At 41.8% G+C, this 51906-nt stretch overlaps 2 protein-coding genes across 8 annotated transcripts in view; one reads left to right on the forward strand and one right to left on the reverse strand.

Annotated features, from left to right (window-relative positions):
- Positions 1 to 13629: 13629 nt before the first annotated feature.
- On the reverse strand, positions 13630 to 21003 carry tmx1 (thioredoxin-related transmembrane protein 1). Its single transcript, XM_080750133.1, has 8 exons — positions 20810 to 21003; positions 20266 to 20381; positions 19961 to 20006; positions 18632 to 18760; positions 18051 to 18096; positions 16744 to 16845; positions 16571 to 16637; positions 13630 to 15995 (listed from the first exon to the last, which is right to left on the reverse strand). Exons 1-8 carry the CDS (start codon positions 20971 to 20973, stop codon positions 15748 to 15750), a joined length of 918 nt encoding a protein of 305 aa, XP_080606259.1. The 5' UTR covers positions 20974 to 21003; the 3' UTR covers positions 13630 to 15747.
- Positions 21004 to 50339: 29336 nt separating this feature from the next.
- Positions 50340 to 51906, forward strand: part of trim9 (tripartite motif containing 9) — a gene marked incomplete at both ends in the record, with an annotated part of 50860 nt that continues 49293 nt past the window's right edge. For all 7 annotated transcript variants that reach the window (XM_080749992.1, XM_080749993.1, XM_080749994.1 and 4 more), the window contains one exon: positions 50340 to 51179. In XM_080749992.1, the coding sequence (XP_080606118.1) occupies positions 50340 to 51179 (840 nt within the window). The remainder of the gene's footprint in view (positions 51180 to 51906) is intronic.

Raw genomic sequence — 51906 nt, forward strand, 5'->3', positions numbered from 1 at the left:
AGAGCAACAATAACTGTCAGTTAATAGCATCATAATTAAGTCCACCACCTTCATTCCAAATGTGTTTGAATACACACTAATCTATTAATGCGGCGGCTCTTAAATGCACATGAAACTCCAGGCTGAGTTTGTTTTTTATTTTCTATTTTCAGGTTAAAAATAGATTAACACTAGAAAAGTGTGCTCTTGGGAGCGCATATCTCCGCCAGACAGGGGAAATCTCGCTTTTGCGAACGCCCATCATTTCGACCGGAGGGTTAGCGACTCACTCCACGGAGGTTAAGGTTAGGGTGAGGGTTAGAGTCGGGTGGCGAAAAGATGAACGTAGTAACAGCGACACGCTCCCCGCCAGACATGGGTTGCCTACCAAGGGCTGGTGCAGCCACCAGGACATGAGGGAGCTAATCTCGGTGCTCGACACACATACGCACGCACGCACGCACGCACGCACGCACGCACGCACGCACGCACGCACGCACGCACACACACACACACACACACACACACACACACACACACACACACACACACACACACACAGACAGACAGAGAAAACATAATCCCTCCCCCCAGCTGTTCCGACTTGACGGAGATGAACATGATGGCAGGCTATAAGCAACACAGCTTCTACTAATAAAATGTATAGGTGTGTTAAATTTGTGTCCAGAGCCACATAGTCAACAGGCTTTTTTATTAATTTCCGTCTTAAGTCTTAAGCAGTCTACCATGTTTTTATCCTGCTGTAGTTAACTGCAAAACAAACTACAACTACTATTTAACCCTTTGAGCCCAATTGTCATACGGCGTACGAGTAACGAGAATAGGACTGTCTATTTTTGCTGTGTCTTTAGGTTTTGAACATTTATGGAAAGTGAAAGTGGTTAACACATTTCAGTGCTTGACCCTTAGTTTCTGAATACAGTCCTGAGACTGTTCCGAGTCCATGACTATGCTTAGAATCAAAGGACACTAAAGAGTCTCTGTCTGACAGTCAGGAGAGAGAAGAGTTGTGGTCATACTTTATCCTCTAAGGTATGGCTCTCCGTGACCCCCCATGACTCTGGCTGGCTGGCTGGGACTTGACCTCTCACCCTGCTAGCTTCCCCGGCCCACTGTTGTTGGGCTGATTGTGACCTCTCAGTAGGGTGAGAGGAGAGCAGTCCCTTCAGTCAAGGGAAATGAATCTTCCACATGCTGCAGAAGAATTCCACAAGTCCAGACTCTCTGGAGTTCTCCTCCTGGGAGTTCTGGAATTCCTGCACCTGTGATATTCTCTTTATTCTCTTGACCAAGTGGTATTACATACACACACTCGACTAGCTCACAGGTTTTCAACCGGTTTCACCACTGTGTCATTTGTAGTAACAGTACATACAGTAATCACACATAACCCAGTATTCCTCTGTTAAAGTTGGAACTTCGCTTTTGAAGTGTTGACTTTCCAAATGGCAAAATGAGCTACTGCATGTGTGCTACCATCTGTTTGTGGTTTACTCTTTCTGTCAGCTGGCAATGGAGGTGAATTACAAACAGGATTGAAGGCATCTGAATTCTTTGTACGAGAAGTCGATGTAAAACATTTATGAGAACGACCCATCTGTGTGGGATTATGTCGGCCTTCGTGTACGGAGCATAGGAACTGAGAAATCAATGACCTAAGACATCTACAGTCATTTTTTTGTTTTGATCACCATACATCTGTGACATTTCACAAAAGGAGAACCTTTTGAATGCATTGAGCAATTCTCTTTGATGTTTGGCAGTGAAATAACTTGTGTATTGTTTGATAATGTTTAAATTATTGTGAGTGGAGTGGTTTCAATGAAGAAAAACATGACAGTGAGAAAACGAAACTAATAGAATAAATATGTTATATGAGTGCAACACAGACTTTACGTTTCAAGCGGATTCTGTTGCTTTATAAGAAGTCTCTTGAAACACAGTAAATCTTCACTGATGTCACTTTTACCACCTGGGAGCAATAACAGTTATTTCACTCTCTGAGCACTTTTTCTTTACAATTTCTGCCAAAGACTTAAAAGCTCTATAGGGGGGTCAAGCATCTAGGAACTTCAGAGAATATGGGAAAACTATACCATTATAAGGAATTGTCAAATCAAGTCAACATTCATAAAAGTCGCTGTTGGTTCTAATCCAACAGCGACAGTATTTTGTGTGACAGTATTTTGTGAATGACAACAGAGAATAACCCCTTGAATGTATGTATATCGATTGCGACCATGACCTTTAACCAAATGGTTGATACAGAGAAGATTCAGGACATCATATTACGGAAATATTGTGTGCCATTAAACTGATGCTCTTCTAGGTTCATAATAATTTTGTAATCATAACAATATGATTACAAAATCATGTTTCAGTTATTGATATAGAGTAGGTCTACGGAGAGTTCAGTATACTGTAAGCGAATATCAATGTAAGCTGTAAGCACTTGATTTTTCAATAAACATCTAACTTTTCACTCAAATCTTTGGCTTGAGCCCAATAAATGAATGTCGCACTGACACACCAGACCAATACATACTAAAGTACTCTGACAATATAGTTTTAATTTCCCTCTTAGATAGTTTCAGTGATCCTGGACTGCACCAACAAAGAGTAAATAAGGAGGTTGAATGGAGTGATAACAACACTCTCATCATTAACACAAAAAATACATAAGAGATTGTTTTTGGTGCACCACTAGATACACACATATCTCCCATTTATATGCATGGTGAACAGATCAACCAGGTATGTTCGTATACATAACTAGGAGTAGTAATAGACAATATGTCATGGAAAGATCAGATTGAATCAGTGTGTAAGAAAACAAAGCAAAGAATCTACTTCCTTCGCCGTTTAAGATCATTTGGTGCTAGTAGACAGATTCTTCTCTTGTTTTTCACTTCTGTTATTATGAGTGCTGCCATACCACCTGGTATGGATGCTTGTCTGCAGCCAGCAACAAGTCACAACTGCTGCAACAATTGAACGTTTGTTTAAAGATAGTTGGACAACCACTTCAGAGGCTATATACATCTATGTATGATAACAGCAAGGCAGGGAATATTACCTCTAACAATAGACATGTGTTGTATAGAGACTTTAGGTTGCTGCCTTCAGGAAGGAGATACAGTGTTCCAGCATACAATAAGGTCAGACTAAAAAGGTCCTTTGGCTTAATCTGGAGTTTTGCCTGGGGTAGGCTAGGCGGTGGACATTGCTCTTATCTGTATGTCCTTATGTATGTAATCCTGTGTTGATTCGTTGTGTTATGTCAAATGTGTGTATACAGTATACTGTACTGTATGTTGTTTAGCATACTTGCTGTGTCGCAAGACAAGTTTCAGTGTGAACTGACAATAAAGTACTATATCATATCATATCATATCATATCATATCATATCAATAAAGGGATTTGTAAGAATAAATCAAGTCTTATAGCCTAATTCTTGTACAGATCTTGGTGATATTTTTGTAATACAAAATATATGTCCATAATAGCTTACTTGAGGGGCGTAGGAACCTTTCATATAATATATGTTGAATTATTTGGCATAGGCTAACTTAGAGTGATATGCCCTTATGATCTGCATTATTGTCTTCAGAGAACAGTTATGTGCCACAAGGCAGCCTGGGCCATGGTGTGTACTAGTACAGTTGTGACTCATCTACTCAAGTTGTAGAAGTAGTAAAAGTGCTGAATCGTCTAGTGCCTTTTCGGGATTATGGAAAGATTTAAGACAACAATTGAATATAGCCTCTTATTCGAGCAAGTTTTGAATCCATTTTTGATGGTGGAAAATAATGAGTGTGTCAAGTGAAGAACGAGTGCAGCTGATTGTTTTAATATTCATAGCCATGACTGCAAGCAGCTGTAGCAGGATGATAAGTAATGCAACTCAGACGACATGAAACATGAGCTGGTGTTCCCTCTTGTGTTTTCTAATCAGTAGGGTCATAAAACGCTGTCCTCCTCTAGTGATGAGTGATTCCTCTTGTCCCAGTCGTCAATGTGGCCCAGCCAAGTCAAACGGAGGCTCAGGTTTATCTAACCACAGGCAATTCATGCTATCATTATACATTAAATTTCAATCGTCTTACTCAGGGACACCTCGACCCCAGAGCCAGGAATTGAACCTAAGACCTTCTGCTTCCCAGCCGAGCCCATCCAGCTATGGCTTGGTAGATAGACCTTTATTGATCGTGTGGAGGAAATTCAGTCGCCAGAAGCGGCACAGCAGTTAAAGTACAGATACAGGGTAGCGACACAAGACTAAAGACTCAAGAGAAGAACTTCACAGTGTCAGATACACACCATCAACAATGAACAGTATACAACAGCATACTCCTTAGTCCCTATACAGTGACCTGCACTATGCAGAAACAAAATACACTAGTCCCATTGTCATTACAGTAGGACCTATCCTGCAGCAAGTACACACAATTACAGTGTCTAAGCATAGCAAAGGATAGGATCTCTACTCCCATTCCCATTGTACTCCAGTACATTTCAGAGGCAATTATTGTACTTTTTACTCCACTACATTTATTTATTATGGTATTTATTAATACATTTGGTTAATTATTAATAATCTAAATCTGTAAAGTAACTCTTTACAGATGTAAATTATTAATAATGAACCAAATGTATTAATACTGTAATCAACATTTTTTGGTTTCAATGTGTCACAAGCTTGTAGACTGGCCCACTGGCCTACCGGTCCAGGCGCACTTAGGCTCAGTGTAGCCTGATAGCGTGTCGCTGGTTCGTTTGATTCCCGATCCTGACCAACCATTGCTGTGTGTCTCTCCCCATTTCTTGTCAGTCTACTGTCCTATCAATGAAGGCATAAAAGCCCCCCCCCTCGTAGACTTGCTATTTTTGAATAGTCAAAGTATATAATAGGGCATAAGTGCTTATGAATCAATAATTATATATATATATATATATATATATATATATATATATATATATATATATTTACCTTGGTAGGTAGGAGGGCAGCATGAGTGCTCTTTTTCAGCAACACCCTGCACATTCACACACATATTAAAATCTGGGAACTGCCAAGTACAACCCCAGTCTTATACTGTTGGCCAGTGGTTGGTTCAGTTTTTTTGCTCAAATGCACTTCAGTAGTTGTTGTTTTTTTCACTTCCCCACCCAGATTGTGTACTAAATGCAGTACTTTTACTTTGGTATTGTGGTAATTGGTATTTCTACTTTTACTTTAGCTTCCCTCCTTGCTCCCATGCTTTAGAATTTACTGTACTTGGTAGATAAGATCGTTCTAACTTTATATCTGATCCTGGTGCAGTCATGGATGCTGTTGCTCTGAATTTGAACACTGTATGAAACGTCAGACATGCAGAATGAACTTCCATTCATGTGCGTGACAATTTGGGTCATAAATCAAAACACATTAAAAAAATACAATAGAGGACAGTCACTGCATCTAAATGCATAAGGGTCAACAAACTGAAATTTCAGACATCCTATAGACTTGCTTGAAGCCTTATATTACTTTTAAGCCTTCTCTAAAAATACATGTTGACAAACAGCAGAGCCCTGCAATTAAAAAGGACTGTGCCTCTGAGACATGAAGACGGCTGAAGTTCTGTAATTGTTCCCCCTGTCATATAAACCTTGTAATTACCTCTTGGTAATCATGGCATCTTCTTTCTGTGAGCCTGTCAGGGCTATACAGAAATAGGCCATCTATTCTACTCAATCCCTCCTTCTCCTCCACTGGCTGTGTAGCCTATACCTCCCCGACAGCTGCAATACACCCCAGAGAGAGATGCCGGAGTCATAGCCCTGCCCTGAGACACTGCACCAGACACACAACCCCCCGTTCCCCTGACACTGTGATTTAAAAGATAAACAGGAAGTATGAGATGTGTGGCAGGAATTGTGCCAGGAAGTATGTTCCTAAGAGTCAGGAAGTGTCGAGACTACCTCAGGTTTAGGATTCCCTGTGCGTGTATAAGAGGCTTTGGCGTGCACGTATCCTGGATAATTTCATAGCATTAATCTCAAGTGGATAATAGTGATTGTTCTACTGTGCTTTTGAACATATAATTACATCCTGAAGAGACAAGGGTTGTAGGATTAATAAACAAAAATGGAGGGTGGGGTGGGGGGTATTGTAAACTATGCTACTGGCTGACTTCTTCCTGAATTCCTGTTTTGTTTGCCCTTGAGCAAGGCACTGAACCCCCAACAGAGCAATATTCTGGTTGCACTGTTACATTCTCTGGTGTGAAGGAATGTTAATCCCCCACCCCTCCCTCCCTCACAACTGGTCACCAGGTTGTTGCTGTAAATGGGAATTTCCTGATTGCATTAGAATGCTTTTTTTTTCACCCAAATCCAACCTTCCTTTTGTGTCTCAATTATATTGTCTCCCACTCAGTCTTTCCTACTACAGTATTTGTCTTAGTAAATAAATTGATTGATTGATTGATTGATTGATTGATTGATTGATTGATTGATTGATTGATTGATTGATTGATTGATTGATTGATTGATTGATTGATTGATTGATTGATTGATTGATCGATCCATTTCTGGGCCTTTATTAAATGGTACAGTAGAGATCTGGGTGGCCATAGCTAGCTGAATGGATAGAGAGCCCGCTGGGGAAGCAGAAGGTCCCAGGTTTGATTCCCAGCCCTGGCAATGTGTCCAGGTGTCCTTGAGCAAGACACTTGCCCTCGAATGCTCCCTGAGCTCGTAGCTCATTGCCCCTGACACTTTGGATAGGTTAAATGCAGATACCTCATTTCGTGGTATATATAGTAAATATACAGTGACAAATAACGCAAAGTAGTGCGGACCAAGTTATTATTATAGATACAGGGGAGAGCAGGGGAGTGGTATGCTGCAAATGGTTCAGCTGGGAATCGAACTGAGGTGGGTCGAGAGCATATATGGTGGGCCACATGCGCTGTCAGGTCACCTGGTAAATGCAATATTATTCCATGGCCTGTCATATTCTTCAAAGTTGTGCTTTCACAGCAAATGCCATTCATATACCAGCTCTTAGAAGAGTTAACCCAGTGTTTCTGCGCAGGACAGGCCAAAGGCCAAAACAGCCTGTCAGTACTGGTTAGAGGAAGTGCTTTGATGCGTCATCTGACTGTGCGAACCATAATAACACCCATGATAATCACACAAAGCGCTATTGGGCATCGCTACCGTCATCGCTTGGTTATGTAACCACAACGTAAACTGAATAAATGGAGAGCTGCTGAAAGGTTCGCCTGGGCAGGCCATATAGACTTGATGTCCCTAGTGGTACCAAGAGATTGTTTCTCTTAAGGTAACACAGTTTGACCATATTGACAGAGAATTGTCTCATTGGCACTCATCAGGCTCACACATACTGGGATAAGATGGACTCCCACATATTCTTCATCTCATTTGTGCATCGTTGAAATGATGTGCGTTTATTTGGATTGCCATGTGCTTGCCTTATACTGGCTTTGTGCGGCTCTAAGCCTATAAACACAGTATGGAAAGCGAAAACAAATTATCCTTGACCTACAGCAGAGAATAAACCTTAGAAATATGCCAGGCCTGAGGCCCAGGGGCCCTGACCTGCCCTACCGTTATCTTGCTGTTTTTAGTGCACTGCAGTTTTTCAAGTGCATAAGCCATGGCTTAAGACGGTCTGGACATGTGCAGATTCTGTCAAAGCTCTCAAATCTATACCAACATAATCTCAGTCATTAAATAGCTCTTAAAACACTCAAGGGCATGGTAGGTCGTCACAGGGTGGTGAATGACGCATATTATATGACAAAGCATTTGAATTTTGATAAAGATTAACCATTAACACAAAAGGACTCTTCGTTCAATATAAAAAGTAGAAATTGAAAACATCCCAAAAAGGCAGCACATCCAACCTCTTCCACTTTATAATTTGGCACACACCAATAAATTATGCATTTCTGCTATGAGCCTTCATCAGAATGCTCTGATTGATTTGACATTTTGGATGTACTGACTTTTTGAGATTTTTGCCATTCCTACTTTTTATATGTACCGGTATACTGGATTTTGGGTCTAGCACTGCACTGAGAAAAGCCATTGTTGATGTGCAACCTCTTTTTCTTATTTACTCTTCATTCAATGTTGATACTTGCAGAGGTTGTGTCTTCACTTCTTCACTTTGCAGAAACGAGAAGAGAGGTTTTACTTCACAGGGTGGTAGATAACATGGATCCAGTGAGAAAGTATAGCCTTGACCATAACAATTACGAATGTCCCTTTACCGTTTGCATATTGATAAATGGCACACGAAGACAGATTTCTGCACCTGCAGATTTCAACTGACAATCACCTTTTGCTAGTAACTAAATTTCTGACATTTAAACTGGGTTTCTGTTCCATGTGCTCACATGCTTGCTGAAAACCAAGAGAACCAGATGTGTGTTTCGCATCAGGTGCCACGCTCCACAACAAACCCTTGTATCCATGGCAACTACAGTCCTTGCTAAGTTTGCTTCAGAGCTAATGTCGTCTAAATAAACACTGGGGCTACTTTAAACCACAGAACATCTATCTTTAACACTGACCCAGCCCACAAGACTCACTTAAAACCACTTCACCAGCAGCACTAAGATAAACATAAACAAGTAAAAAATAACTTTTTAACTTCGCTTGGACTGAAATACTTTGGTATCGTTCCTTGATACTTGATAGTTTTAAGACTATATATGAAAATGGATACATTTGCTTGGACCAATAGCAGTATTCAGGCAGTATATATTATTAATTTGTGTGACTTTTCATTGTTATTTTTGAGAGCACTATTATTGCAATATAGTTTCAGTAAGGTCCAGTATTTTAGTTTGGGGCTATTTCTGTTCTGTTTAGGTCTGGTAGGTCTTTATTGTCTGCTAATTCAGCCTTTGCTGTGTTTGTATTTACAACTAATCATTTGTTACGTTCCTTTTTTAGTTTTACAGTGCTGTGTAACTTTGTTGTAGTTACCAAATACTGTTGAGGTGCTTTACAAACCGTTATTATTAGTGTTCCATTTAAAGCCAAAGTTATGTTGTTAGCAGGTTTTATAGGAACAGAGGAAAATTCTTTCAGGAGCAGTAAATGGAAGGAGTTTCCTTTTCACATGAATCAAAAAGCTATGAGTCACACAAACTTGTTAAGAAAAGAAATGTTGACATTTTTCTACTTTGCTCTCCTGGGATCTTGCTCTTGCATTAGTCCTTGTTCTGGACAGACTGGCACATTGCAAGCTCGGCCAGCCCAGTCCAGTCCATTTTCTAGTGTTTATCCTCATGGGAGCACATGTTTCTATTTTAGTAGCACTACGTACAGTGAGAGAAAAGACCCTTGGATCCTGGCAAAGACAAGGGCAGGCCTGTCTCCCTGGCATACCACTTTTAGGTCTCTGGAACAAAAAGTACCTCAGTGAGAGACAGACAACAACCACAATAACAGGCTTTTGTTTTTCATTTTTGATCTAGATATGAGCCAACATGTCATTATCTTGCCCGAAAGGAAATGACATACTCCTTATAGTTGCGGATAAGAGTGGGCAGGGTGGGAATGCTAGGCAGAGGACACGGTTGCTTGTGAAATAGATAAATTACTTGTTTTTCCCTTTCTTTGGTGTGGGTAATTTTGACGCACTTAGGAAACAGTTTCTCAATAGGATGTCATGTTTTTTGAGTGAACTTAAACAGTTGAGTGGACACCAACCTGGACAGATTTCAGAGTTGAGAAAAAAAAGAGGGCATTCTGTCCTGTAACTTTTCAGGTTGATGATGAAATAAATCATCATTACAAGCCTAAACAAGAGGCATCTCAATCTCTTCATCTTCCTTATGGGGTTTAATGGTCTAACCACATGGAGGACATTGAGAGGACATAGGCAGCTTAGAAGAACAAGTGCTGCCTTGTCCGTTCACCACTAGCACCTCGATGGTGTCCAGTAGCCCCAGCGAAAAAGGGAGGGATCGTATAACACTGCCTTGTTTTTCTCCTGAATTTTTGTGGTTTGAGGAAAACCTGCCCCTGGCCACAAGCCCTGGAACTTGAATTTAGAAGAAGAAAAAAATAAAGACTAAAAAATCTGTCTTCCCCTTTTTTGAATTCTTGTGCTGTTGCTCTAAATTAAAGCTTTCGACGGCGAAGCATGAAAGTCCTAGAGTTGGCTCCAACACCATCCATCTACAAAGCCCTCCTTCCCTCTTTTGTATATTACACATTCCATGTCAAACTAATTATATGGAAATACTTGGACTGTAACAAAAAGACCAGTTACTATAGTGGATTGATTTATTATGTGGATGTGATGAATTCTGAAATGGAAAACAGTGCAGAAAAGAGTGGGAAACCAGACCCTGGATGTTTATGTTTGCTCTTGTGGTCTGCTACTTACCACTGAGGTGGAAAAAGTGAGTCAGGTTCACAGGGCAATGAGGGCATCCAACACCTGATTTCAGGAACATCCTGATGTAGATAAAGGCACATCTTCCAAGACAAGGGGGTCAGTCTCTGTGGCAAGTCTGATGAGAAATACATGACTGTTCTTGTTGTGCAGCCCATGTCTAGACGAGACTAAAGAGAGATCATGTTAATTATCGTGGTGTTTATTTATATCTTATGAGCTTTCATTATTTAATACAATTCATAATAACTGTACTCCAGTTTAAACTATATTATGAAATGAGAATGAATACTAATGACCTTGGGATAGTGTTGGTGCACGCACACACACACACACACACACACACACACACACACACACACACACACACACACACACACACACACACAAACCAGTGAACCACCCACCTTCACACACACTGACTAGGACATCCTCATCCAAACTTAATCCACCACGGAAGCGTTTAATGACCAGAGACATTTGAGAAAACGGTACCAATATAGCAGCCCTGCTCTATAAAGCAGCCATGTCACAACAATTACTGTACATTTACTCACTCCTTGACAGTGTGGTGGCTATAAAATAAATAACCAATGTGGAAATTGTGCATTTTGAATAGCACGCTCTGCCAAGACCAGTGCAATCAATCACACATCCTTTGATCAGACCAAACTAGTTTATTTACAATGCCACTTGCTATTACAGCTCAATGACACAGAAAAGCCATACAGCAAGATATATTGGATGCACATTTTCCATACAACCCCTTCTTCTCCCACATAACACAATAACCCATGATTCATTTGTACCATTATGGAGGAATAGCCTATGTATAGATGAACTTATACTGTAGTTCCCGGCAGGAAACATAAGGTATATTATAATGGCTTAGAACATTAGGGTTATTAAATTAATTACATATGATACAACGATGACAATTATCTGCATTTCTCAGAGCAGTGCTACAAATTCCTTTTATGATATACTAAATAAAAGAAAAAATACAATAAACACTAAAATGCTCTACCAAAAAAATAAAATAATACTAAATAAGATTTACACAGCATGAATAAAACAGCCAAATGCAATGAGGATCAAATTGATTAAAGCAAACTGTATAAAAGTGTAGCCATAAAGTGGGTTATCTCAGTTTTAATTAGAAAGTCGGCACTTAACAGGTTATATTTCAAACGCTCTATAAATTAAATTAAGACTGTTACCATGGAAACACATGCAACCTTGATAAGGCCTGGTAAATTGAAAACAAGGGCAATAGAAAAGTAGATGCTGCAGAGTATAGGAACAAGAAACAGAAAACAACAGTAAACCAACAGCAGTGCAGCTGTATTCATTTGCCATTGAATGTCACAGAGCAGGGGTGTCGCACCAAATTCTGGGCCCTGGGTACAAGGATTCACTGCGGGCCCCCCATGAATGTTCTTCATAGGGGGAGGGGGTTTAACCCATTTAGACTGGGAACGCATTATTACGCATTATTTTATGCCTTAACTATTGAAAAATAGCAGATATACAAGCTCACAGTGCGGCACCGAGTGCTGCGATGCGAGCTTGTAGGCCTACAGTAGATATGCTATTTTTTTAAAGTCGTGAAGATTTGTGCAAGTCTTTGAATATTTCATGTGAAGGACCCCCAAAATGACATGTATTTGTCCACGGACCCCCATCTCAAAATATTTAGTTCCAGGGACCCCCCAGGAGCAGAATTTTAGTTACAAATGTTCGCTTAAAAAATACATATATTCAAAGATTTCCACACATTTTCACGACTTTTCAAAAATAGCAGATCTACAAGCTCACAGTGCGTCACTTTTTTCAACAGCTAAATAATTAAGGCCCTTCCACTTTGGGCCCTAGTAACTCAGTCCCACATCCCCCCCTTGTGATGCCTCTGTCACAGAGAAAGTGAAACATCATAGCTTACATGATTTTACAGTATAGGCTGGCACTCCATTGTGAGGATTACAGGTTAACTTTTACACCCTCAGAGTCCAATTAACACTCATGATTTTACAGTATAGGCTGCCACTCCATTGTGAGGATTACAGGTTAACCTTTACACCCTCAGAATTAAATGAACACTCAGGATTTTACAGTGTAGGTTGGCAGTGGCAGTCAATGTTATAGAGGATTCCCTTGGAACCCCTTTCTGCCCTCTCTCCACCCTCGGAGGGCTAAACCGCTAAACAGTGTGCACATGCAATGACAACACTGATTATATACAGTATATCCACTCTTCTTTCCTCTTAATCCTGAGGTGCAAAGACAAAGGTTATCCCCCTGGGAGGATGGAAGTGACTGAGACAGACATCTGAAAAGGAAATTACAAGCCTCAAGAGAGAATAAAGAGATGGGACTGTATGTTGTATCTTTACATTAGCTTATTTTAAATGTCCCTGTCTCTAATTCCTAAGTGTAATGTAAATGCTATGGTTACAATCCTGAGGTAGATTAAGTATGGCATTGGAGTAGGCTTTGAAATGCAGTTATCCACCCATACATTTCTTTATTGCAAATTCTGAAATAGAAAACTGGATGCTATGCAGGTAGATATAATCCGGTGTGGAATGCATGTGCAACACTGCCACCTACTGGGAAAACTACTGGGTGACAAGCTTGAGAAAACATCTTTACAAAAACATTACATGCAAAATATTAGTTAAAATACTATCACACCCACAACCAAACATCTCTATCAACTCTTGGTAACAGACAGCCTTATTTGTGGAATGTACTACCATTTTGGCCTATTAAAACATCTAATACTGGTACTAGTAGTAATAAAGGGGTACCTTTTATAACCAAGTTAACATCCAGATTTGATATGATTGGAGAAAAAAAATTACACTATTTGAGCTAATTCTTGGATAACGTTAAGAGTAAGCTTGTTTAAAATTCTGATGAGGGTTTACAAAGATGGCATTGAGACAAATGGACCAATGTTTGGTTTCAAGAGTTTGAGTCTTTATTGAAAGAAATGTTGTTCACACAGTAAGGAGCACTGCTGGCTCAGGCTTACTTCATATTTTGTTGCATGACCACATCACTCAATGCAAATTACGCATCTGTTGCCATGCAACAACGTATAAAGAAATAAGCCTTTAATGCACCCAAACAAGTTGTGAAAGCTACAAGCCATGGCTAGTTTATAGTTAATAATGTATTTCAACCATCACCAAACTGATTCTATTCTTATGTCTTTAATATACTGTAATAGAAATCATGAACAACATTTTTGCAAGTCTCATCCTAAGCATGATTATAAGTAAAATAAATGTCAAATGAACATTGGTCAAACATTGTACCTTTCTGGCATAAAAAACAAAAACAAAACAAAAAACAGGCTTTTGTCATTCAAGTGAAATGGACGTTCTCAACGGTAGGTGTAAAAGAAAATGAACTACTGATGAGTAATTGAGAAACCAGTGGGTGGGTAAAATGGTGCTCGTTACAAAAAGTTAGAGCCAACATAAGAGGTTGCTGTGGCTTTCTTGCCATTTCTCCACATTTAGTTGATGCCAATTACCTACAGTACAGTGTTTCTTCCAACCTCCACTCCACTGCTGGCCTGGGGGGCTGGGGAACACAACCATGAGCCTCCAACAAGTATACTACAAACACCAGCCTCTTCTTTTCACCCAACAATTTCACAGGGAGAAAATAATGTATCTTCTCCAGTTCCCCTCCCCACTGAACAGGTGCCCAGACCAACCAGTAGGAGTCACTAATGGAGCAATGAGGACATAACCGTTTTCCCACCCACAAACACTTCCAATAGGGTGTTTGTTGGAGTGCCCGGCCTGGCTGGAGGCACCACTGTTGGGAATATAACTCAGTGTTTTACCTCTATGCCAGCCAGATGCCATGGTTACCGTGCTTTCCAACAGTGCATTTATTTAAAGCTAAGCACAGACCCAACTGGAAGCATTGGTTTACAAAATATTTACAGTATGCAAAATGATTCCACCTGTCCTAGGGATAACATTGTTCTGGTCCACTTGCCATTTCGTTTACCAAGCAAGCACAGCAACTTGAGGGCAGTGTTGCCCAATCTCACTACACACTTTATATATTATTTATTTTTTTACGTAGAGCCAGGGTCCCTGAATATGGTTCATTAACTGATGCAATGTAGGCCTTTCTCATGGCACATCTCCAATTTAAAAACCTTTGTTTATTCTGAGAATACAAATGAAACTCCCACTGTGTGATTATCAATTTATCAGGGTGATAAATCCATACAGCTATGGATAGATCACACAGTGGGTACATATTTACAGAGCGCAATATAACATTCACCACGCCTTTTCATTTGGAGTGAAAATTCATTCATCTAATTGACTAATATATTTTTGTAATGACCACATCTATGTAGTAGGGTGTGGTGTGTAACCTTAACACTGTTTAAGAGCAGTCAGTGTTTCTCAATCCAAGTCACCAACTTGGTGTGATTGCTGAGCAATGTGAGCATAGAAGGGTCCCTGCCCCAAAGTGCATGAATCACACACCTCTCATGACACCATGCACACTTCACACAAGATTATAAAAACATAGGGGCTAGATTCTTTGCCACGTATTCCCGTATTAAAATGATGCAGCCATCTCACTGCATATACTGTACATTGAAAGTGCAATCCTGAGCACAACGGTGCCTCACAATAGCAGGATACACTGTAAAGGTGGACTTTGTTTACAAGAAATGACTTCTTTATGTGCAATGTAAAAAACTAAAAACACAAGCATACATTAGACGGCAAATAAAACGCAACAAAATGTTACCCAAATGCAAGCTAAGAATATTTCAACAGAGAGAAACAAAATGACACACACACACACACACACACACACACACACACACACACACAAAAGATGCATAGGATGAACATTAAGTTGCTAAATCCAACTCTACCAAACTTCATACCCCAAATCCCACACTGGCAATTTGTTTTCTAAAAGAAAAAGAAAAAAATATATAAAGGGGAAATCCAAGTGTTGGGAGTGTTTGCTTCTCCAGGGCAGAGCCTGCAGCTCAGCTGGTGAGTGAGAGCGGTCATCCTGAGTCTAATGTGCCCTCGGCGAAAGCAGAGGCAAAGGAGAAGGGAGGAAGGAAGGATGGAAAGAGAGGTAAAGAAGCAAGGCATTGCCAGGGGCCCGAGGGAGGAAGGGTTGGCCTGGGATGGAGGCCTTTGCCAGTTCCCTGCTGTAAACACTGCTGCTGCTGAGGATCAAAGCCTCCTGACTCCATTCTCCGCTTCTCTTCTCAAAGGGGAGTTAAGGGGCCATGATTCCCCCTCACAGGCCTTTAGGTGTCCTCCTCTTCCTCACGGTTGCCCACCACCCTCTTCCTCAGGGCTTCGTCAGGGAAGGCTTGCCCCTTAGGTTCCGGGTGGCCCTCGGGGGAGCCTCTCCTCCTCCTCCGCCAGACCTCATCCGGGTCCCCGTCCTCTTCCTCCTCTTCATCGTCGTCGTCTTCCTCTGCATCTGCATCCGCCTCATGCTCCTCCTCCTGCTGCTGCTGGATTAGCCTAGCTTGATCCGTGGTTTGTTTCTCTGCAGTGATGTGAAAAATACATAACAAATAGTGATGCCAGATTGTTAACAAAATCATTTCATATTAACTAGTCCCCCCAGGAATCCGCGATCGCAGAAATTGCAGATTTCTCAGCTGTGAGAACAGTCGGGAGTGAGTGGCAGCGGCAGAGCGGCCGGTTGCCGGTGGGACGGCGGCGGAGAAAACATATATATATATATATATTTCTAACCAATCTCTAGTTACAATTAATTATAGCCATTTCATGAAGGGGTTTACTTGATTATTAGAACAAAATCAATTTGGTTGATAACTGGTAATTTTAAGTTGTTTTTTAACAGAGGAATATTAACTATCAAGCCACGGAATCAAGAATTGTTCTCTGCGGAATCAGGACTTTTTCTCTGCAGATTCCTGGGGGGACTAATTAATAAGCATTTTTTGCCATGGTTGTATCAACTAATATTTACCTTCACCACATTAACCTAACTTTGCAACAACAGACAGACCACAAGATGGAGGCATTTTCCTCCAGAATGTATATAGAATATAATCAAATCAAATCAAAGCATAGACATTATCATCTGACACTCACTCTGGTAGTAGTCAGGAGAGGAAAATCGCCGTGAGGGGAAGACGTAATCTGCAATGAATACCAGTATCTGAAAAGACAAGAATTACAATTTTCACAATATGTCTTGTCTGTGGATGGAAATCAATACTTTGACTTTAACACAATTATGGCTGAAGTATTATAGAATAACTCACCAATCCCAAGGCTAGGCCAGAGAAGAGTGTGGCTAAACCAAAGATAATGTATGAGCCCCAAACGGGAATCCCCAACTGCTCCGTCATGTAGTTATGACAACGCTGGATGGGAGGAAAACAGATTAAACTAACAGGCAGCAAATACTGGGTCTGTCAAGAAATGGTTAGTAGTAAGGCTAGGGGCACTTGCCCGTCTTGCAAAAAGAAAGTGTACTGGCATGGCTGGGGGACATACACATTACACAAGTGCATGTGTGCATGCATACACATTTGCGTGTGCTTGCTTGTTTACTTTAGAGTAAAAGCGAAGCTCTCATGTCTTTTTGTTTATGCTGAAATTGTAGAACCCAGGGCAGTATACAATGTAGCTACCTGGGCATGATGAAGCATACACATTGTCCACCATCAAAATCACATTTTAGCACATACAACACAGTAATAAACAAATGCAAACTAAATTGATTCTTATAACATGCATACCCTAATACAGTAATTCATTTAGAGGAAATTCAATTGTTGCTTGACAGAAGTATTCCAGCACAACAAAAAATTATGTCTCCATTTACCAGTACAACACATTTGCCAGTCTATTGACAAAGTGTGTGGAAAAACAACATACCAGAACTTGTTTTATTAAATAGTCTGACTCTGAATCACACTAAACTGTTGCATCGCCTGTCAAGTAGAGACTAGCCTGAAACAATAACATGAACTAGGAGTGAACAAGCTCTTCAGAATATCTCTCCACTGAATCAAACTACAAGGCACACAGAAAGACACACACGGCCTGGTCAGGACACAGCCACTAACAGACACATAGAAACCAAAGTTTAAGGGGTGAAATACATCACTGCTCGGTTCGCCATTGCTCACGACAGGTCAGGGTAGTCTATTTGTCCTATAGTCCTTTTAATAACTTCTCTCGCTCACTGATGTTTCTCAGATGGTGCATGCTCGTGTGTGTCAGAGGAGAGAAATTAAGCAAGAGATATACAGAGTGCTCTGAACAGAGCCAAATGGATGTTCAAAAGTATTTATGAACACATATATTTTAGATTGTGTAACTAGTGAACAAAAGAAGGACAGCTTCCCAGTGCCTGAAAACACTCCAAAATGGGAAAGAACATTGTCTGCTAGTTTTAAGTCAATCGGTCGGACAGTAGCAAAGTTATGCTCAGGACAGCCAGCCAGCCAGCCAGCCACACAGGTTTCTGCAATTTATAGATAGATAACAATCTAGACAAATCAATGTTGCCTGTCAATGCTTTGGCTTTTATTGCAGGCAAACCTAACACGTCCTCACTTACCCGAATAAACATGGAGAGCTTGAACAAAGCAGACATTGAATTCATTCTGGAAAGAAAGAGGAAATCGTAGGATGCCATGTAAAACTTTTTTTTTGCAGAGTAATATAGAGCTGTATTTTCATCCATGCCTTATCCCTCATCCCTAAACTCTTTTGCCATTTTTTACTATTTTGAAAAACATTTTGAAATACTTCAAATAGCCAATCTACATCGACATATTGTGAGCTTGTAGATCAGCTATTTGAAATATTTAAAAATGTTTTATAGTAATAGAAGAGTTTAGGGATAATGGGTAAGGCGTGGACAAAAATAGAGCCCATAGTCTCTGTAGTACAAAATAGGCAGCTGAGACAGTGGCAATACCATATAAGTTGTGAGAATTTCTTCAGATCTCAAAACCAAATACAACACAGTAAGAAACTATTGTTTGTAGTTTGGGCAATCATATTTTTTCTCAGTTGCGGGGATGTTACTGACTTTCACCAATCAACAAAAAAATTCATCCAATGTCAAATTAAATAATAAATTAGTTTCTACAGTCACACACATTGCATCCAATTGCTGTCAAGTTGGGAACTCACAAAAAGGAAGATGGCCCGAACCAAGAGGAAATGGGCTCAACTGCCTGCCATTTCTGCTCGTCAATGAAGCTAAGAAAGTCATCTTTAGTGCGTGCCCCTTGGTACTTCCGGAACACTCCATCTTTACAACTAAAATACACAGAGAAACACAGTGAGAGAAAGAAATAGAATGATAGAAGAGAACACCTACAAAAAAATAGAATAGAACAAATGACACATCATTTTGAATTATATCCATGTGAATTTACTTCAACAAAATGTTAGTCTGACAGCAATCTACAACTAAGCTTGATGGGGATATGTACTTATGTCAGTCAGATGAGAAGGAAACTGGGGCTGAATGATATTGAAAAAAGTTGTGATTTGTTGTCATTATGTTGTTATATGTTAACTTGTGACTAACCACTTGAACCGATAGCATGTCTATTCTGGGGAACATTCTCTGGAAATTGTCGATATACAAGCTCAAAATTTGGTGTAGACAGAAAATATTAGTCGGGAAACAGCAGTCCGTCGACTCTGGCGTTTTGAGCTTGTAGTGGCAAAGACATTTGGTGTAAACGGAAAATAGCGATCTGAGTAGCGTTATAACTCAAGTGCGTTTCTCTAAGACTACTAGAGGGTTTAAGTGGTTAAAAAACAACAACCAACAAAAACGGTAACATAATTGTGGGCTCGCCTTAAAGGCGAGCACACTTTAGATATTGTCATTATTTATCTATCACATTGACTTGTTATAGCGCCACCAGCAGGTCAACTTTTGCATAACACATTTTTGGAACAAAATGCCTCAAATCATGCATGCAGCGTCCAATTGCGTCAGTAACATCAAAGAGAGCACTGGCTGCGATCTTGACATTTTGTACTTTTATAGCCATTGTTTTTTGGCTTGAAGCGAGCCCACAATTGTTTCGAAGGAAAAATATTTTCTAGTTTCCCTTGATACTATAAATGCAGCTTTAAACTTTGTAAATTGTAAATAATGTATCCCTGTAACATTAAGGTGATTAATAGAGGAAAATAAAACATTTTCACATCACAGGTTTACATGATGTGTAAAGAAAAAGTGTGTGAAATTCTCTGTTGTACTAGTTTAGCCTACACAACATAGCACGGATGAATTCAGTTAAGACTGTAAACCAGCAAACCAGACTAAATTATGTTGGACTAGACTTTTTCTCATTTCAATATTCTTAGCCGAACATAAGTGATGTGCCCAATTTGTTTTTCTGTGCAATGTCGCACTACGTTGCAATGTCAGTGACGAAAATATATCGTTCAAACCCAGGGGGAAGTGAAATAATAACCACAATATACCAGAGAACTTACTGGTAAATGGTAGGAAGTGAAGTGATGATGAATCGACCGCTCAAACCTTACAGGGGGAGGAGAGGTGCAATGTTACAGTGCAGGAAGCAACATTTGACTCTTACAAAACCGAGGAATTTCATATTAACAGGCAGGCTATGTTGTTCTGATTATAGTAGCTACAAAAGCATTGGCTGATGTTAGTGTTTCAATGTAGTGTACTGAGGGTTAGGTCCTAGATCGTGAATCCACTTCTAGCCCTTGGTTGGGGAATGCAAGAATCAAATTACAGCCAAGAAAAGAGAAGTAAATAACTCAGGTCATACCAGGTTGTTCTGTGACATCCACTTTGGCTATGTTGACCCCCATGTCGTCCCCCCAGTCCGCAAAGTCATTCCACACAGGCTGGAGTTGCTGGCATGCAGGGCACCAGGGGGCAAAGCTGGGGAATGATTTATGAGGAACCAAATATAACATTAACTGTCACAGTTTAACAATCCAGATAAAACTGAATGATCTTAACCAAATGCCTGCAGCAATATGGGTTGACAACGAAGCAAGTGGGCAACACTTTGCTGTCAACTGTCAACATTACTGGGCATTGCTATCACAGTCACTGCTATCTAGTTAGCTTCTAGTCAACTAGTTGACATGGAGCTTAGATTTACTCTACAAGATAACTGGTCAAGACAATCAAAGATAAGACTCAAATAACGTCTCTCAGACTGGAAGCCTACAGAGACAAATAGGGGAAATCACATCAGAGTAACATCAGAGTAACGGCTAGCTTTTTAGCCAATCCTGCTACACAGCTAGCAAGGTAACCACCTTAGCTTATCGTGTAGCACCAATCGTTAGCATGGAACTCACAATTCAATCATCCACTCTCCTGACAAGATCTCCTCCCAGTTCCCGTCGGTGATGTCTCTCAGACTGTCCCGTTTAGCCGAGACTTTCTGCGACGTCAGACATATTGCTATGATAAAATAGCACAGCAGTGTGTGGCGTTTAGTCTTCCACGTTAAGGAATACATTGGTTCGTGAGGGCTAGCCAACAAGCACGCCATGTTTGTAACAGAAAGTAACAGTCAGCCGTCTTCCGGTTAGTGTCCTGAGTCTCCCCGGAGTCCCCGCCCCTCACACTCACACATTACGTGAGTACGTTTAAAGTTCAAGGGTTTTTAATTTATTGTTGCTTTTTTGAGTACATGTAAAAACATGCGTTTTGTCTTCTGACCAGAGGGATTGAAACAAGCACCGATATTGTATTCAGCCTCTCCTAGTAAGTACATTTTAATACCTCTGCTTGTGCAGTCTGCTTCTTGTGCTGAGTTAACCTAGCAGTAGGTGCCACTGTTGCTTCAGAAATAGCTTCCATAATTTGAACAACGACAGAGACCCTAGTCACCCTACGTCGTTGGGTCTCTCTCTCTCTCTCTCTCTCTCTCTCTCTCTCTCTCTCTCTCTCTCTCTCTTATTGAAGCTTTATTGGCATGATAAAATATTTCTTACATTGCCAAAGCATACATATAACATAAAACAAATCATAACATTGGACACAAGTGAACTATAAACATCCTAACAACAATACATAATAATGAAAACAAGTAAATAACAAACAGAGATAAAAAGATAACAGTAATATAATTTTTTATCCAGATGTACTTGGTTCTTCTGTCCACTGGCTGTCCACAGTCTCTCTCTCTCTCTCTCTCTCTCTCTCTCTCTCTCTCTCTCTCTCTCTCTCTCTCTCTCTCTCTCTCTCTCTCTCTCTGTCTGTCTATATTTTGACACTTGCTTTGGCAATGTAATTAAAAGTATGTTTTCTCATGCCAAAATGCTCCTTTGAATTGGAAATTGTGTGTGTGTGTGTGTGTGTGTGTGTGTGTGTGTGTGTGTGTGTGTGTGTGTGTGTGTGTGTGTGTGTGTGTGTGTGTGTGAGTGTGAGACAGAGACAGAGACAGAGACAGAGAGAGATACGGTAGTCCACCTTTCTCCTCTATGTAGTTAGAGTTATTGTTATATTGTTTGGAACCAGAATGGCATCCCTTTATCAGCACCCCATATTCTAAAAATACCCTCGAAATGGCATTCCTTTGTGTCCCTGACTCCCTGTGATTGTCTTAGCCACCATCTCTGCTCCACACCATGACTTTAACACCCATCTGTGGTTCTCCCTATAATTTTCTGCTTTTTTGAGCATGTATCAGAGTCGTCCTAGCAGCTGTAGACAATAAGTATTATCTGTCCCTTCCTTGGCCAAAGTGGTATTCCCCTATGGATGAGTGGTAGATGTTTGGTTTTCCATGTGAGAAACCTGGTTTAGAATCCATATGGTTACGTACCTCTGCATGAAGACCATGCAGCCTAGCCTTTGGCTGATGTGTCTACATTTAATTTCCCATGTGGGAGACCCAGTGGAGAGAGAGAGACAGGAAAGAAAGGGGATGACATCCAACACTGGTCCTGAGATGGCCCTGGACATTGTAATTATCTGGACAGAACACCAGTAGATTTAACTATCAGGGAGTACCTGTAGAGGATGTTTCAATTGAAAATGAAAATTGGTAGGGGACAAAAAATGTTTGTATGCTTATTCAATTTCCACTATTTACATTATGAAGCTGGGATGCAGTGAAATGTTTCCTCCACCCTTTCAAATGAATATTATTTTCAAAATATCAACCCTGTTGAGTAGCCTTGGGAACCATCGGTGGCCCATGCAGATAGGTCAGTAGCCTATCTGCATCATCAAGCTATATATGTCAGCTTGATGTACATGTACATCAATGCCTCTCTCTGTGCCTAGTCCAACCCTTGATGATGAGTGCCTAGTGGGAAGGCATCGGATACCATTTTTATAGTCTCGGCTATGAGTCGGTCAGGGATTGAACCCCGACCTGCCAGACACACTAACCAGTAACCACAAGGCCTCTGAGCTGGTAATTGCTAATATTTGTCTGATTTATGTCAATTACAGCCTGGCGTTTATTTACCATTGCTCTGTGCATCACTGGCTGGAAGTACAGAATGGGTTTGTTAAATGATCTTGTTTCTTTGTGAGGCAGCTGTAGAGTAATGCAACATGCAAATAAGTCCAGTAATTTCAAGGTTCCAAGGACGATGAGTCAAGAGTGACACAGCGTGGGAGTGTGGAGGCAAGCGAGGCTGTGCATGCAGCACATGTGCCAAGCCTCTCATACACAGTAAAATGCTTAGTGTTGATTTAACTCAGATTGTAAAATGGACCCATATTGCATCTTTTCACTCTGAATTAAATCACCCCTGAGAATTGTACAATGACTGCAGAATAAATTACCTCAAGAGGTTTCATCTATTTCTCTCTTTCTCACACACTCTCAAATGCCCACATAGACACACTTTAGGTACACATAATGCACATCATGTGCACGTTCCTCTTCTGTCCTTCCCAACCCAACTCTGTAGTGTGACATCATTAAAACTCACCCGTGTCTCAATAACAGGGAAGGAGGGTGAGGCTTGATTGAGAGGACAAGGTTCTAAGTTCATTCACACCTGAGAGATGATGATACTGGCCTATAATACAAGATGAGCAGCAGCAGCTGATGTAGGAATCAACATCTGTGGACACCAGAGCAGCCCTAATTACCAATCTAATTTCAAGTTTTGCCCTGTAGCCTGACATGAATTAGTCTGACTCTGGTAATAATAAGGAAACAATTCACCAAAGACGCCCACTGCCAAATGTTTATTCGTATATAACTGCGACATGGCGATTACATGAAGTTAGCTATTAGGTTACGATTGGTAACTTAAGCCTCATTTATACCGTACAAGCTCTGGCTCATAGCTCTGGAGATTTATACTCAACTAGAGGTACACCTACATTGTGCCACCATTCTGACTGATATGTCCATATATGGAGATCTCTGTATCTGTCAGTCCTTGTCCTTCTTATGCCCGTACATGGAGATCACTGGGAATTCCTTATATGATTATGGCTGAGTCATAGTGCCTGCCAGCCGGCCCTCGATTAAGCCAATTTTAATATAGGATAGGCCTACATTGATACTCCATATCGAATAGTGATGCAGTGTGAGCTGCTAGAAATGTCATTTTTGTTTCCAGTATTTTATTTAAAATAAGAACCGTTTCAAAGAATCTGCCATTTTGATCATTCCAATAAATCATCATGTTTTTGTTACTGTAATAACTACCGTTGTAGGGCCTGCTATTAGAGAATTAGTGCCAAGGCCATGAGAATGAAATCTCTTATCTGTGTATTATTTCTTTGCATTGGGGATAATAATGTCTGACAAACCTTACCATTATATCAATCACTAGATCCCAAACGCATCCTACAGCTTAACATCCTCTCTTGTGGAGTGAAAAACAAGTAAGCAAAGCATGTCAGGCTTTTAAAACCTCTGTTCAGTGATTAATGAGTTCCATACCTCCTGCAAATAAGAGCCATCCAAACATACAGCCGGATAGTCATTTGTTTTCTTTCCACGTTACCTGAGAGTATAATGAACATTCAATTGATTCCACATTCCAACTCCAGCATTCTGACATTTGAATGTATAAGATGTTTTATGTAGCATACTCAACACATTTGATGGGTACTAACAATTAATTACCTGTACTTGTTTTTTATTTTAGCTTTCAATGCAGCAAATGTAGAATTTTAATGTCAACATGGTGAATTCCTTTAAAGTGTTTTTTTTTTGTATCCATTTTGTATCAAAGATTTTGAATGTGTCATTGCCAGCAGCACAGGTTCTTCAAAATAGTACAAAGCCGCAAACATCAAACAATCAGTGACAATATTGCACTTGGAATAGCTACTTTTTGTTTCCTTTTTTTACAGCCATGCCCTTTAAGGGAACTCACTAACTCCTCCCATTTCTTGAGTTGTGTTTATAGGAAAAAAATATATACAGTGTCAGTGCTTGTGACCGAATGCTGGACCGAATTACCTCAGTAAATGCACAGCAAGCATCAGGACAGTAGGTCTAGAAAACTGGGTCCTAAATATGAGGTACGACCAGAGATGCAAGAGGTAAAGAACCATACAATTGGTGAGCTGTCAGTTTCACTGTGTAATATCAAGCTGCCACCAGCCACCCAGGAAAGGTCCTTCACCCACAGGAACAAATAAATACATTTGTATGCTTAACTTTATGGCTGAATAAGCCAAGCTAGTCTAGAGGGCAGTGTTATAGCTGAGCACAGGTCAATGTCAAATTATTATTCCCTTAATAGGTTTAGTATAATCTCTCTGGGAGGGTTCTATAGTTGTATTAGACACACCTGTCTTATCACATACAGTACATTTTAACCTGTACAGGATGCAAAGATTGGCTTGTAATGAGTGGCATGCATGTATGTAAATCTAAAGTTAAGTGAACTACAGACGCACCTATAATGACATGCACAAAATAGGATCACCAGGTTTAAAGTGGTTAATCTTGTGGACCCCAGGAAGACTAGCTATACTTCAGCTAATGGGGATCCTAATCAAATATTGCGTTGAAATACATCTGTGCATACATACTGTAGGGGATCTTTAGCATAGGGGTACTTTTTAGGGGCATGTTATGTATTGTATGGTAGTCTAGCTAGCACACTGTTTCCCAAACAGTGGATCGGGAGTCGGGATCCATCTTTTTTTATGGGTTGCAAGACGCAAGTAAATATCCCCTTTTTTCCGTTTCCCACATTTAAAAGAACATATTATATATTTTAAAAAAGTGTAAACTAAATAAATTACAACTTTCAATCAGTTAAAAACAATTCCAAGTATTTCATGAAAGAAATCAAATCATTCCCATAAATAAATACAAAAACAGTTTCACTATTTGGTCCCGGGAAAACATCAGATTTCTCTTTTAGGTCTCGAGCTGAAAATTCTCCTGGCTTGTCATTGCAGTATTTGTAGTGAGGTTCAGAGCCAGACAAAATGGAGTGTCGCAGTGTGGAAGTGTGGAAGAAGGGAAAGGCGAGGGGTAACAGTGTCGAGTCATGATGCAGAGGAAGGTGCAATTTAAAACTGGATCAGTCGGCCAGTGGGTCATTAGTCCGGGACCGGAAGCTACCACAGATTCTGCTGAGCTCATCCTAAGACACTTTATAAGACATTGAAAGCAGACGCACAGTAACTGCCTGGAGGAATCTAGTCATTGGTACAGGGTGTCGTAACACTTTATTTGAAACTTAAGCCTTCTCTGCTGCTGTGCAGAATGTTAATTACAGGTTTATGTCTAGTTAATATATCTCCTCCACATATTAGTGCTTAATGATTTATGTTAACATCTGTGGTAATTTGATATGCAGCAGCAATGGGATGCTACTGTTGAACGTATTGTGTTTTATTTAAGTCAAGTCCATTTTATGTATAATAATAATTATAACAATATTGTGTTTTGTTCCATTGCAACACAGAGACCCTGTAATGCTGGATAGCCATCTTTTGCAGAGATGTCTAAATGTGGGAATAAATTAGTTCAGTAAACTTCTCTCTTTATATCTGGTACTGTTTGTTCTATTGTACAGTTTGTGTTATTTAGATATAGCCGTGTACTGTTTGCTTGTTTGTAAAGTATGTTGTTTAGATGGATTCTAGCTTTGAGGTTTACCTGGTATCCTTTGTTGTTTGTTGACTAAGGTTCATGCCACTTAATTGAGCTTAAACACTAATTAGAGAATCAGCTAAATTGTATTTTTAATTGTAGGATTATTATTATCATAGAAATGATGTTGCAGTCACTGAAAATCCTATATTTCGTTTCTTTGCAAAACATCAGGCAAAGAGCCTGATGTTTTTCTGTGTTGTAGATTAGCTCTCTCTCTCTTCTGTGGAAGAGTGCCAAAACTCTGTCTCTGTCTCACACTAAAATGCTCTCTAAATACTGTGTATGTCAGACCACAGCAGGAGAAAGTAAACTCCTCTGGTTCCTATAATTGGATTTGCTTGTGTGAAAGAAGGGTCGGATTTACTCAGAACATGCCTTTATGCTCCTCATGCTGCATGGTCCTTGCTATTGTTCACTGAACCCACATTCCATTGAAGCCATACAGTACATATATGCCTGGTCTGGTCATCATGACAGATTAGTTCTTTTGGTCCTTTTCTTTTGGGAAAGAAATAAGTCTAGAAACTTTCACTTGTGAAGACCACGAACTGAGCACATCAGGTGAGCTATAGCAAGGTATAAAAACAACCCTTGATTGGTTAGAGAGGAGGAGTTGTTGTCTTATCAGAAATGTCAAAATGTAATGATAATTTCATCATATCACAAAAAGATAGATATCAGATAGATTGTCTTCTACACGGTACAGGATATACACACTGAAGAAGATAGGCATGCCCTGTCACTATGAGATTCTAGACAATACATCAGGGGTCTTCAACATTTTCAGCCCACAGACCCCTTAGTCGAGAGAGAGATGAAGCACAACCCATAGATACCATATAGTTTAGTTTCATCGTTTGACAGCACAATCATCAGTGTATTTTGGATTCATCTAAGTGTGTTTTCAGATATTTAACCACTTGAACCGTCAATACTTAATAAACTTGACCTTTCACTCTGTACTTAGTCTGCTCTTTTTCGCCTCTACACGAAACCTCTTTGCCGAAAATAGCTCACACCGCCTCGCAGCACGAGGCGTTGTGAGCTTGTAGATCTGCTATTTTTGGATAAAGTTCTCAGAATATGGACGCTAGGGTTCAAGTGGTTAATATAGAAAAGGAGAAAAAAAGCTTCTATCGCACAAAGATTTGGAGGACCTCCTGCAGTAACTCTGAGGACCCCCTAGGGGTCCCGGACCCCCTGTTGAAGACCCTTGCAATACATTATGGAGTTGTACTATGAATTCAGTAGGCTACAACAATACAACAGAGTTGGCATGGGATTCTTAATTTACTGTAGCTACCTGCCTCCCTCCTCTTCAGTGGCGTCAGTTCAGCAAAAGCTAGGGTATGGCAAAGATGGGAGTCCTCATGGAAAAGAGGCATTACATTTTGTATAACACACGGTTCTATTGTGAAAATAGCAGATCTACATGCTCACAACGCCTCGCAGTAGATCGGCTATTTTCACAATGAAAAAAAAAACACAGGTTTACACAGGTTTCTATGGTTTCTTGGGCTGGATATGGCAGTCTGGAACGGTTGTTCAAGTGCAGCTAAACTTGTGCACCTGTGCAGCTGACCTGCAGAACCTGGGAATATACCATCTTGTCAACATGGGGAGAATATAATCATAATACCTTTTGCATTTGTAGTTATTTACTGTAATTTAACAACATAATAACCAGCGCAGATAGACATTCATGGATTTATATTTAAAAGTAACTTTTATTTTCCCCCCTGGACCCAGGGTATGGCAGCTGCATACCCCTGCCATACCAAATTGACGCCCCTGCTCCTCTTCCCCACAAAGACTGCACCTCAGGCAGCAACACTAAAAGCTCTGTGGATGTCATTAACATTCACACATCCTCACATTAATGTTGTTGATACTTCCCAGTGTGGATGGCAGAATAATTGGCAGTTTTGAAGGTGAAAGCCTGAGTTGTCAAGCATGTGTGACAAAAACGAAGGGGAAAAAACGAAAGAAAATAGAAAAAGAAATAATCATTAAAGAACCCGTGAAACATGTTATATTTATTCTTTTTCGTTGGCATCTGATGCATTTTTAATGGGTTATTTAATTATGTATATGCAATATACAGAGGCCTCTTGATTTGCTGATCTATCGGGGATGTCCCTTCAAATATGGAACAGAAATACATTTTCAAATAGATTTTATGACCAACTGTTGTCCATTCTGCAACATGCAAACAGTTTTGAGGTATTAAAAGACATCATTCATTTTTAATAGTTTAATAATGTCTTTCTGTCAGGCTGTACCAATTATATCCTATTCCTATACAATGTACTGTTACATTAGCCTGGCATTGCTCATACTAATTCCTCACTGCGTATCGGATAATAGTCTCGCGAGCGGAATTTTCATTTCCAAGGGGTGGGTTAAAAAATTGCTCTGGACACGATTGGTTAGACTAGACCAATGCTGGGCAATGATTGGTCCCCCAAATGTTGGGGGAGAGGAAATGGATTCACTTCAAGTTTTTTTGCCCAGGATTGGTCTGGTTCCAGGCTACTGTTAAATGACCTCCAAAGTGTTTCGCAGCAACAGCAAAACAAATACTAATAAAAAAAAATACAGTAAAATAGAAGCTCTCTATTTTCACTATTTTAAACAGGGCTTAAAGGAGTAGTTCGCCCCCAGTTCACTATTTTTTTGTATTTGTCGCATTCCTAAAACAATAATCTGATTACAATAAATGTACCCCCATTGATTCCGGAATCAATGGGGTAAATTTACTATTTAAAATGTGTTGTCTTAGGAATGTGACAAATACAAAAAGATATTATTGAACTCAAACTCCATGGCATGAGTAATCAATAGAAAAAAAGCCATTTTGGGGGTGAACTACTCCTTTAAATGGCTAATAGTGCCCAATATACATTTATGTATAATTATGTGATGACTCAGTGATAGATAACCTTACCACAATGCTTTCAGGGCATCTTCTGAAATATCGGAAACCTCTGGTGGGAGAAGAGGAACTGAGTGTGGTAACACCTTGAATAGAGGGAGGTAGGTCCACACACACACACACACACACACACACACACACACACACACACACACACACACACACGCACTCACACACACACGCACACACACACATGCGTGCGCACTTGCGTGGGTGTAGTAAATCCTCTCTCATTTATGTAACCACTTACCACAGACCTAAATTGTTTTCTCAATGACGCACAGTATGAGCTGGCATTCATGATAAAATTGTCATTGATTTATATGAATACATACAGTACATAGATTTTTTTCTTATAGACGTTTTGCTACGATATTCACAGATTCTGTCAGAAATTCTAACTCAGTGGTTCGCAACCTTTTCTGACTCCGCCGAGTCATACGGATATGCGGTTGTCCAGAACCGCCGATTCGATCGATATGTCTATGGGCATATATGGATATCACGTCGTCCAGAACCTGCGATCCAACCAATATGCCCATCTATGGTCATTTACTAATGATATCAAGGATCTCCATATGAGCATAAAATGTACACAGGTAGACAGACAGATACAGAGATCTCCATATATGGGCACAAAAGGGACACAGACAGGTGGGCATGATGGGTACTCTGCGCCCACGTCACTATCACTCAGACATATTGGTCGGATCGGCGGTGTGAGGCAACATAGCTGCCCAAACCTCTAGTATCCTTAAAATCATTGTGATTTGCAATTATTTTGTTGAGAATCACTGTTATAATAACTGATGTCCACTTGCTGTGTCAGAAGGTAAAGTGCATGGTGAACCACGTAAACAGATCCCCACTTTGCTTGCGTTAAAACCCAGGGCACGTGCTAGTGAAATATGAATGAGAGTTATCCACAAACGTGCACAGGAATGGCTATTAAATGTATACATGCATAAAATGTTGCCTTCTGCCTCAGAAGCCTTGGCCCAGTTAAAACTTCTATTCTAGGGTACGTGTCTCTCACAACGGCTGGGAGAGAATATAGTTGCTATTGGGCAAAAACCTTCTATCTCCATGTTTCATCTTTTTATGTTTCATAAATTAATGATATTGGTCATCCTTTAGCCCTATGTCATTTTACAGTTGTGCAAAAGTAGTGAAAATAGACGATCTAAAAGCTCACAACATGGAGTTCCATTGTACATGCTAAGACTTGCACACTGCTAATACAGTATTGGTGCTATGGCACAGACATGACGCAAAGGTTGGACAATGTGTGAAGCCTATATGTCAGGTTTTGTGAATTTATAGATAGAGATAGCAGTTACATGACCTACTGACATACTGTACTGTACAGTATCAGAGCTCTTTAGTTTACTGTAGTAAAGGTAGGTACTGTACCGCCTCTTCTCCTCTGCACATGCAGGTCTTTCTATCTTTAGTCTCTCTCTCTCTACCTTTGCAGTAAAAGCATCTTATCTCATCTCACACACGCATGCACGCACAAATACAGATCTTAGTCCTTTTCCCTTCCCCTTTTCTTTCAGTTCCCCCCCTCTCCTTTATTATTTCTTTATAAATGCAGAAACACAATATACACAGTGAGAAGAGCAAAGCAATAATGTGACCTAGAGATGATAGCTGTTATGTTTCATCATGCACAACCTTATTTGCATGCATAATGTTATTATTCAAAACTGTACATTCAACCTATTTTTAAATGTATTTATTTATTTTGGTTTCAAGCATTCAAGCAGCGTGTGTGTAAGCATTGTTTTCCTTACATTTTATCTGTGACAGGTTTCACTTTTACTGTTTGATTTCTTTTTATCCTTGCTCCCCCAGGCTGTCCCCCCACTCTTCTCTTTTCTTTTGTCTTCATGAAAACAACACAAACAATGGAGCTTGCACAAACATGAATTTAACCCACTTCTTTACACACTAGACCTTACCTGTTCGAAGATATGTGCTCCAAAATATGTGCAGAGTGTGGGTTGTGGGGAAAGTTACTGTGGTGCGTGCGTGAGAATATGTGGGAGTATCATAATGTAAGGAGCAGCTCATGGAGGAGTGTATATTTATGATGCAAATAATTTAACAGCACATTTAGGTGAATAGAAGTATGAATGCGCTTGCTCCACATAGTTTTTTCATACCCGTTGGAAGATGAGACACACATCAAACGCACCTGGTAAGAGAGAGAGAGAGAGAGAGAGAGAGAGAGAGAGAGAGAGAGAGAGAGAGAGAGAGAGAGAGAGAGAGAGAGAGAGAGAGCACATTCCTAACTGTGAGAGAGGGGTGTGTGTGTGTGGGGCTACAGATCCCATGGCCTGGAGGAACGGACCGTAACCATGACAACAGGCTAAGAAAACGCTAATAAACAGCTTTACTTTGGGAGAAATGAAATTCGGGCTCCGTCACCGTTGGTATAATGCTAATGGCCAATGCCATGTGAACTTTGGGATCAGTTGCTGAAGCGAGTGAATAGATAAACGTAGATAAGCGTGAGCGTTAGAGCGTTAGAGCGTTAGAGCGTGAGTGTGTGAGTGAGTGAGTTGTTTGGTGGTTTATCTGATAGATGTAAACCTGTATTGTGACAAAAGGTTTATTTAGATTTTTAACAGTTATTTACACCTGACTGAGTTTCATGTCCCATCATGGGTCCATACAGTACATCTTGAGAAAGAATGACAGAACATTATACAAATGTAAACCTACAACAAATAATGTAAAAACGTTCTTATTTGCTTGAAGAAAAAAAAACACAATACAATTGCTGAAGGCAAAACTGCCTGCAGCAGTGATATAATCCTTTCAAATGAACATGAATGTGAATTCAAACATGGCCTTCCATCATTTAGCTCCCAAGGCCACCACTGAGCCCTGAATGTAACCTTTCTAATCTCCATTGTCGTTGGAGCTGAGCTTATATTTACCAGGACTGCTAGCAGGGGCTCCCGGAGGGGTTTCTCTGGAGCAGGGGGCTGCCGCTGTACGTATCAAATCGAGGTGACCCATCAGTAAGCCGACTGGTGGATCAATGGTCTGCAGACCAGCCTCTATCCTTATACAGTGTGTGTGGAAGGTCAAACTACATCAACCTGCCCCTCTCAATGAAGTAGAGCAGAGATGGGTGATCTGGGCCAGCAGGCCACGAAATTGAGATATAGATGTGAAGGGAGTTGTGGAAAGAACGGGAGAAATGAACAAAAGAAAAGGAACAAATGAATGAAGGGTGGGTGAATAAATGGAGGAACAAACTATGTATGCACAAGTCAAGGAGTAAGAAACATAGGACTGCAACAATAAAAACCCAAAGTAACAACAATGTTTTTCCAGTGTACAAAATCAAAATCATCGGTCACAACAGAAATACAGAACACATGGTTGGTTTTGGACCTTCTGCTACATCATATGGACAGTTACATTCACTGAACAATAAAATGGGAGGAAAACCACCTCCATCGCTGGGGGATTTGATAGAAAATGGATAGTTTTATGAGCTGTAATCCCCAGGCATTACAGGATGGAGACGAAGAAAGAGAGCGACAGAGAGGGGGTTACATATCGTCTGCCGTTGCACGGGCGGGGGTCTTCATATTTGATAACAGGGTTTAATGGTTTTAAATCCCTGAGCCGGCGGCTGTGGCATCTCTTCACAACCCCTGATGCTGATGGACTCATTCTTTATTATGTCCACTGATGGATTCTGCCATTTTCATTTCATCCAAATGTATCTCCTAATTATTTTTTCTTTAGAAAGGTACAGTGAATTCAGCTTTTCTTTTTTTAGGATTTGTTTTTGGGCTTTTATGCCTTTATTGGTAGGACAGTAGACTGACAGGAAATGGGGAGAGAGATGGGGAGTGACACGCAGCAAAGGTCGTCGGGATCGGGATTCAAACCCGCAACACACTGTCAGAGCCTATGCGGTATGCGCCTGGACCTCTAGGCCAGCAGGTGCACCCAGCATTTTTTATATACTGTATTTGTGAGCGGTGCTAACCATCTGGATTTGTCTGTTTGTACGTACTGTATGTACTGTATGTCCCGCCCCATCCCACGTTGGCCAAGCTTCGTGGGACGCTTAATGAAATTGACTCATAAATAGCACCGCTCACTTCACCCATTTTCTTTTGAAATATTAGACGTATATACTATTAAGTATACTACTATTAGTGTTAATATTAGTGTTAATTATATATACTAATATTAATTTTATTATTATTGTATTTGTATACTGTATACAATAGTACTGTATTGTGTACTGCATACTGTATACACAGTATGTATGTATACTGTATGTATGTATACTGTATACACTCTGTGTGTGTGTGTGTGTGTGTGTGTGTGTGTGTGTGTGTGTGTGTGTGTGTGGTGTGTGTGTGTGCGTGCGTGCGTGCGTGCGTGTGTCCACCTCTCTCCACCTGTTCTATCTTGGTTGAATCTGGTGTGAACAAAGGGCTCCAGGGGGCAACAATAGTCCTGCCAGTAATAAGAAACCCCGCTGGATGGTGGTGGAGGGGGTTGGGAAGTTGATTGGATGCAAGGACTGAGGTTTCTGCAGCACGTGTAGCAATGGTGCTGAAATATATGTTTATGCTGGGAAAAGCTGATGTACCGTAGTATGTGAGCAATAGAGTAGAATAGACTCGGCAGAACAGGGACAGAGGAAATGAGAAAATATTGCAGCATTACAATAATATATCTCCATATTATAAAAAAGCATACCAAAAAATGTCACTGTGATTGTTTATATTATTTCGCCAGAGCATCATGTTTATTAAGATGCATACATATTGGGGAATCGTCTGGGAAGTGGGAATGCACACAATGCTGCAGTCAAAACCATAACTCTCAATTTCTTGGACATTTCTTTGTTTGCTGGAGTATTTAGTGGGAGAATCAATCCTTGGGGAAGAGGGCTGGTCGATAAAATGAGCCCTCGACTCAGGAGCCTTGTCAAATTATGTTCCCCAACTCGATCATCAATCTTTGACACAGATTGATTTGTGTGTAACCCAACTAATTGTGAAGCAGATGTGAAACACTTTGTATAAATTAGACCACAGCATCTCAACACATTTACATGTTTAAGATTGATTGTATGTTCTAAAAAGCAAAGTCAAACCATTCCTGGTATTTACGTGTTCCCAGGGTTCCTTGGGTCTCCATTCAACAGGAGAGCTAGGTTTAGAAGCGCCTCCCGACCCACTTAGAATTTTAAAAAGAATCATTAGGCTATTAATTGCAACTCAATTTCCCTGCAGAGCCAGGGTGGTTTGCATGAGAGAGGTGAAAAGTGGTGATGCACGTGCACACTGCTCACATGTCTGTTCAACCAGCCCACACATACAGTTACAATTATGTACACTTGCTCCAATGTCAGCCTCCGTTAGCAGTGCAGCACTGTACTTTACCGAGTCCTGCATGGAAATGCACAACGACATTTGCCCTGGACCTGAACAATAGTAGTAGTGGTAGGAGTAGTCATGACAACTACTTTTTATAGGAACACCCACAACCAAAGTGCCAAACCAACTCAACTGCAAATGCTCTACACAGGGGTTTGTGGCTTGTACTGTAGTTCCTTACAAAAACATAACACATGCAATACATGATAAACTGAACATAACCAATGATATTATTACACCAAAGACATAACAAAGAATAGATTCCCCCTACACATTCTCATAGCTTGTAATAATACATTAAAAGAACAATATGTACACAGACGCAACCCGAGGCATGCTGAGAGTCCTTTCAGAGAGTTGCAGCGGTTTGTATTTTGGGCTCACGTTGAATATATTTATTTTGTGCTTCTTCCGTTTTGTTTTGTGCATTGACAGGCAAGGAGCCAATCCAACTCAGTGGCTAAGAAATTGAGCGCAGGAAGTCATGACGTAGCTAGTTCAGGAGGGGCGAGTTAAGGGTTGACAGCGCGCCGGGGGGGCGGGGGCCAGCGGCCTCAGCCCCCCCCTTTTACCCAGAGTACATTAGACCTAGCTGCACAGCTATAGTCAGTTGCTAAGCTCAACGCTGCAGGACACACACAGGTGCCACACCTGTTGCTGCTGGAAGCTGTGCTGCTGCCCATGCACCGCTCCGAGAGGGTGCCTAACTTGGCTGAGTATTTCTGTCTGTTTCGGCTATCTACTATTGCTTATGTCATGTTCTTAGCTGCCAAACTAACTTAGTTAAGAAGCTGTGTTCTGGCCAGGTTGTTGGGAAGGTTGAGGTTGTTATTCTGGTAATCACTGGATGCTAGAAGCTGTGTTCTTGGCCAAGTCGCATGGGTAGTTATGAGATTGTTATTCTGGTAATCGCTGAATTCTAAACTACTGTTGCAAGGCTCATATTTCTTGCTAGCATTGCTGGTGCCTAGCTGAATTCGGTAATTTCAGTTGTTTGTTGCTAAAGCTATTTTAAAGTTGCTACAGGCTTTGCTAATGTTGCTACAGGCTTTGCTAATGTTGCTACAGGCTTTGCTAATGTTGCTAAAGGTAAACTCAGTATCATAGAAGTTGGCTGTGGCTACGTACGGGCCAAATGCTATCTTATTTGTGCCCTGGTGGGCCTTTATTGGGCTACCATGAGTTAAAATACACATGAGTTAAAGTAATCTCAGTCGTTGGGTTGTCGATATGAGTGCCAGTACTTTGCGACGGCGCGGGCCGTATCGGCTAGCGTGGAGCATCAGGTTAGCACATCAATGGCTAGCACATCAATGTGCTAGCCATGTCAAAGCATAGAGCGGCGGCCAGCGTGAAAACGTGGCCCCGTAGCAAGTAATGAATCACGCCAGGAGGATTCAGTTTGTAGGTTGCAGGTGTCTGTAAACGGCAGCGTTCACCTAGCATCTGAGCTAGCCGAGTCACGTCAAGCGGTGATTTACGGCTGACGTTCGGCAGCAAATACTAAGCGCTGCATGTGGGTAATGTAGTTCTCTATCATGCCAAGCCTCGGCGTTGGCTAATAGCAAGAGTCGTATGAATTACTAGTCACGTCAGGCCAGGAGGAAGCAGTCGATTCAAGCTTCGCTCGCAGCGTGCTTAATCTAGTTAGTATGGGGCCTATATTGCTTCTGCCTCGCCTCGGGTTATGTGTAAGTTGTCGGGCCGCCTTAACAGCTGCTGCTTACGAGGTGCTAGTTGCTATACCATAGCAGCTAATAAATGGTTTATGTCACTTCTTGGACCACAGTAGTGCTGCTGCCAGTTACCGTGGCGCAGAAGCCCTCGCGGGATGAATTATTAAAAACAGTGATCGCCTCTCTTTGAGAAGCCTATAGGGGATGTATGTCTGCGTGGGCTCCTGGGAGGAGGAAAACCCGCAAGCTAGGTGCCATAGCTTACGTGCAAGTAATGTTTGCGTCCGCTAACTGTCCTGACGTCACCAGTTGGAATCGCTGGTGCATGCAGGGAATCGTAGTCTTATCTAAATGCTTGGTAGCTCCAGCTGGATATTCTCTTCAGTTTCAGCATCCATCAGATGCAGCTCATCAGCTTTCCTCGCACCGCAAGCTTTTAGTTAGGGCTTGATAAGTTCTAAGTTGTCAGTTGTTCTGCTATATTAAATGCTAAGTAAATAGGCAATGGTTGCCGCTGCCGCAGTTGGATGCTGTCATGTCTCCGTGGTTTCGTCTGTAGCTAGCTCTACCCAAGCTAATGCTGCGGTAATCGCTGCAATAATTACAACTGATGCTACCGTTTGTAGGTTGCGGACATCATGCTTATCTGGGCAGTGCGGGCTCAGCTCCCACGTGTCTGATACTAAATTATTTTGTATCATTACAGCTCCCGGCCAAAGCGCTGCTGGTCCGCTGCTACACCATCAAGTTATCGGTACTGCTGCATGTTAAAGCTGCTACCAGTGTATCAGAAGTTAAAGGGATTTCATTTAAATATTTGGTTCAAACTAAGGTTATAGTATTGGGTCACAGAGCACACTGTATGTTCTAGTAGTGGTTCCGTAGCCGCTGCACTTGGCTTCAGTGCTGGTTTTCAGCTCACGCTTAAGCTGCTACATGACTGCTGTAACTTCATGTTCATATCCAGGATTCTCCTTATCCGTTGTGCTGCTATCTTGGAGGCTAAAATGGTCACATTATGGTGCTAGTGGCTCTTGTTGCCGCTGCTACAGTCAGATACTATAATGTCTCCTATAGTTCAGCTATTGGTAGCTCCACTCAACCTGCGGCTGCGCGCTAGCATAACTGCTAATAATTACAGCTAAGGCTGAGGCTTGTAAAATGCTGCATCATGTTTTCTTTCAGCTCATGCTAAAGCTAATACTTGTTGGTTGCTAACATTCTGTTTATTATTGCAGCTCCAGGCCGGAGTGGCTGCAGGCCCACGGCTACGTCACCAGGTTATCATGGCAGCTTTATGCTAAAGCGGCTACAGGTTCCATTAATCGTGTTTACTTTATAGCTCCTTGCTGCAGCTGCTACATGTCTAACTGCTAACATCATTTCTATCCTTTCAGCTCGTGCTGGAGCTGCTGCATAGCTGCTACTACAGCAGGTCGCCATAGCAGCATGGCGCTGCAGCTGCTGAGGTTTTCCGCTAACATATTTATCATTACAGCTCCAGGCCGGAGCTGCGGCATGCCACCTGCCACGGCATCAGGTCAGCAGTGCAGCTTTATGCTAAAGCTGCTACATGTTTCACTAAATCGCGTTTTTCTTTATAGATTCGGGCCACGGCTGCTACATGTTGCTGCTAACATAATGTTTGTCCTTTCAGCTTCTTGCTGGGGCCGCTGCATAGCTGCTGCTACAGCTGCTCATCATTGCAGCGTCGCGCCGCAGCGGCTGAGTGTTTTCTGCTAATTTGTTTGTCTTTATAGTTTCGTCCACTACTGCACAATTCCAGGAGACCAGTCAGGAGTCGGTTAGCACTGGAGAGGGCATTGCTGCTACAGCTTCCGCTGCTTCTGCCGCTGCCATGGGCTGCCAGCCTGCCCTCCCGCCTGCCTGCCTGCCTGCCTGCCTGCCTGCCTGCCTGCCTGCCCGCCCGCCTGCCTGCACGCGTCATATTCAGCAGACGGAAGTGGCCTACCGCCAGCCCGCCTGCCTGCCTTCCCACCTGCCTGTCGGCCCTCCCGTCCGTCCGGCTGCCCGCCCACCCGCTACAGCATCAGTTAATGCTGTTACTGCTGCTACCATGAGCATGAACCAGCGCTGCGTCGTGCTGGAAGCCTGTGGTGCCGGCCCATCTTCCGGGGGCGCTGTCAGGCTGTGACCGTCGTCACCACCGCCAGGTCGCAAGGGAACGTGGGAAGCTGCAGTTTCAGCACCAGCGGTGGGAACTCCATTCCTCTCGCCAGCTGCAGCTTTCCCAGATGCACTGAGGAGCCACACTCTAGCAGGTAAATAGCAACGCATTTGCTTGTTCGATTCTGTGAGCGTTCAGCCGCGCTCTAAGCTTGCTATAATAGGCAACCATAGTTACTTAGCAACGACTTACTTGTTCTGAATGTTGGGCTTTAGCCGCTCTCTAGGCTTGCATAGCTTGCCTTTAAAGGTCAAGATGGGTATCTCGTGGAGATTCTTATATGTGCAGCAGCAGACTCTGCAGCAGAGCGCTGCGGGCTGCGAAAATTTCTCCGTGATCCTAAAAGTCAGCGACCCTAGGCGCGGCTTCATTGTTATGGTCAGCGAAAGCTAAGATTGTATTTTCTGCGGCAAGCACATGCGGTCACCAAGGCCAGGCTTAAGATGTGACTAGCACATGTTCTCTGAAGATTGCAGCTCGCAGTTAAAGCAGGGAAGGTACACCAGTGTCAGTCGCAGAACTAACTCTCCCTTCTCTCCTTTCATGTCCATGCTGAACACCGGGCTGTCTGCCCGACGTCCTCGTCACACGACCCCCGGAGAGAGCTGCCAGATTTGCGGCCCGCCCCTCTTCACTCTGCATTCTCTCCGGATCGGAGCAGCCACTCCACCAGCACTTCTGGTGCCCTCAGCTAACTCGGGATCCTGCACGCCAAGCTATCAAGCACACACAGCACAGGACTGACCGAGGCGCGAGGGTTCCAAGCCGAAGTCGGACGCGCTTCAGTTAACGCTTCTGCTGCTGATGCTAACGGTGCTGCAGGCACTGTTGGCAGGGTTGTTCCATAGGGTTTCATTTTGCTGCTTCTGCTGCGTTACTCGGGGCACGCGCCCCTGATAGGTTGCGTGTTTTATTTGCTGCTTCTGTTGCGTTACTCGGGGCACGCGCCCCCGATAGGTTGCGCGTTTAATTCAGGCGGAGCCCATGTATACTGGGGGAGGTTTTCCTCTCTTGCAAAGCAAGGTGGTCGGGGGTGGTAGAATATTAAAAAAGGGCTGCATAAATCATGTAAAAATTAAAAATGAAAAAAATAATAAAATGTATATTAATTAACAAAGTATTCTGGGTGCTGGGCGCAATGTTTTGTATGCTTAGATAGGTTAGTTTAGTTATATGCGCTTCTGGTCACAGCAGTGTCCAAGCTGTTAGGCCCGCGGAAACAAATCATCCTCACCGATGATTAGGAGCCTTATGGATTCTAAAGCATTGCGTGTTTTGGGGGGGGACCCGCGTGGGTCCTTTCTTTGGGGGTATCGGATCATGTGTCCACGGAGAGCTTAATTCACGATATAACGTTATATATATCGTGACCCGCGGTACACTGATCCGATGGTAGAATCCATATGCCACTCCTAGGTTCCGCTTGAAGTTTAGATAGTGCTGCATTTATTCATGCTTGCTGCTTATTCCATTATGCTATCTGCTGCTCATGTCATTAGTTGCTGCTGTATTTGCTGCTTATCTCTATGTGCTATATTGCTGCTTGTATGCTTTCATTCTTGTCAATAAAGCCCCTTCAACCTAACGGTCGTCCCTCCTGAAATTGAGCGCAGGAAGTCATGACGTAGCTAGTTCAGGAGGGGCGAGTTAAGGGTTGACAGCGCGCCGGGGGGGCGGGGGCCAGCGGCCTCAGCCCCCCCCTTTTACCCAGAGTACATTAGACCTAGCTGCACAGCTATAGTCAGTTGCTAAGCTCAACGCTGCCCCACCGCCATCCCCAGCGTCCACCTCAATGGATTATGCTTATCCCCGCTGGGGGTATCGGATCATGTGTCCACGGAGAGCTTAATTCACGATATAACGTTATATATATCGTGACCCGCGGTACACTGATCCGATGGTAGAATCCATATGCCACTCCTAGGTTCCGCTTGAAGTTTAGATAGTGCTGCATTTATTCATGCTTGCTGCTTATTCCATTATGCTATCTGCTGCTCATGTCATTAGTTGCTGCTGTATTTGCTGCTTATCTCTATGTGCTATATTGCTGCTTGTATGCTTTCATTCTTGTCAATAAAGCCCCTTCAACCTAACGGTCGTCCCTCCTGAAACACATCATTATAGCATTCCTCTAGATCTGATTTCCTGTGAGAGAAAAGAACAATATGATTTTCAACCATGCAGCCTTCTAAAAGAAACAAAATCAACCACTAGGCAACAACAGAATTTCCAGGTCCAATCATTTCACTGAATCAATAAACTGGTGCTCTGCAGTGGAATCAATAGTGTTGTACATTTTGATTATGACGTTTAATATTCTGGGTGAATCAAGCCTAGCCTAGTTCAAGCCTTGCTCAGTCAAACTACAGATGCTGTAAAGTGGCAGTCAGACAGGGAAACCATCTGACTGTCCATAAATGGTGCTGGACTCTTCTTTTCTCATCGTTTCCCAGTTCAATCTATTGAACAAGGCAACATCTTCACTTCAGGAACATCTTCACTTCAAGTGGAAATGCCCAGTGACCGCAGTACAATTGGTGATGTGGCATAAAATGTATAAAACAAACCTACGCTCACTGCTTTGAAAGCCAATCCTGATACCTGAAAGACATAGTACGATGAATGGTGTTGCATGCCAAAAATAGCAGATATTGTGAGCTCATAGATCTGCTATTTTTGGCACACGATACTGTCATACTGTATGTATAACTATTTACACTTGTAAGGGCACATATCAGTGCAGGGCACATATCATTGATGTGTCGTGTCAAATGTCATCAAAGTCAGAATTATGTATTCAGTATTTGGGCCTACTGTTTTTATTGGTGTCATTTCAGTGCAATTATTGTAAACACACCATAAAAACAATAGATGCTGTCACTATCATTAAAGATAAATTAAGTAATATGTACATATGCACTTTGTAAAGTAAAGTAAAGTAATAAGTAATAAAGTAATAATTATATATATATTTTTTTTTTGTGCCAGCAGTTAACCATACAGGAGCTGTCCAAGGTACCACAGTAACACATAAAGGAAACACAGCCACAACTAATACCTTCAGCTGTGCAGTCACAATAGACCTTTCAGTCCATATTGACATTAAATACTATGGTAAACACAGGTGTACTGTGTTGCCAATTATTGCGACTGTCAGGTCGCAGTTACTATCAAACCTCCACCGGCTGTCAGTCAGTCTGTCAGTCTGTCTCACGTCACGTCACACTTTTGCCCTACTCTTATCTCTGCCACCGTTGGCCCTATCGATGCCAAACTTTTCACACACCCTCCTTGGATGGCAAATCACAACCTCCGCCCCTGATTTCTCACATGGCCCTCCTCTAGCGCCACCATCAGGCCGATCTTTGCAAAACACATTTTTGGACACTGCTCCTACAGATTTTGGCCGAAAATCACGCAAAGCGGTATACAGTATCTCTAGTCATGTCATCAACATGGATCTGTCCCATATTCTCTCCTGATTCGCTACAATTTCCTTCTAAAGTTTGTGTATGCGATGTGACGGTCGCTTATCTCCCGATTAGAGAGTCTTACTGGTACTAATTCATTGTTTGGTACATTTAGTGTAGCGGAGCCTTGCAGTGCCTGAATGGAATCAAGAAGTCTATTGCTGCTATGAAAATGGACCATTGACCATCATGTCAAGGTATTACCACTGAAGTGAAGGTATACCATCTTATTTTCTGCCTCATTCAAAGACAATCGTCCTGAAACCATTTCCCTTTTATAAATTGATTGAATACTTTATTCGAAGTTTGCATAGGAAAAGGTACAGGACAGTACAGGTCACTGATACAAGGTCAACTAAAAAGATTTAAACCACAAGAAAGCTCCCTGACCTGTTTAAATTGGGGTCCTTTTGTGCTCAATTCATATAAACATTCAATGACAGACAAATAAAACACAGTACTATGCAAAAATATAAAAATAAAACAGACAGAAAACAGAATCATTCTTTTTTGGTATTCAAAGTAAAAAGGTCAGGGGGAGGTAAGAATATAGGCTTTGTCTTTTTCGCATTGTTTTACCATGTAATTCAACCTGTTCCCACTCCTCACTTGAGCAGTTGGTAATGGACAGTAAGCTACACAGGCTCTCAATCCTGTATGAAACCAATTTAGGAGAAGATTGACAGTTAAGAAATTAAATATGTATAATAAATACAAGACTTACAGTAGTTCCCCAAGATTTCCCATAAGGCCTAAATGTCAAATACTGTAGGGCTGCCATGATAATGCATTTCTCAGGTCATTCCTAAGGGCACAGATGGCACAGAATTTATAAACATAAATTAATTTAATCTGGGTTCATTGAGAGACTGCGGTGTCCTGAGAAGGAAGAGATGTCAAGAAGTCAGTGTCATTGAGTTTGGGGCTTGCATCAGCCAAGGTGCCCGTTCTGCCATCCTAAATCCTATAGCAGATGGTGATTATTTTAGAGCCATTGCATAAAGGTTTTACCTAAAGCTACCACACAACAAGTAAGCTCCAGGCTGTCATCTAAACAGTTAGATTTCATAGTTCCTGAAAGTCACCTCAGCCATCAAATGTGTATCAGCACAATCTTACAGCAGCAGCCTGCATTCATGCTGGCTGCAGGCTGCAACAAAATGTATGTCTTGCATTCTTGCTTTGCTTTCTAATGTGCCTATACTCAGGGTGGGACCATGCAAGTAGGAAGCACTGTAAGTTGTGAACAATGCAGTGCATGTTTTATCTTTTTGAGTGAAAGATGAACTCATGGAAAGTTCAGAATGAAGGCTGAATTCGATTTGTGTTCAGTCTGAGCAAGGGCACAGGAAAGTAGTGTTGACAGGTATTAGTTATAGATGATGCCAAAGTCATAACAGCTCTGGCTGATAGCTTTCATGACCATTAGTATTGCTACAGCATGCTAACAAGCTTTGCCATAGAGTCAGTTGGTCCAGCCAAACATTAGGGTCTGCTTGACTCTACCACCGCAGCAACGTGAGGCTGATAAAACTTGTGGTTCTTATCAGGCCTGTTTTGAGGGTTCCACAATGCTGGAATAGTCTGTGTACCTCTTTACACAGAGTTCTTGATGCTTAGGGATTGGACTGGTACTCTAAGTGTGAAATTGTGTTAAGAATGGTTATAGAGTGGGGCACGGTGGCGCAGTGGTTAGCACTTCGCCTCACAGCTAGAAGGTCCTGGGTTCGATTCCCGCCGGGGGATGCTGTGGGCGCTGGGGGCGTGTTCCTCCACCCGCGTCATCAGCGCCCACACCCTAGGTGGGGTTGGTGATATTTCTGTGATATTTCTGTGATATTTCTGTGTGGAGTTTGCATGTTCTCCCCGTATCTCCTTGGGCATATGCCCTCACAAAAACATGCAGTAGTACTGGTTTCTATACTACCTCCCCCTAGCCAGCCAGGTGCTCCCCAACCTCCCTGGCGCGGCAGGGGGAGAGCGAGGGAACCAGGACTACAGGTTAGGTAGTTGGCACCGGGTGAGAAAAATGGGTTGCAAAAACCGTGGGATAGAAAATATATATATATTAAAAAAAAGAATGGTTATAGAGGCAGCCAGGCACAAAGATGCTAGTTTACCCTTGATGCAGACACTCAATCCCCTAAATGATGCAAGCTCCAAACAGGCCAACAGAACCGTTATACTGTTCAATGCTGCTTCTGCTAAAACTCAAGTGTTGCTCACTTGGGCACAGGCTTGCTAATGGTGCAGTTGTGATGAATTGCTGTAATGGTTGTTTCAGCACCAGAGGATATTATATGCACATTTTAAAAGTGTAGAGATGATCTAATGTTACCTTACACAACAAGTCAATTAGTATGTACTAGCCCTTACCCGTTCAAAGATATGAGCTCCAAAATGATGTGCAGTGTGTGGGTTATGGGATGTGCACTGTGCATACAGTATATGAGGGATGGAAAGTAACTTTAACTGGTGCTTGCATGATAATATTCAATGTAAGAAATACCCGTTTTGTTTAATGGCTACCCCCCCCAGCCCACCCACCCACCCGCCTGCGCACACACCCGCCTGCCTGCACACACACACACACACACACACACACACACACACACACACACACACACACACACAAACACACACACACACACACACACACACACACACACACACACACACACACACACATACACACACACACACACACACACACAGAGAGAGCTGGTTAAACATGTTGCCTCATGCTAGATGCAGAATAGATGTGCCTCATGCTAGATGCAGAATAGATAGTAGATACACCATAAAAATGCTAATATACAGTATATGATTTGTGAAAGTGACAAACGGGCTTCACAGTTATGTTAGGTGTGTTCATATGCTAATGGTGATGCGATTTCAGATCAATTGCTCCAGCCACTGATAGACAAGGCAGAATTTCTGAAAATGTGCTTGTATAAAGTCCCGAAGGCATTTTGCGAATATTTATTATATACAACTGTTCTAGGGGTATTAAGGGATGCTGAATCCAAATTTGCTGTATATAATGCTCAAAAATGTTCCTAAATGGCTCAAAATTGAGAAATCCAACATGGCCGCCACTGCAAGGCTGAAATCTATTTAAGTGAAAATCTTTTTGACTAAACAAGGTAGAAACTTGAACTAAATGTGTTTTTCTAGGTTAGCCTACATGGGGAATTTGAAATTCTATCCTGATTTTAGATCAGACGTGAATAATTGGCTTGAAACTCATACATGTATAGCAGAAAAGGTTCGTTATTGATGCATAATTCGTCAAACAGAAACAAAAGCAGGATGAACCATGGTTTTATTCATCAAAACTCTTTTGATTTAGATTTTTCTATCAACAAGTCATATATGCAAATTATATATAGTCCTTAATATGAAGGTAGGCTACATTCATTTAGCCTATTTGCAGTCATCAATATTTCGAGCAGATCTCATAGGTGTATCTTGCAGCTGCTGCATGCATCCAATTCCACTGTTCCTGAATAGAATAGAATGGATTATAATATAATATAATAGTATTTTACCATATCAATAAAAGTAAATGTACATGGGAATACTTCTTACTGTAATCCTTACTGTGGCAGCTTATTCACAGTCTTCCTCAGTGTTCCGGCAAGTGTTGAGTTTTTTGCAGTTGCATGCTTCCATACATGCCATATGACTCTTTCTGGATAGAATAGAAGAGAGTTTATAGCCAGCACAAGTACATCAGGGTAGGGTTCATCAATCTGTCAACATCTAAGAGTCTAGAGTATGCAGTCTAGTAGGCTGATATTCTCTAAAATTACCAAATCCCATTAGTACAATCTATTATACATACATACCTGCAGCTGCAGCGTTGGCTGAGGCACTCCTTTGTACACCCACATGAAGTGAACTCCCTGCAGGCTTTGGGCATAGGTGGCAGACTGAGTAGCCGTGGCACTAACTGGCCTTCCTTGATCATCCAATACCATTTCCTCCACTGGAGGAAGATCGGGGTGTGGCAGGTGAGCTTGATTCCATATACAGGTAGTTGCTTGATAGTGTGCACGCATGATATGGAACCTCACAGCATCTGTGGTTGGTGGCAGAGTCTCTTGGGGAAGACCTTTGCAGAATAACTTTACTCATGCTTTGTTGCATGAATCAACGTCAGGCACAACATAGATCTTACAAATGAATCTTTCTGATGATGTCACGATATCTTCTGTGAAAGGGCCCTTCCCAAGGCCAGCAAGATCAGTGTGATGTTGTTCGAACACCGTCTTCTTTCCGTGGCCGCTGAACTGAGACACACTGTCACATCCAGTAAGGGCATGGAAGGCAAGGAGTGTCCACGAGGAAGCTGATACACGACTGATCCTTCACTGTATCCACACACTGATGGAAACAGTAGTCGTGTCAGCACGTGACACAGACATGCTTCTACTACTGCTTGCTTACTTTGACAAAATCAGATGTACCTATGACTACAGGGTGGGATATCAAAGGACCCAAAGCTTTTCCCAGTGCATGAAATTCACAGGATACTGTCTGAGGATCAACTGGACACACTCCTTGCCTTCCATGCCCTTACTGGATGTGACAGTGTGTCTCAGTTCAGCGGCCACGGAAAGCCTGGCAGGTGTTCGAACAACATCACACTGATCTTGCTGGCCTTGGGAAGGGCCCTTTCACAGAAGATATCGTGACATCATCAGAAAGATTCATTTGTAAGATCTATGGTGTGCCTGACGTTGATTCATGCAACAAAGTCCCCAAGAGACTCTGCCACCAACCACAGATGCTGTGAGGTTCCATATCATGCGTGCACACTATTAAGCAACTATATGGAATCAAGCTCGCCTGCCACACCCTGATCTTCCTCCAGTGGAGGAAATGGGATGGATGATCAAGGAAGGCCAGTTAGTGCCACGGCTACTCTGTCTGCCACCTATGCCCAAAGCCTGCAGGGAGTTCACTTCATGTGGGTGTACAAAGGAGTGCCTCAGCCAACGCTGCAGCTGCAGGTATGCATGTATAATATATTGTACTAATGGGATTTGGTAATTTTAGAGAATATCAGCCTACTAGACTGCATACTCTAGACTCTTAGATGTTGACAGATTGATGAACCCTACCCTGATGTACTTGTGCTGGCTATAAATGTTGTATCCCCTTCTCTTCTATTCTATCCATAAAGAGTCATATGGCATGTATTGAAGTATACAACTGCAAAAAACTTAACATTTGCCGGAACACTGAGGAAGACTGTGAATAAGCTGCCACAGTAAGGATTACAGTGTATTCCCATGTACATTTACTTTTATTGATATGGTAAAATACTATTATATTATATTATAATCCATTCTATTCTATTCAGGAAAAGTGGAATTGGTTGCATGCAGCTGCAAGATACCTATGACATCTGCTCAAAATATTGATGACTGCAAATAGGCTAAATTAATGTAGCCTACCTTCATTTTAACCATGATAGATTCATTAAAAACACCCATTATTTTTTCTGGTGACTCATATTACCCTCCTAATATGTGAGCAGGTCGTGTTTTTTCAATAACATTTTTCATTTATTTTTAATAATTATTTTTTGAATTAAAATGTTTCCATTTTCCAAAATAATTAATAAAAACAAATGAAAAAGGTTATGGAAAAAAACACGGCCTGCTCACGTATTACGAGGGTAGAATGAGTCACCACAAAAAATAATGGGTGTTTTTAATGAATGGTTAAAATGGAGTTTGAAGTTACAATGGGTGTGTGTGGGGAGAGAAGCCCTTCCCCTGTTTCCCTGTTGAAAGTGGAATATCCCTTTAAGGACTATATATAATTTGCATATATGACTTGTTGATAGAAAAATCTAAATCAAAAGAGTTTTGATGAATAAAACCATGGTTCATCCTGCTTTTGTTTGTTTGACGAATTATGCATCAATAACGAACCTTTTCTGCTATACATGTATGAGTTTCAAGCCAATTATTCACGCCTGATCTAAAATTAGGATAGAATTTCAAATTCCCCATTTAGGCTAACCTAGAAAAACACATTTAGTTCAAGTTTCTACCTTATTTAGTCAAAACGATTTGCACTTAAATAGTTTCAGCCTTCCAGTGGCGGCCATGTTGGATTTCTCAATTTTGAGCCATTTAGGAACATTTTTGAGCATTATATACAGCAAATTTGGATTCAGCACCCCTTAATACCCCTAGAACAGTTGTATATAATAAATATTCGCAAAATGCCTTCGGGGTTCTGATTTTCTGAAAATTGATCCTGTCTATGAGGAGAAACGCTGTTTCAGACAGACAGACAGACAGACAGACAGACAGACAGACAGACACTCACTCACTCACTCACTAATTATAGTATAGATGTGCATTGTTAAATATTTGTGTACCCTCCGTTGTCATTACCTCCTCAATAGTGTGCTTTTGTGTTTGCCTGTTATAGCATTGGAGAATTATGTTTGTGTGATCGCTGAAAAAAGAGGAGAAATATGCAAAGACTATTTTATTCTCTGAGCTGTCAAATGTTTACAGTGTAAACATGTGTTGTGGTTATAGGTAATTTGTTTCAATCAACACCAATTCTTGCAAGGCCCCAATAGGCGTCAAAACCCTGACCTTGGCAGAGTTAGTACTATGTTCTACCCACGGAACTATAAATGGTCCACAATCAAAAGTCTGAATTTGTGAAGACAAGATGCATAATCTGATAAATGAAATCAACACATTATTTTAAATAATTACTGAATGCGCTGTCACAATACGTATTTCCACGGGCTGTGGCGGCACCTGTCAGCAGGGAGTGTTGTGCAGGAGGAGTAGGATGAAGGCTCTACGTCCTCCTGTTGGGGACTCCTTATGGTACTGTAAGTGCATCAGTAAGATACAACAGCAGTGACAACACAGAATGTGTGGGGAGGAATTAATTGACTAAATTGGGGAGAAAGATAATGACTGTGTCTGTATTATTCCAACACATAACACATTCAGAAAATATAGTTGCTTGGGTGCCCGCTGGCCTACCGGTCCAGGCACATACCCATACTAGGCTCTGATGCCTGACAGCATGTCGTGGGTTCGAATCCAGTTCCCAGCGACCTTTGCTGCATGTCTCCCCATTTCCTGTCAGTCTACTGTCCTATCAACCAGTAAGAGTGTGTGTTTAGCTTTGTGCAATATTAAGTTCTCATGGAAAGAAACAATGCTCATTGCATCCAAATTGAACCCAATGATAGGCTATTGTACCATTATTTGACAGGATGAAAGACTTTTGCTTTTGCATTTTTTCAGTAAGTTAATAATTGCTATACAACGTATGCAAATGAAATCAGACCGAGTGCACATGAAGTGCCCTCTTGTGCTCAGAGAGACAAATGAGATTACTTGGTGGTTTAATTTGTCTCTCAAGAGGCTCCCTGCTCCCTGCTCCCCTGGGAACGCAAGTTGCCATGGAGTCTTTGGAAATGACTGTGGTATTTGAGCACATAGACTGTGTGGGTGCCCCCCCCCCCCCCCCCCCCACACACACACACACACACACACACACACACACACACACACACACACACAATAAGTGCATTGGAGCGTCAAAACTTGATTTTATCTGTTGTGAGGGGCAATTGTTATTTATAAGGTATGGTATCATATTACTCTATGGGTATCCCCTGATAAAACTTTATGCAATTAAGCAAAGCTGTGTAAATGTGATCTTGAATGGGTGTCAAACGTTGTATATTACAGGTTGTCACATGACAGTGACAACCTGCAATAGAAAAAGTTTGATAGACTTTCTGTTCAGATAAGCTCATTTAGCTACACAGACCTGAGGTGACTGACAGCTTCACTATCCAATGGTTGTTGTCAGGAGCTCCCGTCGTTTGCACTCACTGCGTGCTTATTGGTGGACAGTGCTTTCTATTGGTTGGGATTCCCTCCCTCTGCATTGATGTCTTTCCCCTCGTCAAGGTTGCACTTGCATTCGCGACTGGACTGGACGCGACTGGAGCAGCGCAGCCTAATCTCATTAAAAGAGTTCCGTGCGTGACTATTTCTCACTTTCGAGATACACCCAGCCATCATGGACGAAATGGAGGAAGAATTGAAATGCCCCGTCTGCGGGTCTTTTTACCGGGAGCCAATTATCCTACCGTGCTCCCACAATATTTGCCTGGCTTGCGCTCGGAACATCCTTGTGCAAACCCCCGATGCGGAATCCCCACAGAGCAGTAGAGCCTCTGGCTCCGGAGTTTCCGATTATGATTATCTTGACTTGGATAAAATGAGTTTATACAGCGAGGCAGACAGTGGATATGGCTCATATGGAGGCTTCGTTAGTGCCCCGACCACCCCTTGCCAAAAATCCCCCAACGGTGTACGGGTTTTTCCTCCAACCGTCCCCCTGCAGCCTCCGCCGCAGCATCATTTGCTACAACACCCCGGCTCCCTGCCTCCTATACCCCGTAACTCCTGCATCACTTGCCCGCAATGTCATCGCAGCCTTATCCTGGACGAGCGAGGGCTCCGCGGGTTCGCCAAGAACCGAGTGCTGGAAGGGGTTGTCGACAGGTATCAGCAGAGCAAAGCGGCCGCTCTCAAGTGTCAGCTCTGCGAGAAGAGTCCAAAGGAGGCAACCGTGATGTGCGAGCAGTGCGACGTCTTCTACTGCGATCCCTGTCGCTTGAGATGTCACCCTCCCCGCGGTCCTCTCGCCAAACACAGGCTGGTGCCCCCGGCCCAGGGGAGGATAAGTCGCCGCGCCAGCCCCCGGAAAATCTCCACCTGCACAGAGCACGAACTGGAGAATCTAAGCATGTACTGTGTACAGTGTAAAATGCCAGTGTGTTATCAGTGTTTGGAAGAAGGCAAACACGGCACACACGAAGTAAAAGCTCTCGGCGCAATGTGGAAACTCCACAAGGTACGTGCGTAAAATAGCCATTTTGCGCAGAATGCACATATATGTTGTCGACGCTGGCCTTTTTCAGGCATTCATGTGATGTGATGTGATTCAGTTTGATAAGCAACAAGTAGCCCCCACAAAGCATTAGTACAATTCCATCAACTATACGCTCTGCATCATGGCTACTTTTTGTCTTCCTCTTTTTAGCCTAAAAATGATTTAAAGCAAACTAATTGTACCGAGAAAACTTCCCAGCTATAATAACACATCGCCTTTCGCCAGCTCACATTTCACTTCCCTCGAAGGTAGACAAAAGATAGGCTAGAATAGATGGTGACAGACACCACGTCTCAAGAGTAGCTGTGAGGCTCCAGTGTATCTGGTGCGCAAAGACAGGCTGGTGGGGGTAACTTGAAATTCTGTTCACGGGCAGACAGCAAGCAGCAGCTTCCTTTTATCACATGATGAAATTGCACTGACTGACCTCAAATTCATATGCTGTCATCCTGTATTCATTTGATCTCCACACATCTATAAACATAGTGCACAATCTAATTAAAGTTATAATATTGAGAGAAAACACTTTTTCCCCTCATTTAAATGATCAGCTGAGGCTTTTGGCAACACAATAGCAGCATGATTTAAACATTAAAAAACATTTGTCATCTGCATTATTGTGCATAAGTATCCAATATGCATCCCTCCCCTTGCTGCCATGACAGCTATAACAGGCGCCCCTGGGATC

This window comes from Nannobrachium achirus (assembly GCF_963921795.1).
Source record: "Nannobrachium achirus genome assembly, chromosome: 20".
In the NCBI taxonomy this organism is placed as follows: Eukaryota; Metazoa; Chordata; class Actinopteri; order Myctophiformes; family Myctophidae; genus Nannobrachium; species Nannobrachium achirus.

Coding starts and splice junctions, on each gene's coding strand:
- tmx1 (XM_080750133.1), bottom strand. CDS start 20,973: ATGTATTCCTTAACGTGGAAGACTAAACGCCACACACTGCTGTGCTAT. Junction 20,382..20,809: donor GGAGAGTGGATGATTGAATT/GTGAGTTCCATG, acceptor ATCATTCCCCAG/CTTTGCCCCCTGGTGCCCTG. Junction 18,761..19,960: donor TCACTTCCTACCATTTACCA/GTAAGTTCTCTG, acceptor TGTGTATTTTAG/TTGTAAAGATGGAGTGTTCC.